The sequence below is a fragment of the Acanthaster planci genome, linkage group LG01 (assembly GCF_054643075.1).
Source record: "Acanthaster planci isolate LZ-2023a linkage group LG01, COTS_SCS, whole genome shotgun sequence".
NCBI classification, from domain to species: Eukaryota; Metazoa; Echinodermata; class Asteroidea; order Valvatida; family Acanthasteridae; genus Acanthaster; species Acanthaster planci.
Genome location: NC_141777.1, coordinates 12,422,344 through 12,478,594, shown reverse-complemented (window position 1 = coordinate 12,478,594; position 56,251 = coordinate 12,422,344). Strand labels below are relative to the sequence as shown.

Below are 56,251 nucleotides of genomic sequence, written 5' to 3'. Positions count from 1 at the left end.
ACTTTACAAGCTGATCAAATCATCGTCATCGGAGTCTTCACAAGCACACAGATAGTTCAATATCCATATGAAGTGAATGCCGTATTGAAAAAAGTCTTTATTTGATAAGTCATTGGGAAGTGACTAAAGCCATGTTTGCATGTTTCCAGTAGTGTAGTTGGGGGTGGAAAAAATGTGAGGCAAACTGCAGGAAAGGGGTGCAAGGGGCCCCATTATGACATTTTTGAAGGATTCGAAAGTGCCAATGTTTGCCAGCCCACATAGGCCTAACCGAGATCCGAAAAGGGAACCAGGAATGCGCGAAGGCATGCACCAAGACAAACTGTGGTTTTACATTGAATGTGTACATTTAAAAATCAAATTAAGGATTGAGGTTGGCGTTAGGCACCAGAGGAAAGGGCATGTTTGGAAAGAGTTCCGCTAATTCATCATGCGTAGGTTCTTGATTGTGGGAGCGATCACACAAAGCCTGATCATATCTGTGTCCTTCTTGCTGTATGGTCTGAAGCACTTCGACAGCGTACTTTCTCACATTTGTTTTCGCCAAAAGCCTACACGATTCATGCAGGCAATAATCTGTGGTTCTTCGCGCGCTATGTTATTAGGTTTTTGTCTTTTAGGACTTGGGAGGCGTTAATCATGCTACTTGTCTCGTTGGCAAGATACATCCAACAGAAATGTAACAAAATAACACAGGCCTCAGACCATACAAGACAAATCATGCCCTGCTAAACAAGTAGCCCCGAAATTGCAGCACTGAAACCCGGGACACAGCATCCGTAATCACACCTACAGCGCAGAACGTCGACCAGGACCAAAACTTCTGTTGTAATGTTTCTTTTCATTCTGGAGGTTGTACATTGTGTATGAAGGCAAGTTTTGGATAAGCCCCTTTTTAAGACCTTGTGACCGGCATATGTTTCATTCATAGCATAGTGAGTCTTGTAACTAGACATGCTGGTGCTGTGTGGTGTTCGGACTGTTATCTATAACACGTGATATCCAAGCTAGATCTTCAACATGGTTTCACCTCTGCTTGAGTGCAATATTAGCAATTATATATTATGTGCAATTTTATATATTGATCTGATTGAGCGTGTGTCCTTGTCAATGCTGCAATGTCGGCTAGGTACATGGACAAAAGTGGCAATTTTGGCAGGACGATCCCTGGGGCCTCGTCGGCGGACGTATAGGAACCCTATCAAATAAAATAAAATCATGTAATTTAATGTAAGATTTAATTTAGGATTGCCAACATTTTGGAAGGAATGCAGGAGTTCTTGTCCTGCTGTTTGCTGTTTTTGTTTTCAACCTTTGTCCACACTTTACAAATCCTTTTCCTCGAGCAAAAATGTCTGCACATATTCGACCAAAACTAACCAGAAAATTGTTTCAATCTAGCAATCGTGGTGGAATGCTCCTTTGTTCAATAATATGTTTAGTATTTATAGGGAAATTCTTGCGAAAGTTGGCAGGAGTTCTTCTCCTCCTGCTTGCCATTTTTGTGCAATTCTACATTTTGTTCTTGCGTAAACAAGTGTGTCTATATTCGAGCATAAATTACTGAAAAAAATTAGTCAATTATGGTGGTATCTGAAAGGGCACATGTTCCTCTATCCAGATATGTAAGTTTAATATCTTGATTTCATGCAGTAATGAAAAAAATCCTCCAAATGAGACAAGCGTTCCCCTCTTAATACTGTTTGCTATTTTTGTGGTATTCTACATTTGTCCAGCCCTGTTCCTGATCAAAGAAGACTCCACATATTTGATTATAAATGACCTGAAAATTTTCTAAATCTGTCCACCACGGTTGCATCTGAAAGAGCATATTTTTATCCAATGATGTAATGTTAATATCCATATTTCAGTAACTATCAGCGAGAAAAGGCTAGGGTTCTTGACCCACTGTTTTCTAATTTTGCACAATTCAACCTTTATCTACACTTCAGGTCCTATTGGCGCGCAAAGAAGTCTCCAGCATAAATAACCTAACAATTGTCCAGGTCTGTCAGTCGACGTCATCTGAAAGGGCACATGTTATTCTATAGAATGATGAACGTTTAATATCGTTATTTCATGTAGTGAGGGAAATATCTGCGAAAGAAGGAGAGACTTCTTGACCTACCGCTTGCTGTTTTTGTGCAATTCCACATTTCTCCGGTCCTGTTACCGCGCAAAAAGGTCTGCATACATTCGAGTATAAATGACCTGAAAATTGCCCTACATAGTCAATCATGGTGGCATCTGAAATTGCACTTTCCAAAAGTGTGAAGGCGAGAGTTCTTGACTTAAATTTGTACAATTCAATCTTTATCTACACTAGTTGTTGGGTGTCTTCAAGGTGTCATGGCTCTGTAGTTGAGTTTTTGAGTAACTAGTAAGTATTTACCATAAGCTTATATAAGTTTCATTTATTTTGAAAGCTCTTTCTTTCCTCTTTCACCGATTACCAGCAAGTTGATGTCCATTTCACATAACAAACTGGTATTTAGAGTCAAATTAGCCCTGGTGTTCTTTAACGCGTCCCCTGATTCTTCCCAACAAGCTTGGCATGAGAAAAACATGGAGTCTACATGCACATCTAGGGATTTAGTGCCCTGAAATCACTAGCTTCTCTCAACCCCTAAAGAATCCACATACCCGCAGTGCAGTGTATTTTTCCAAGGGTCAAGCCATGGTTTTTGTAACAACATTTGACCCGTCATTTTGCCACCTGATGCCAATTATTGTAAAATCAAACATACCGCTTTCCCATCTGTTCCGTTGGACAGCTCAGTCAAAATGTAGACAAATTTTCCACCAACGTCCCGGATGTACTTTGATCGCCATGCGTGAGGCTGTGAAACTCAACTCATACATCACAATGAGTTGAAATAGAAGTGCGTCCCTGCATGAAAAAAGAGATGAGAACCATAGAATAAAAACATTGACACCCTGATGAGTTTTTTTGTACATGCATGATGCCAAAAAAGATCAGGCATAGGACGCCTGAGTGAGATTCAGGTTGTGCGAAAAATATCCCGCCTCTTTTAGAGTTCGTTTTGGTGTATAATTATGTGTATTACATGTAGTTAAGGTTAAAATGTTTAATAATATTTTTTGTAAAGGTAAATGTATGACATGATCTTTTTTGGTAAAATCATTGAATAATTACATGGAGGGAATTATGTTAAACGAATCAAATCGGTTAGATGATACGATAAATACTGGACTCTCTATGCAAATGAGAAAAAGGACAATTGGTAAAGCCAAAGTAAATGGAAAATGCCAGTTTTATGTTGTGTGAAGTAGAGTAGAGGTTCAAATTTAGTGCATATGACGTGTCCATTGTTGAAGTCATCTTATGTAGCGGTGTCATCATGATCCCTGATGATAATGCTGTACCCCTTGTGAGATAATATGTTGTTTAATCTGGTTGGTTGAAAATAGGCTTCACATGAATCCCTGGGGCTACGACACCTTGTTTGTTATATCACTTTTGGTGCCTAATTTAATTCCCTAATGTGCTAATTAGCATGTATTTATTTCCTTAATAGTATTAATTTGATGAAGTGAGACGTACTTGTTATGGACAGAGTCTTTAGGAAAACGGTGTATCAGATTTAATCTTGACTTGAAGACCATACATTCCACATTATGCTCGTTGAGCGTACTCAGCGTGCTCCGCGTCAAATGGGCATGAACTCGCGCACCTATGCACTGAGTGCGTAACATCCGGTTCGTAAGTGACTTCGTCATACACGCGCACGCACCGCTGTTGCAAGCTTCCATTGGGCGAACAATCAAGTTGCACATTAACTTCCGGTTCCATGGTTCCATGTAACTCTATATGCAGTGGGCGTGGTTTAAACTGAACTGACGACACAATTACGAACTGGAGAGAGATCACAGCAAAGCTAGAGGTGTCAGGCCTATTCTTGTTCGCTACGCCAAGTTTGCACAAGAACTCGTAAGCACGTGTGTGTTACATGCATGTCATCCTGCGCTTATACATGGGGCCTTGTGGGGTACCGGAACAATGGGAAGTACCCGACAAGGCCAGTTTTTACCTTGTGGGGTACCAATTTTGGTACCCCACAAGAATTTCACGAAACTTATATTTGGAAATAACTCAAAAAGGGGAAATTTTTGATGGGTAAAAATCTGTCGCAAATTGAAGTGCTTTATATCTGGGACATACGGTCGAAATTTCAACCCAGGAGTTTTCTACACGAGAACAAAGGAAATACCCCACAAGTATAGCCGTGTAAGGGTGGGTGAACACACGTGCACCTAAGTGTCGGCCAGGTTCCAAGTTGTTGGTGCCCTGCGTCACCTCTTCTTATGGTGAACTGTTTAGTGTGGCGCGCGTGACATTTATTCAAGTTAAAGCGGTCTCTTTTGATTATTTCAAGGTATCCCGAAATGGATATTAAGATTTCAGTAAATCGTATTTGAGATAGCTTGAAATCCATTTTACGATATCTCAAATTCATTTCTAGATATCTTATAATCCATTTGAAGATATCTCTAATTTATTTGGAGATATCTTGAAATGGATGTACAGATATCTGAAAACTGTTTTTATAATATCTGACAAATGGATTTAAAGATATCCTGATATCGAATTGTAGATATCTTGAAAGTAATTTAAACACATCTTGAAAACGATTTCAATGTATCTTGAAAACGATTTCAAGATGTCTTGAAAACGAAGATATCTTAAAAGGCATTTATTTAAAGATGTCTTGAAATAAATTTAGAGAGGACTTAAAATGATTTGAAAATATCTTGAATATGAGCTCAAGATACCTTGAAATTGATTTTAAGATATCTTGGAATCAATGAAAAGACATGTCAAAAGCCTTAGATATCTTGAAATAATCTAACCGCTTTAACTTGAATAAATGTCACTTATGCACGGCATAATTTATAAATTCATAAATTTGAATTTAGTAGCGTAGGCCTATATCATATTTTATTAAAAAAAAAGAAAAAAACAGAGCAAAATTTACATATGGGAACTGCTCTTACATAATAAGTATAATCCTAGAATTTCTAACTCTTTAATTATCAGGCCGACCCTTCTTCCAATTTCTGACCAATTTCTTTTTAAGACTGTTGATGAAGTTCCCATTTGTGGTAGATTTGTAACCTTATAGATATTTCTCTGTGGTCCATCCGGCAATCTCCAAGCAGTACTCCCACCCCTCCAGGCAATATTTGTCAACAATTGTACTACTGCAAGTTTGACCACGGACTTCGGTAGTTACCGCCCAGCCTGCATTAAATTATTACTCTCAGAATATTCCATCTTCAGTCTTCCTTCGGTCCAGTCTTCCTCGGTTACCATCACACTTTCAGTGATATCAGTCTGTGTTTCTAAAATAAAGCACTAGTGCTGTAGATCGTACTATCATTGTGACAGTGCCTTTTCTTCAACTCTGTTTGGCCACTCGCATTTCCCATCAGATCCGCATATTACTTTAGCAAGCTTGTACAAGTCTATCGGCTCTTAGCGGAACAAAAGAATGCGTGTTTTTAAATTAAATTGAAAGTCTTTTCATTTTCTTTTCAAACTTCTGTTCATTAATCGACGACCTCTGAAGATACTTATTTCCACTTAAGGTCACCCCTGAAATGCAGTCTTGAAGCCCCTCGCCATTTTGAAATATTGATGCCTACACATCCCGAAAAGTAGACCGTTTTCAGACACCAATTTCTTCCAAATATCACTTAGACGCTAGCTTGTATACTCTTTAAGTTACCCGTCTAAATTTGACCTTTCTACAAATCCTCGAGTTCCTGGGCCACAAAATGCTCTATTTCGTAGAGGATTTGCGTGCACACAAATTGTGATTTGGCTCGCGAGAGCAAGCAGTTTTTGGTTATTTATTCTCCTGCATCCTTTAGAAAACGCCAGTTTTGAAAATGTTCCCCAAAACGTGTAAAACAGAAGGGAAAAAGGTTCCAAAATCGCTTTGGGGTGAAAAATTAGGAAAGGTTGTCTCTCATCCAGGTTATGAGCCTATGACTTGAGTAGGGCTGATAGGCTAACGTCTGTGAATTTCCAACTTTTTCAACTACTGGAAATAATCGTGACTGCAAGCTAGGGTCAATTTCTGCTGCGCTGATAAGCGTCAGGGTTTTGCCGACTGTAGGTTCGAAATTCGCACACAGGGTTTGCCCTTGACCGGGGTTGGAGGCAGTACAGTACTCATGTTTTGAAACTTAAACTCTATGCTGGACCAATCAGGCCTTTGAGTTTCAAAATTTGGGCAAGCAGCCCATCGCTCTCCTATCTTGTAATAGCACATTACACCCACCAGTCCAAATATTTGAATTGACCAAAAGTTTTCAGACAAGCCAGTGGTTGTTAATTCCCAATATATCAGCCTTGAATATGGAAATGAAATTTGCTCAAGTTACTACATGGCCCTGACTCGAAAAAAAGAAAGGAATTTCATCTATAATTGTACGTTTTTAGAATAAAATAAAAGATTAAAAACATTACACATGCATGAGGAGAGGTATTTAGAGCGGTTTTTCAACTTGGTTGATTGCCAGTACTATCAAAAACAAAGCTGTCCTTTATTTGTACATGATTAGTTTATTCCGCCCAACTGTGCCACCCCCGGATCTGTTACTTCTGAACCATAAACAATCACTAGATACGCTACTGCTTTTATATTGAGATCACTTATAATAGAAGAAATGTAACCCGAACACGGTTGGGATTCATTTTTATTCTCTATGTAGGAGACTAAGATTATAAATGAAGCCTGATATCAGCATTGGTATCAGCAAAGGGTATTCAAACCTGGAGAATTGCATTGTGGTTCTGGGTCCCCAAGGACGTGAAAAAATGCGGCGATGGAAGAAAAAAAAAGTTATGCGGTGTTGACCAAGCATTCAGGCGCACGGACTCCTGAAATTCGCTACAAATCGCAGTTACCGGCTTCCATATAGGACTCTTCTGGGTTCTCGGGGTTCCCGGCCCACCACACTTCCTCCCTGTCCATCCATTTAACCCAAAAGGGTTCGAGCGGCCATGCAAGGGAGGAAACGAGACAAGCCCCTAAGCCCTGGCCGCCGAGTCGGCCATACGTCTCGAACCTGTACTAAGGCGCTCACCTGGACTTCGCGGACAGTCCCAACAGAAGAGCTTACCCGGTAGGCTAAGGTACTGATGGTATTTGACAGGGTGAATTTAGCGTCTCTTATAGCTACTGTCTGACAGCAAGCGCTGGGAAAATAAAAAGATACCGCTGGGATTCGAACCCACCGACTAACGATGTGAAAACCGCGCCCTTAACCATTTGGCCATTTCAAAGAAGTTACAATTTGCTGTTCATATCAACTTAAGGAGATAAAACCATTAACCTTACTGTATAGAGAATGTTTCTCCGTAAAGGCTGAGTGACCAAAACGCTACAGTAGTGCATCACGTAGCCAAAAATACACATAAAACAATGGTCGTCAACATGAAATGTTTTTTCCGGACAGCTTCTCCTTAGTATTTCATAAACGCATTAACACGGGCAAGTGCCCGTACACTGCACGTCTGGACACCCGTCTACACGCACGAACTATTATGTTAATGGCACGCGATATTTTTCTCCTTTTTTGGGGGGGGGGTGGCGTTTTCTTTATTTGCGCAAAAAGACAGCCGAAGGTTGAACCAGGACCCCAATAGTTCTGCTAAATAATATGTTAAGTGGTGGATCTGATTTGTGGTGTAGTTCTCAAGACACATTTCCCTGACCCGTGAATGCCCCTTAAAGTGAATTTCTTCTCTATAAATATGTAATTGAAAAGTGAGTTATTTTCCTGTCATGTTGTAATTCATTTCTAACATGAGGACCTTAAGTTGTCGTATATTTAGTAGTGTGAAATGTCAGTGCGCTTCTTCCTATCAATACTATCTTGCGTTGAGGATTTCTCCCGGGGTAAAATCACAGTTGTGCAATGAATATGGAAAAACTCGTAGCATGAAAAGCAAAAAGGCTATTAAAACACCCTTTGAAAATCTTGAGGCAAAGTTGAAATTAAGGTTAACTGAGACAGAAAGGTGCTCGTTGAAGGTTTACGTTAAAGAAATTGATTGTAAGCTGTCCTTTGTTGCAAATTCAAATTGTCAAAATGTAACTTGATGCAAGATGCAAGGTTGTCACGGAATATTCAAATTGTATAAATCACATGATCGCGTCATCGTTTTATGCCATTTTGCACATGTCAGTCTGAGTACAAGCCAGTGTTGGAGCAAAGGGTTTGATCCTCAAGGCCAAGACTTTGACCCACAAGCCTTACGTCCAAGGCTTTATTAACCCTGAAGGTCAAGGTCCTGCAGTGTACTACGTCTGTAAATCATGTCACATCATATCATGACTTGAGTATCGTCGGATTGGCAGTTGTTCTCAATGCCGGCCAAAATAGATTTGTTATTTTATTACAGTGATATCAAATCGTCGATTGTCGCCATGCTATGTGACTGTTATGCAGCATATAATTGTGCCGTCGCGTCGTGCTGTTGCATCGTATTATCCTGCCGTCGTGTCGCACTTTGGCGTCCGATCGAGCCTTGCGTCGTGCCGTCTTGTTTGCACATTGTGCTGTTGCGTTGTGCCGTTGCAACGCACGTTTGCGTAATGCCGGCGAGCTGTCGCGTCGTGCTATTGCAGTGTAGAGTCTTTGTCCTGTTGTCGCCTTACATTTGTGGAAAATAGACGCACCCTTACAGACGTCGCCCTGTTCCTACAGACTCATTAAAAATGTCTGTAGACCGACAATAGAGGCCGCAAGAGCGTAGTCTCTATGCTCGAGTTCGGGCGGCCTGTTCTTGACGCAGATTTCTTGTTCTCGTGCTCGAACAGCGGGAACACGACTTCAGAACACTGTTCTCAGAACAGGATCACACACCACCTCCTCGTTAGGGTTTTACAGGAACACACGGAAGAACTCGTGAGATTTTTAATTTTGAACCAGCCGCAAAAAAAAGCGAAATGGCTTACAAAGCCAGAGACAATGGAAAGTTTACAAAATTAAAAACTATTTTCCATAACAAAGAAATGAATGTTCCTTTTTTGAACAGAAATTAACTCTGTCCAATTTTCTAAAGTTTACTTTGAAAGAACGTACATGGATGCTGCCATGTTGCATGCAACAACCTACGATGACTGGTTGTACGTAAGCGGCGTTCGAGCGTCCAACTAACGAGCACCAAATTGAGCTGTTCGTGAACATACAAGAACATGCCGCCCGAACTCAGCATATGGTTGCACTCACAGGTTATTTATGGTTGCACTACAGAAAATACGCGCCCATAGTAAACAGCGCAAAATCGGACCGAAATGGCGCCGCCTGTTGACTCTCGTGGAGAGGTTGGCCTCCACTTTTCATCAGCAGTAACAGTATGCGCTCAGCTCTGAATGTAGCCGCCCACCTCTATCCAAAATAGGCCCTCGATTTGGGGCTTTTTGTGAAAGAAATTCCCCGAACAGTAAACTATTAGTCCCAAATTCGCGATCTATAGAAATATTTCCAATTACCCTTTTGATTATGGCATGCCTTATTGTAATATCCCCGAGAGATCACAAAATATTAATGAGCTCGGGTGCAGAAATACATGGAACATGGTGGAATAGATAAATACCCTAACTTCAAAACATTAGGAAAAATACTCACGATAATCTAAGGCGTTTCAAATGCACTTCAAATTAAAGCCCAGTTCATGATTTTCAAATTTCCATTCATTAACCAATGACCTCTGAAGATATTTATTTGAATTTTTATCGCTGGAATATTCTTTAACTGTGCATAATTAAATTCCTTATACCGAGGGGTGAATTTGGCCACGCTTTTTGATTCAGTCACGAGCCGTCTGTTGCACAGAAATATAAACGCAGAGACCACCGGGTCCTATTCAAACCTACAGGGGTTTTCAAGTTCGCGACCTGCGCGACGCCCGTCAAAAATCAAAACTACGAGGCAAACTCACTCCTCGATACAGGGAATTTAAGCACAGTTAAAGAATTCCAACCATAAAATTCTACGAAGCCATTTTGATTGAAAAAAAACCTCTTACTTAATCTTGCCCAGAGGGATTCAAAACAACAGTGCGGTTGGAGCAGTTGAAAAGAAGAGATAGCTGTACCCGGCCGGGAAGAGCAAAAAAGGCGAACGTATTTGGGAGCACGTGTAAAAAAGTACAGGCACTGAACGTGCTGCCATCTATCGTTTCGCCGTTGTTTGGCCATACTTTTTTAAAATCATGGGTATACGCCCAAGACTTAGCGGTCTATGCGTTTTTGTCTGCGGTCTGTGGTACCAATCATAGACTTAACCAACGGGTTGTCAATAACGCCCTCTTTTGATTGCACTGCGAGGATAATGATCAACCGTTGCTAGCGAGCGTGGGACCGGTTGCTATGTGTAAATAAAGAGCGTCCTCAGTTGACAATATTGAAGCATTCACCTTGTACGAAGTGGTTATATGTGTACGGTGTAGGCCTAGATTTCTTTCCCGGACTTTTGAAAAAGTTCTACAACATGTCCAAGAATACGGCCCAGAGCGTTGACAGTCACCATGTATGAGATCAACATGCAACGAGAATCGTGGTGCAAGGTGGAGATGAATAGTCGGCAGGACTGGTGCAGAGCCGAGCGGAAACACAGCAAGAACGCTTTCAAAAGCACCGTGTTCAGCGAGGGACAGTCACAACCCGAAAGCGATTCCCGCTGTACCTTTGAAGCTAACGACAAGACGCACAAGGAGCGGAGGCATTTCCCAAACAAATCATGTAAGTTCTTGTGGAACATTGTGAACTCGATTACCATACAAAATAAAAAAGGAGCAAGCATTGCCCCTTTTCCTTCCCACAATGCCTTTCTACTATTGTGCAAAATCACCCATGCAGTATTTGCGATAAGACTTAGACCTGGGCCTGTGTAGGCCGACAGGGTGTTGGTCACCTTGCCCCATTTGAATCTGAAAATTGCCTTTTGCCTTGTCTCTCTGGCCACTAGTACAAGCTTTCCGTTTCCACTTTGGCCCACTGAGTTGTCAGGTTGTGCTTGATTGTTTTTGAAAATGTTGATAGCAATGAGCAACCCCCAACAAAATTAGGCCCCTACGATGATTTCAGATGTAAAGTCACTTAATGACAATTTTGGTATAACCAATACCCCTTCTGTATAGATGGTGTGGATTAACACGTGAGAATTGCACTACACCAAATATGCGTCATAAAAAACAGTGATAGCGCCACCTGTTGACTCTTGGGAACAGGTTGGCCTCCATTTTTTCACTTGGTTCAGTTATGGCCAAATGATCACGTTTGTTTTAATTTATGGGGTCAGCCACAATTTTTATTTCACTTGCCTTTCCCTGAAGATACCCCTAAAATAGTAGTAAAACTATATAGCTCTGAATATAGCTGCCTGCCTCTATCCAAAATAGGCCCGCAAACTGTGGCTTTTTGTGAAAGAAATACCCCAAACTGGAAACTGGAAATCAGTCCCAAATTCAGGATTTATAGAAATATTTCTATGACTCTTCCTGATTTTGACATGTCTTATTGTAAACACCCCGTGGGAAAATTAAAATGTTAATGAGTTCGCGCGCAGAAAGACAATGATTTGGTGGAATTCACCCTTAGCCCTGTGACAGTGGATTTGATAATAAAATGGAACTAATGAAAGAAAGGATATAATTGATGTCAACTTTTACTAAACTTTCCCCCATAGTCTCTCATGGATCGACCCCGGTCTTTTTTTCCATTTCAGTCCTTCCATTTGAAACATTTCACTATAGGAGCAGTTAAGTTTTTGGAATCCATTACCAACAAACTTGACTTGTAAATTAGACAGGAACACAAAATTGAATTTTAATTAAAAAAACACAACAAAGACATCACCAGGCAGCGAGATATCATCTTACCAGTGTGCATTACAAATGCAATATTCACATTACGTGATTAATAAAGAGTTGAAGTAAACCAAAGGTTTCGATAACTAGTATATTTTGATGCGACTAAGTATGCGCATTAAAACTCCTTTCAACATAACTTCGCTCCTAAAGGCAAAGCCCATCGCTGTTTTTGCCAAATCGAAAGAATTAGATATATTTGTTGCCTGACCATGTTACTCTGTATTGCATTACTTTGCATAGGCTTGTAGGCAGAGATCTTATTGATGATTACGTACATGTAAGCTTTTCTTTGGTAAATTTCCTAAATTGGAATCTTATGGGCATTAACTGTCCAGGTTGCAGCATCTGCCTATAAGTTCAAACTAAAAGTAATAAGGTTTACACTGGGGGTGAAGTGGTGACCTGTAGGGTGAAATGGGGCAAAGTGGGTATAGTTTTCAGGGCGCGACGAGAAAAGAAGTTACAGCTGCATAGGTATTATTCACAGATTCCAAATGGAGCGAGCACATGCATCCACTTGGCAACCCCCCCCCCATAGGGCAAAGGGAAATGGGGTGAAACTGTAAAGTCAGGTACTTCACCCACAGCTCAAGCCCCGTTGTCCCTATGATTTAATTGATTTGGGTCATGCTTATCAAAATACATGTAATTGCTTATTCTACAGACTACAGCCATCTAGCAATTTAACTGCCAAAGAAACAGTGGGCCATGTGCAACACTTAAGTGAATGCGCAAGTTTCAAGTCATCTTCACTGTACACTGGGCTGACGAACTGGAACCAATATGCTGGTGTGTGCTGACGCAGAATTAAACTTTCTGCTGGCCTCAGTGTTAGATTTGTGGTCAGTTTTGTAGTCAAATCATCGCAAGGCCTCATGAGACTATCAAAAGACTTCCAAGAATTCCAGTCTGGCTATTTAGACGCACTGCAACAAGATCATCATTTATTTTACTTGTAACTGTTCGTGTGGACATCTTGACAACACTGATTTTAGTTAATTAAGGGGGTAATTCCTAATCTCTGTTTACTGCTGTATTATTATAGGAGGTCGGCTTTTATGACTAACTGTATCACATGTATGTAGCTCTGGCCATACATAAGCACATGTACTGGGCGTACATTACTAGAAACTGGTTTCACTGTAATTTTCTTTAATCCTTTGAAACACTGCATAACCATGATACAATCAAAATGTACATATATTTTGTATATAAATTGCTTTTCATTTGTGTTTATTTTCTATAAAATGCTTGTGAGAAGTCATGTAAGGGGTGAGATTTGTCCAGAATTTTCTTGAATCCCAGATTTCTTAGCAACAGTTTCCTGATTTCAGGACCTTTCAACCAATCTTTCTTAATATCTTGAAAATCCTGAGTTGATCACTAAGGCATCTTACAAACTTAATATATAAGCTGATGTGGAATACAAGATATGGGTGTTTTTAGGACGCTTTCAGGCAAACAAAAATGAATACTACAGACTCTATGAGACCCTCAAAACCTCTGGTTATTATTTTGTAAGGATTTTGTTTCCCTACAATACAATGTGTAAACAACGTACACATCAATAGCTGACCTTGCAAAATCTACATACATTGTACATTGTTTAAGCAATATTGTGACAAAAGCATAGTATTTGTTCAAATGCTGTATTAAACTAATGTCTATCAGGAAGCCAATCAGCAGGCCTATTCTACATACATGGAGCAAAAGCTTAGCCACCATGCGGCAATTTATTAATGTTTTTAAAACGCACAGACCGCCAAGCCTTGGATGTATACTTATGATTTTAAAAAAACATGGCCAAACAATGGCGAAACGATAGATGGCAGCACGTTCAGTGCCTGTCCTTTTTTTACACGTGCTCCCAAATATGTTCTCCTTTTTTGCTCTTCCCGGCCGGGTACAGCTATCTCTTCTTTCCAACTGTTCCAACCGCACTGTTGTTTTGAATCCCTCTGGGCCAGATTAAGTAAGAGTGTTTTTTACAATTAAGATGGCTTCGTAGAATTTTATGGCTGGAATTCTTTAACTGTGCGTAAATTTCCTATATCAAGGGGTGAATTTGCCCCGTAGTTTTGATTTTAGACGGGCGCCGCGCAGATCACGAGAAACTCCTGTAGTTTTGAATAGGACCTGGTGGTCTATGCGTTTATATGTCTGTGCAACAAACAGCTCGTGACTATATCAAAAAGCGTGCCCAAAACAAACCCTCGGTATAAGGAATTTAATTATGCACAGTAAAAGAATATTCCAGCGATAAAATTCAAGGAAGCCCATTATCGATTATGAAACTTCCTCTGTTTACTTATTAAATTTTGCTCATGCAGATTCGAAACAATTTTGCGGCTGCAACATTTGAAAAGAAGAGACCATAGCAGCATTAAAGACGGAACGTATTTTGAGAGCACATGTAAACAAACACATGCTATCTAACTGCACCACACACAAGTCACACTAAATGCACTTGTAGACTTTGCGTTATGTCTGTGATTGCCATTGCCATTACGCGGTTTGTATACACGACGTCGCCTGTCACGTCGTACAGTGAGCCAGCTCAAGGTCAAACTGCGCCAAAATTGTTTGGCGTATTTATTTGTTGTTAATATGAAGGTATTGGGGGTTTTATGACCAGCCAAAGACAATAGACATAATTCCAACACGCTGTGACGTCATTTAGATGCTGGATTTTTATTGGCTGAAATATGAGTGCGTCTTGTATTGTGTTTTTGACGAGATTTGAAAATGTCCTTCTTTGATTAAGTTTTCAGGTATTTTAATTGTTATACAAATGTATGTCAATGGTTTATAATCGCATTTGAAGCAATGTTCATAATATTTTATAACCATTATAATTTTGATTTTGTATTACCACCCGATCGTTGTTTTCAAAATGAAAACAATCAGAAGTGAACAAATTAACAAATTTTACTCAACACTATGACAAAATATTTATTTTGTCAAGGTATGAAACCAAAAAAATAAAGAAAAATTGATTCTAAGTAAACATAAGAATTAACCAATAATCATTCATTTTGCGGCGTAACTCATTTCTACCCGTTTGTGTTTGTTATTTAGTAGTTCAAATTAACACTTATATACTAAGCGCGTCAAAACAAAATATAGTTTTAGGCAATATCGGTTAGATAGCTGAATTATGCATGTTCACTTTATTTCCAGTCACATAGCATGGCGACAAGCGACGATTTGATTTCACTGTAATAAAATAACAAAAAGGCTCTCATTGAGAACAACTCCCAATCCGACGATACTCAAGTCATGATTGTTACTGAACGTCATCGTCAGTGCACTGGTATTAGACCTTACTTTTTAAAAGAATATTGCTACTATCCCTGAATGAACCAGGTTTTTCTTTTCGGACCATCTCACAGGTGGTGTTTGTGTATGTGGGGGATAAGCCCCAAGAACTCGGCTCGTCCCATGCTAGATCAATCTAAAACTCGTGGTGCATTCAAAAACATGGCGTTTGAGTGCATCTGATTTTTTTGGTGAAGTTTTTTAGAAGCTGTATTTCAACACAACGTGATGTTTGTTGTTATGGTTCGCAACCTCAAGAGCGTCGGAAAGCGTCCGTTGAACACGTCATTGGAAAAGTTCACATTAAATTTTGGTGGACATGTCTCGGGGGGAAAAGGTGGTTTGGCGAAAATTGTGAGTCCAATTTTCATAAAATTGAAATCGATGGGTTTTACAAAAATGTATTTGCAACAATATCAATGAAAACGTGGGGGATGGGTCGGGTTCCAACCTGGCTGTGTAAAGGTTTAAGGGATTGGCGTTTACTTATTTTGCTATACGTAAACCTCGGCTAATAGGTCAGAATTGTAAACCCAGAAAAAACTTGAGAATATGCTTATTGTGTCATGCATGCACATTACAATGCAGCTATACTTTTAATGGCATGAGTTGTGTACCATTATTATGAAAATTCTCACAATAACCGGACCCTCTAGTTTCAAGTCACTAGGCATTTGTCCAACACCACTTCTTGGTCCGTCCCATTACAAAATTCGATGAAAATAATTACATATACATGTATTGTCAAAATACCGGTATGTGATCAGCGAGATTTAAATTATAAGGGTGCTTTGGTCAAGTGAAGATCATGGACATTTCGGCCTGAATGTGAAAATGGCACAAAGAACTCCGTATCAAAAACAGCAAGACTTTGGATATTCCCCAGCAATGATATCTTGCACTTATCTAGTTCTTACTTAAATTGTAGCTTTGGTGCCTTGCATGAGTATTTGTTTTTTTCGGGGGAGGGGGTGTAAACTTGTGGCTCAAAAACGGTCATAAAGTGAAGGGAGTCGGGATGCATCGCCCATCTCAAGTATATAAGCATACATGTGTATTGAGCAATATTAAAAATAAGGTAGCACTTTAGGATAGGTTAAAATAGGCCCAAGTATCTAGCCAAAACCTCCACACCCGGCAACGGTTTTGGAATCAATCATGTTCGTATACAGTATATCCGAAATTCAGTGGTTATGTCGGGGGTGGGTAGGACCGAATGGTATTGCTGATTCCAATTGTCCGATTCCGGGTATCAAAACGGGCCAAATTGCTCGTTCCTATGACGACTGATAAAATCAACGACAAGCAGACCTAAGGAGGGCCGTCATCATCGAATCCTCAATTGCGTTTGGGAGCAAGGAATTAAAAAATCAGAAGCGACCACGGTATGTGGTAAAATGTTATGGACGAGCTTGAGGGTGCATCCTTATAGTTTCAAATTTTGTGTATGCATGCATTTAAAAAGCATTTTGAAAACAACATAAAAACGGTGAAAGCAAATGGGTGGTTTTCGACATGACTGACAAAACAACCACGGTATATACATACAATGTATGTAAATTACAAGATAGTGGTCGTTAATGGAACTTTTAAAAGTCTCCAATTTTAATGTATGCGTTTGTAGCATGTGTCCTCTACAGTCACTTGTAAAACGGAAGGATGCAAAAAATTTATCTTCTTTTCCAGTTTTGATGATTGGTGATTGAAGTTTTAATGCTAATTAACAAAAGACAAATGCTTTGGCAAACGTTTCATGCACAACGGCTGTTGTTACGGGGTCCTGTCCGTCTCATCTGAACTATTACATGTATACATTTTTTATCGAGAGTTAACTTGATACTTGAAATAAACACCACACTATTATACACAAGCGGTATTGAGATTGTAAAAGGTTTATTTACATCATTTTGTAGACAATTTCGTAAAAAGGCTGTACACAGGCTGACACTGCCTGACTGAAAACATAACATGGAAATTCGTTTATAAAGTAAGTTTAATGACAAGGAACGAGGTTGATATTTTCAGCCAATGTTTATATTGTGTAGACAATTTCAGCTACGTCTGGCAGTTTATCGCACGATACTGCATGCATTAATATACCATATAATATGTTATTAATATTGTGGCGGTCGGGTCTGACGATGCCCGGGCTTGCCCTCGGCCCACCCGACGAGCGGCAGTGGAGTAGGCCAGGGGTGCAGGTCCGTTCTGCGGCAGTCTACCGCCAGGCGGTCGCAGACCACTTCCAGTCACTTCCTCGGTACTGCAGGGTCGGCAATGGCACAGGGAAGGGGCAACCTCGGGGGATGGACCTTCTAAATCAACACACTGACTTGGTCATGTACCATAAAAGTAGGACCTGGTTTATTCAGCTCTGGTCGCCTCGACAGGCGAAAACGTCGCCTTAACAGGGGCTCAACTTATAATCACCTCCGATTATGTTTGCATACCTTGTAAAATAAATCCACATAATTACGAGACGGCTATTGCCTTTGTTGGGTCGCCTAATAAGGTTTAAAGATCGGGTGATTGGCTGGAAAAATCGTCAACGTAGAACGGGACTTCTGACCGGTACTGACGCGGTCTAACTAATAACTCACAGGAAACTGACTCGTACTGACGGGATTGACTGGTAACTGACTCAGGACTGACGAGAAACTCACCGGGAACTGACTGGAACACTCACTCCGGACTGACGTGGAACACGTATGGGACTAACTTCTGAAACACGGGACTGACGTGGAACATGCGACCGACTTGAAACACGCAACTGCCAAGACCCACTTTCCTGCCACCGCACGCGGTTTTTATAGCTGTGCGGCCCGGGCAACATTAGCATAAATTAGATAAATAGAGGGCGTCCTAACGCCTTACCATAATTTCGCCACAATATAAGAACATGTAAGCACAACCTTTTTAAATAGTCATGCAATACCACGTTGGATGCTGTTCCTACAAATGGATATTTTTACCGTCGCAAATTTTGTTTACTTTGGTAGATTGTTGGCGCTGAAGTAAATCTTTTCCATTGTGCACATTTTGGATGCACCAATTAGATAATGACATCACAGCTGCAGTATCCTCATTTGGCAGGGAAGACGTGGGCAATTTCAAATTTGTTGAAGTGCACTTTTAATTTATAGGGCAACCTAAGTGATGGCACATAGCTTTCTTATACGTTTAAGAGTTGTGACAAGTTGCACAGAACATAACGTTCCTGGTGAAAGCTCATCATCAACTCTTTTTTAACGGGCGAGAGTGTGTAACTTCATAAAGTAAAGAAGCAGAGGTGAAGTGTGGTTGACAGGTTTGGTGCCCTTTTTTAAAAGTGGGTATCTTTGTATGTAATGCGTAGGCCTCATAAAGTGTATAATGTGTTAACCTTATTGCCACGTCCTTTAACGGATATATGTAGTTTCCCAACTTGCCCTGAAAGTTTGATGGCAACATGGCAGACTAGTAATTATGGCGATACTCCACGCTTTTTCGGTCACACACGCTCTATAAAGTACATTTAGATCAAGAAAATAATAAAGCATCCCTTTGTTATATGAAAGTATAGTTACAGTGACATTCGAGACTCAATGCGTCTTGTCTTTGTTTTTTTACGGGCCTTCACCCGCAAATTTGAACCTGTGCAATAACGCCATTACACGAAGTTTTGATGTTGTCAGGCGAGCATGAATTTCTGCCAAACTGGTTAAAACCTGAAATGGAGTTGTGGTCTAAATAATTAGAAAAAAAAGAAAAAAGAACGCGCTCGAGACCACTGTAAGTTTTTTGTGAATACTTGAAGATGGCGCAGTGTTGAAAGTGGATAACAGGGGGTTAGGGATTTTCCTTTGCGGGAAGATCAAACGGAAAGGACCGCAGCAGAAATGGAAAAACCGATTTGTGGCTGCCATAACATTCTTTATACGTTCTTTTGAAAGGGAACTTTCGAGTACAAAAAACAAAAACAAAAATGCATGGCATTTTAAACGGTATGCACCAAATTAACCCATTAGCACCTGTACATATACACAATATTGATATCTGCTTATTAGAGAATATTGTGAAAAATAGGAACTAAAGGGTTAAATGGATATAAATACATTCTGCAGAACAGCTTCAGGGGAAAGGTGTACGAATAAAAATTTGAAAAGCTTTCAAAATATTCCTTAATTGTCTTTCCCTTAATGTATCTTTAAAATCGCCCGAAATGGATTTTAATGGTCTTAGTATCAGGAAGGATTATGGCTCAGCGACTTGATATGCGACAGTGTAACTCAATTATCAAACCCACTAGAAGTCTGAAATGCGATGACGGAGATATCCAGCGGGAAGGGGGCAAACCGTTTTGTGAAAACTGAAAACTCCAGCACTTTAGAAGTATGGTAATGGCCCTTTTGTTGAGGATGTATTTGATCATTTAGTTAAAAAAGAACAATCATTCAAGAAAAAGAATCAAATTTTACTCCCATGGACTAGAGAATGGTTTCCACATCGATGTAAGAAACGCAGAGAGCAACACAATTAAGACGCAAACCGCAACGCCCACAAATGGAAACATTTGGTGAGTTCGATTAGCTTCCCTGAATACGCCAGTGTTAAACGCAAAGGAAGCCTCGAAATGAGGGTTATCGAACGCTACAGTGTACTCGCCAAAGCATTCTGGGAAAAGGTCAAGGGTGCACCCTGGTAACTAGGCCCTAAATACGTCCGCCGAGCTCATTAATAAAAGTTATACACTCAAAATATTCTATATTAGAGAGTCCTGAGAGCCATGACATTGAGGAATTGGAGAAATATGGCACTGAACCCCTGGCCCGGACTCTGGGCGTCAAATTCTGAGTAATTTGGGTGCAGTTGGGTCCGAAAATGGCACTATTTGGCCGTTTTGCAGAGGGATGGTTTTTCAAAAAGGCAACTTTTCTGGGCAGGGACATTTTCTTCATTTTAGGGGTGGTGTGCTTCTGGTGAAAATTTCTCAAAAATTCATTGGTCAACCCCCCGAAAATTGAAAGGAAAATGAAAGGGGACATGTCGATCATCGTATTTCTGTGCAGCCTGGACATCTGTGAAAGTTGTGAGTATTTTTAAAATTATTGCAAAGTGTGGGGATTTATCATTGCAGTCTATGGGAATTTATTTGTAGTGGTGCACCCTCAAGTCCTCGCCACGTTCTATCATGGACGTCCATGCACGAACAGTCCATCCGTAACGTCATTACGCTCCGGCAACCTCCAGAGACCCGCTCGCCAGCCGGGGTAGTAGTGGCTGACACCAGGGCAAGCACGAGGATCACGTGATGGCTGAACGAACGCTCACGTGTAAGTTTGATTTACACGTGTAAGCTAATCGGATGCATCCATGATGTTGGCCTCGCCGACAACTCAGACAAACACAAACCAGCTCGCGCACGATCGGCAAAGTTCAGTTAGGTTCAACTTTGCTGACTGTCTACGTCGAGTTGCCGTGGTATTCCCATACAAACACGCCTGCTGACTTGACCGGCATACAACGATGTCCCTCTTCCTTTGTTTCACGAATTTTGCCCATTGTTCTCCTCGGTGCTTAAATATTACACCCTTATGATCAACTAAATAGCTGAAGATCAATGAAATGCATGAAACTGGAGTACAGGTTTGGCATCATGAGGCCGTACTGTCAATCTATGAGCACATTTTTCGCAAAGAATCGTGGAGTTTCAGACGCCATTTTGTTCAACTTTTAGGTGTACATGTAATGACATGCACCGTCTCTTCCGTTCGTGTCTGCGTCTTCATGTCCTGGGGACCGTCTGTGTTACAAACGACTATATGGAAACCAGACTTTAAACCTATACATTTACATTACCACTAATGAAATGAATTATCGATTGGAAAGTACGGTTAAACGGATGGGATTCGGAAAGAAAGCGTACATATTGCTGCATAAAAAGATAGAATGGATCCACAGCGAGCAGACAATGCCAGAATAAAAAGCGGCACTGCTAATCAATGCTAGACTGTTATTTTACTAGGAAAGTTAATGCTAGAAATTTGAAATTTATACTTATTCACACTTTCAAATATAAGTAAAAGCAAAAACTGGAGCTGGCCCTCAATTAGTCAGTAACTATCTTGGCCTTTTTCGCATCTTCCTTTGTATGAACCATGCGGACTTCTTCTTGTAGTTTCTCTGGACCGAGTCCTGTGTAAAATATTGGCACATTTTCCCTTTTGGCTTCCCCCGTCTTATCGCTGGGTTCTGCCCCAGTCCCCTTTCCGCGAATTCGCAGTGCATAAGGGGTCCTTGAGAGTGATTTGACAGCGGGGAGTTCCGTGGCGGATCCGCTGCACCCCGCTTGGTCCGTTCCTTCGTTTTTTGGCAAGCTATCGGGTGCTGAATTGGCGGCTGATGGATCGTCAGGCTTTGTGACCTCGTCTCTTCCACCTCTGACCGATTGGAGTTGCTGCTGTCGGCGAGTCAGGAGCAAGCTCTGCTTGGCCCACAGAAGTGCAGGCGTAGTGACGACCTCAGCAATGTGGCGCAGCAAACCACTTCGGTGTCGGTCCAAGCTCTCCGGTGACTTCTTGAACTGCCTCTTCTGGTGGTCCATGACGGCGGTGCTGTAGGCCTGCTCCCCGTCGATGCGCCGCATGACGTTGCTCAGCCGGCTACGCTCCACGTCATTCAGCACGGAGACACGTGACGCAGTGGGTCTGGTCTGACGCACAATGTTCATGTACTTGCTGTACGTGGCCGACTCTGATTTGCCGATGTTCACGCCGCTTTCACCACTAAGCGCGCTGGCCTTTAGAGGATTCAGATACGTTCCTGTAATATGAAAAGAGAACAATCTTGTTTCATATCGGTGCTCACAAAATTGAATGTTTCGGTCATGTGATGCCAACCTTCAACAAATTGGATCCTCTTTTATCCTGCACAATCTCTCGAAAAACACGTAAAGATGAGTATAATTCGAATAATAGCGACAGATGCATAAGTACCGTATATATGTACATGTGTGTATTTGGGAAGCTTGCAGGATATGGGTCGGATATACCGCAAGATCTATACTCGAGCTCCACATGAAAAAAGAGTTACAGGTATAAAGAAATAATGGCTTTGCAAATCACATATGTGGTCTTCACCTTTTTTAACTTTCAGTCTCAATTTCAACTTTACCATCCAGTAACAGATTTCTCCTAGCCCTTACAACACAAGCAGGGGCATAAATCTGAGCTTGGGAGGTGGTGGCAATAATCCTAAAACTTGCCAACCTTGGAAATTTCCCCCGAAATGTGTATGTGTATGTAATGGGGGGGGGGCTCTAACGCTGGGGGCGCTGTTGTCTGTGTGCATGTCGGTGCATGCAGTAGTTGCCTGCGCCGTTTTGTCAATTATGCTCTACCTGTTATTTTCCATGACGTTGGCTTTTTTGTATTAATTCCCAGTTTCCTCTTTCATTCGTCGTTTCTAAAATTTTCACTCTACAAATCTAGATAATGACCCTTTGGTACACCCTGTCAAAATTGCACAGAGATAAACCCCAATCTCCTCGTGAAATACGCCATTCATCAAACACACGTTAAGATTATTGCAATAAAACTCACAGAGACGACAGCACACACGACAGAAAGTAAAAGGGTGGATGACGATTTGTAAAACGCAAGAGGCGTTTCCTGCAACGGGCCGTGCTCTGCTCTCTTGTATTGCTGTTCTTAAAATATTAATCGTTTAGCAGGAAGAATTTGGTTACCACATGCGTGGAGGATTTGCCTCTTCGTTTGCGAGACATGATTTATGATCAATTCACTAATGTCTCTGCATATCTCATCAAAACGCTCCTGTTACACCATTAAATCTATTTATGCTGCGTACAATCAAGGGTGTACATTTGTTGTTACTAAAGAGGCTTTTCACTCTAACGGTTTAGCAGATGGCGTCTGAAATGCAATTGACTTGTACTTGGTATGTATTCTATTCACCTGTTCGGCAAAGTTCACCTAGGCTCAACTTTGCCGACTGTCTGCGTCGAGTTGCCGTGGTATTCCCATACAAACACGCCTGCTGACATGACCGGCATACAACGATGTCCCTCTTCCTTTTTTTTCACGAATTTTGCCCATTTTCTCCTCAGTGCTTAAATATCACACCCTTATGATCAACTAAATAGCTGACCATCAATGTAATGCATGAAATAGGAGTACAGGTTTGGCATCATGAGGCGGTACAGTCAATCTATAAGCACATTTTCTGCAAAGAGTCATGGAGTTTCAGACGCCAATTTTTTTAACTTTTAGGGTGTACATGTAATGACAGGCACTGTCTCTTCCGTTCGTGTCTGCGTTTTCGTGTCTTGGGGATCGTCTGCGTTACAAACGACCATATGGAAACCAGACTTTAAACCTAAACACGTACATTACCACTAATGAAATGAATTAGCGGTTGGAAAGTACGGTTAAACGGATGGGATTCGGAAAGAAAGCGTACATATTGCTGCATAAAAAGATAGAATGGATCCACAGCGAGCAGACAATGCCAGAATAAAAAGCGGCCCTGCCAATCAATGCCAGACTGTTATTTTACTAGGAAAGTTAATGCTAGAAATTTGAAATTTATATTTATTCACACTTTCAAATATAACTAAAAGCAAAAACTGGAGCTGGCCCTCAATTAGTCAGTAACTATCTTGGACTTTTTCGCATCTTCGTTTGTATTAACCATGCGGACTTCTTCTTTTAGTTTCTCTGGACCGAGTCTTGTGTAAAATATGGGCACATTCTCCCCTTTGGCTTCCCCCGTCTCATCGCTGGGTTCTGCCCCAGTCCCCTCACTGCGAATTTGCAGTGCATAAGGGGCCCTTGAGAGCGATTTGACAGCGGGGAGTTCTGTGGCGGACCCGCTGCACCCCGCTCTGTCCGTTCCTTCCTTTTTTGGGAAAGCTATCGGGTGCTGAATTGGCGGCTGATAGATCGTCAGGCTTTGTGACCTCGTCTCATACACCTCTGCTGTCTGCGAGTCAGAGGCAAGCTCTGCTTGGCCCGCAGATTTGCAGGCCTAGTGACGACCTCATCGATGTGGCGCAGCAAACCACTTCGGTGCCGGTCCAAGCTCTCCAGTGACTTCTTGAACTGTCTCTTCTGGCGGTCCATGACGGCGGTGCTGTAGGCCCGCTCCCCGTCGATGCGCCGCATGACGTTGCTCAGCCGGCTGCGCTCCTCGTCGTTCAGCACGGAGACACGTGACGCAGTGCGTCTGGTCTGACGCACAATGTTCATGTACTTGCTGTACGTGGCCGACTCTGATTTGCCGATGTTCACGCCGCTTTCACCACTAAGCGCGCAGGCCTTGAGAGGATCCAAATAAGTTCCTGCTATATGAAAAGAGAACAATCTTGACTCATATCGGTGCTCACAAAATTGAATGTTTCGGTCATGTGATGCCAACCTTCAACAAATTGGGTCCTCTTTTGCCCTGCACAATCTCTCGAAAAACACGTAACGATGAGTATAATTCGAATAATAGCGACAGAAGCTTAAGTATCGTGTATATGTACATGTGTGTATTTGGGAAGCCTGCAGGATATGGGTCGGATATACCGCAAGATCTATACTCGAGCTCCACATGAAAAAAGAGTTACAGGTATAAAGAAATAATGGCTTTGCAAATCACATATGTGGTCCTCACCTTTTTTAACTTTCAGTCTCAATTTCAACTTTACCATCCGGTGACAGATTTCTCCTAACCCTTACAACACAAGCAGGGGCATAAATCTGAGTTTGGGAGGTGGTGGCAATAATCCTAAAACTTGCCAGCCGTGGAAATTTCCCTGGAAAGGTGCATGTAATGGGGGAAGGGCTCTAACGCTGGGGGCGCTGTCGTCTGTGTGCATGTCGGTGTATGCAGTAGTTGCCTGCGCCGTTTTGTCAATTATGCTCTACCTGTTATTTTCCATGACGTTGGCATTTTCGTATTAATTCCTAGCTTCCTCTTTCATTCTTCGTTTCTAAAATTTTCACTCTACAAATCTAGAGAATGACCCTTTGGTACACCCTGTCAAAATTGCATAGAGATAAACCCCAATCTCCTCGTGAAATACGCCATTCATCAAACACACGTTAAGATTATTGCAATAAAACTCACAGAGACGACAGCACACACGACAGAAAGCAAAAGGGTGAATGACGATTTGTAAAACGCAAGAGGCGTTTTCCTGCAACGGGCCGTGCTCTGCTCTCTTGTATTGCTGTTCTTAAAATATTAATCGTTTAGCAGGAAGAATTTGGTTACCACATGCGATGGAGGATTTGCCTCTTCGTTTGCGAGACATGATTTATGATCAATTCACTAATGTCTCTGCATATCTCATTACAACGCTCCTGTTACACCATTTAATCTATTTTATCCTGCATACAATCAAGGGTGTACATTTGTTGTTACTAAAGAGGCTTTTCACTCTAACGGTTTAGCAGATGGCGTCTGAAATGCAATTGACTTGTACTTGATATGCATTCTATTCACCTAAAACAACATACAATCCAAAGGTCGAAGTTTAAAGAATGATTTGTTTGAATTTCATTTTATACGTGTGTAGAGGGGACTCTTTTCACTTAGTTGTTTTTGCTTTACCTGCTTGTGTATAGGAGTTGCCCCCCTGGTTTTAACATTTAATTTCTTGTTACCTTGCCCTGAATATGCTAGGAGTGGTTCCCCCCCCTTTCCAAAATAATCCCCAGAGTAAATATCCTGTCATGCCCTATTGCACAAGGCCTGATGCATGTGAGTTCCTTAGATATAGTCAGATGCGGACCGGCAGCAGGAGAGACCACAGCATCCACCTTAACCTCTCTCTCTTTGTACTAAGCAACTTCTGCCTTCAGCTTTGGTCTGCTGTGAACTTGGTGAGTTGAATTTGTAGATTATAGATTCTCAGGACTTTCTTACATTGTATCTTGGTTGTACTATTTTTGATGTTTTCGAACCAATGGAGTATTGAGATGGAAAACTTCGATGGAACTCTTGGTTTTGTAAAGTTTTGAGTTTTTTACATGTACGTACGCGGTACGTACTAGGTCAGCGAGCGGCTAATGCGCGCTGCGCTGCGACGACTGACATACGCCTTGGCCAAGGCTATATTCTCCCGGACGTGGCTGTTGCAAAGCCGCCAGTATAGCGCTTGACCTGACTCATGTCACAAGAAGCAGTCACAGTCACTGATGATATATTTTTCCCCATTGTGTTGCATTTTCAAAAAATAAATCAATAAACTGGTTTAAAGTTTAAAAACGAATCACTATTGTGATTTGTGAAGCTTTAAAAAGTAACTTCAAAACTGCGCCAGAGATCGGATGTTCAACCCTTTCAGACAGCCAGTGCAGATCAAAACTGTTCCCTCGATCTTTGTCTTCCATTTTTGAGATGTCAACGTCTGCGTTTCTTGAACAAGAATTGCTATTCAGTGCTGGAGATGGTTCAATGATTTCAAACTCAACTTTTGTATTGGTGAATGCATATATTTGCCAGGCAAAGATTTCAAGCATGGGTTTACCTGCATGTTAACTGGCAACTTCCTGCGGGGGGAATGAATGGGATATGTGCCGCGTGTGAACAGAACAATGAGAACACATTATCATGCAGGCCTTAAAACAGACCGAAAACTGCCTGCGCTAGCGAAGTCATGATTTGCATATTAGAACATTTTGTGGCATTTGAACTGCGTGGTTTGTTAATGCTTTACAAATGGTTTGCAAATGGATTGCCAGTTTGTATTTCCGAAATAAATCGAGGCACTCCTTTTGACTCCATTTTGTACTGGAGAGTAGGCATTGATTTTCGAAATGGTGATGGGCTTCACGCCTTTTTTTCTAGAAAGATCATCCAGTTTGCATGGGGGGCAAAGAATGTCTTTATAAGTCGTCAGCCAAGCCTGCTCTAAAATTCAAAAGAAAACGAAAGATGAAGAAATTAGCTCTTCTAGTTTGATGTGTGCTTTCAAAACTAGCGAAACTTCTTTGTATTTTTCCAGAGTGTTTGAGGCACTTGTCACTGTCTTCTACAGCAGCTTACAGAGTGGTCTTGAAACAAATGTTTACATGTTGGTAGAGGCAAGACAAAACTAGGCTTGAAGCATACATCACAGAAGCGCTGCGGGATACGTTGTACGTTGTGCGTTTTATAACAACACTATCAAAACATCTCGTTTAACGAAGCGCTGTTGTAAAAATGTACGAAACAATTAGGAGTCACGGAGAGATTCCTTTCACGTTTTGATAAATGCGTCATTTGCAACTGACATCGTCCCAACAACCCGCCGGGAAGCAGAATCGATTTGTGACTGCGCAGCCTGAGTTGGCATAATAAACCATACGGAGTTTTGACGGCAAAACGCTCCAGTCGGCACTTCCCCCCTTTTATTCCAAAGGACCTGTGTGGAGAAATGTAGTGTGCATATGTTGTTACGGCCAATAATGTTACAATCGGTCAATAATGTAATACCGGCCGATAATGTGATAACACGGGGGCCGATAATGTAATAACTGTAGATTTGTTAATTTCTTAGAAAGCTTTGGGGGACTTTGGTTTCTTCGAGTTTACACTGCAGACCCCTCTTAGGCCCTATACTAAAGAAACTATAGAAAGCTCAAAAAACAAGCTATGTGTACATGAGAACAATGAAGAACATAATAAGGTGGAAAAGGAGTAGCTTGAGCCAGAACGAGATTTTGACAGGTTTGTACAAGGATATTTTTCACTTTCATCTATTTTCGAGGTTAGAGGGTAGGAATCACAGCAATACTGCTGAACTGAGAGTTTGTATGCTGACCTGCTGGGGACGCTCTGGCTTGCTTCTTAGGGAGTATTATATTCATTCTGACGTGATGAGCTCCTCATTAAATTGAGTTAATGTTCGTATACAACACAACAGTTTCGCACTACCCGCAAAGAGTCAAGCCAGTCGCACATGACATACTTCAGAAGATGCAGGGCTTTAAAAGATACATCTCTAAGGGTGCACCACTACAAATAAATTCCCATAGACTGCAATGATAAATCCCCACACTTTGCAATAATTTTAAAAATACTCACAACTCTCACAGGTGTCCAGGCTGCACAGAGATACGATGATCGACATGTCTGCTTTCATTTTCCTTTCAATTTTCGGGGGGGGGTTGACCAATGAATTTTTGAGAAATTTTCACCAGAGCAGACCACCCCTAAAATGAAGAAAATATCCCAGCCCAGAAAAGTAGCCATTTTGAAAAACCACCCCTCTGCAAAACGGCCAAATAGTGCCATTTTCGGACCCAACTGCATCCACTCAGAATTTGAAGCCCAGAGTCCGGACCAGGGGTCCAGTGCCATATTCCTCTAATTCCTCAATTTCATGGCTCTCAGGACCCTCTAATATAGAATAGTTTGAGTGTATATTTTTTTATTAATGAGCTCGGCGGACATATTTAGGGCCTTTTTCAAGGGTGCACCCCTAATGTCACCCAACATGTTAACTGATAACGTCATCGTGACATGAGGTCAGTTTTCGTCTATAGCATATCCCTTTTGTGATGTCTGCAAAGTTTTTACCCAACTTGACATGGTTTAAGAAAATATATGGGGCTTTAATTAAAGGGAGCACCTTTCATGTCACGCGATTTGTCAACTGATGACGTCATCATGACATGATGTCAGTTTTCTTCCTCAACACTTCCCTTTCTAGCTACATGTATTTGCAAAATTTCAACACAGTGGGACATTTACTTAAGGGGATAGATGCATAGACTTTTGAAGTTTGCACATTTAATGCTAATCAAGCCCAATGGGTGACTGTGCTGTTAATAGAAATCACCTAAACACTAAAAAGTACAAAATTTATGTAATGGGTCACCATAATTCATCTGAGTGTTATATATACATTGGGAAAAGATGATTTCCATTCAGTTATAGTTTGATGATAAAACATTTGAAAAAAATTGTCACTTCAAAAGCTATAAGGTAAAAGAAGGATATGCAGGGAAAAATCAAAGCAAACTTAAGCCCCCCAAAGCCTTCTAAGAAACAAGCAAATCCATGGTTATTACATTACCACCCTCCATGTTATTACGTTATCGGCCAGTTTTAGGTTATTATATCATCGGCCGATTGTTATTACATTATGGGTCGCTTGGGTTATTACATTATTGGTCTATTGTTATTACATTATCAGCCGGTATTACATTATTGGCTGATTGTTACATCTGCCGTAACATGTGTACAACTTAATTAATGTGCATGTGGGAGACAGCACGCAGGAAGTGAAGATGAGTGGACTCCGCCACTCCACCCCTCTGAAGAGGTTTAGAGCATTACTGGGTATGGGAAGGAACATTCAAGGAAACTGTCAACAAAAATCCAACAAAAAAGGTCGGTGATCAAGTGGTGAAACGCCGTACCAGCAAGCAGGAAATTGTGACTTTTTTACATAAGCTCTCAGACAAGCACTGAGTATACACCGTGCAGCGTTTATGAATATAGGCCTACTCCGGTGTAAGGGTAAACTCAATAAAAATCCATTTCAAACGTAGTGTTCAAAAGTCAAAACGAGTTCGTTCACCATAGTTTCTTCACTATACACTATACGAAAACACGGAATGTCCACAACAGAATGTATGCAAAGATGTGCAGGCGTGGCATACACAGTGTGGACCTCTGCACAAAAGAAGTCCACATAATGTAGGGTATGGGGGCGTTGTGTGGGTGGGTGTGTGCGCGGTGGGCGGCAACAGCAAGCACTTCTGCATTCAATCAATATGAACTAAAACATTACAGATATGTAAATCGATTACTTCGTAAATCGGCTTTTCAAAACGACTTCTACCTCTTTCACCCAGATTTGGGACGAACGTCCCAGATTCATATCTAAGGAAGATGGCGTGCGCCAGACCAAGCCTTACGCATGACTGGACATTAAGTTCAGATTAATTACTCTTCCCTCGAAAAATACTAATCTCGGCTCCTTTAATCGAAACCTCACGTCTCCCCCAGTTTCTTCAATCAGAACAAGAACCTTTCAGCCTTGTCTTGTTCAAACGAACGTGAGATGACACATGCCGGAGATTCCAGTTTTCAATCGTGTCCGGTAAAAAAAAAAATTCAAAACGGTCCACGTCAACCTCTCAATTCGGTGTTAAACAAGTACAAAGTGATCACCTCTAGGTTTTGAAGTTGCATTTATGGCATTTGTGCCTCCGTCCGATGATGTTTCCATGGCGATGCGTGTCTGTTAGATCCCTATCACCCGCGAGGTTTAGAAACCGTCCCGCACACTTCGTCCTCAGAGGCCTCGGTGTGTTCTGTTCGGTAAATATGGAGATTTTGGATCGTGAAACTGTTGAACGCACACCCTTCCTGCACTAGCATCAGCTGCAAACCAGGGTAAAAGTGCAGTCTGTCATACAGGCCTGTCAAGTCTGCGTGCATCTGTCCACTGCAGAGTTGATACAGATGTTCCTTCCTCCATGATCCAATCAGCACCGTCATGGGTACAGTACGTGTACGTTGATATGCATACCGGGTACTATTCGCGATACCCAACGTGGCTTACACGCTTGACGTGTTTGATAGAATGCTGAATAAAACAGGGCACAATACTCCCAATCATTTTCATTTTGATGGCCTGCTCCCTCAATAAACCCCAGCAATGAATAAAAGGGGGGGTGTATTTAGACGGTAACCCGTGGTGACGTTTGACATGTTTGGAGAGGAAATAATGCACCCAGATCATTTTTGTCAAAGCTTTCGGGTTATGTGTCAGGCGCTTGTACATGACGACTGAATCACTAAGTTGATTGACCGGGTTATTTATTTATATGCAAACCTACAGATGTATTGTACACGGTGCAATACTGGACAGGCCATTGCAAGGACTGACAAAAACACACGCGCGTTGACCTGTTTCCATGTTAAGAGCGCGCCTTAACTGTGAATTATACAGGTAAACAGAACCAAGCGGTATTTGTTAAAGGAATACATGTAATATAAATGGATTACTAAAATCCTTGAAATTACACCTAAGTGTTTCAGTTAGCCTTATTTTCAATGTTTGTTTTGCTACTTTTTTATCTGAACTGGAAAACTTTTTAAAATGTCAAGAGCCCCATTTTCACATCTTTAAATGAGTTGGATTTCAACGGCACTCCCTCAGCCTGAGTCTCTTATTTAGTCCTTTTTGGAAGCAGCACGTTGGAGACATTTCGCCGTCCTAGCCCAAGTATTTTAATAATAAAAATAATATAGATTTATATTACACAGAAAACCAATCAAGGCGCAATTTTGTACTCGGAGTGTTGGTTCGCTTACTTGGATTAACCGGATACATCTCTAATACAGTTGTCTAACCTACGCATTTTCAACATTTTATGAAGCCCGCCCCGTGCAGTTTGGTTTGATCAAAACAGCGAGTCTGATGAAAACTTCTTTGCCCAACGGAGGAACAAGTACTTGAACTTCAAAGCAAAGATGTCACCTTGCTGTAAATAAACAGGAATTTCCATTATTTTGATTACAAATGCTACAGGCGTATTTCCCACGAACGCAATTTGGCTTCACTTAGGTGGCCCAAAAGAAACAACTGGAGTGGAATAGCATTCCCATCCATGAAATTCACTCTCGAAAGTCTCATCCCTAGATTCAACCGCAACGTTGTGAAGAGCAAAAAAATTAACTATTTGGAAATAACAGACCGCTTTATACTTACAAACACTTCAATACCTATAAATGTCAGATTGCAATCTTGACCTCGCTCACCTCACAACGCAGAAATTCACAGTATACAGGTCTCAACTTCTAAAACCATCCACGGATAAATATGAATGTTCGGCCATTCAGCTTAAAACTGTGTGTTCAGATATACTTCCAGAATTAAGTTCTACAGCCATTCAGTATCTGATTTCATCCTTGCATCGTATCTGCTAGGAAACAACAACGAACCCGCTTTATCTCTGAGCTACATTTCAAGTGCAAAGACTTAACAGTTACATATCCACATGAATATATACACGTAGGTTGAAATAGGCATTCGATATGGTTTGACTGTTTGACAAAGGGTCAAGAGATACTGAACTATCCCTCGTCCTTAATAACAGACAATGCGCGGAGAGTAGCTTCCAAACTCCAAAGGTTGGCCATGCACTTAACCTGCTCCTCGGCAGTGGAGTGTCAGTAAAACATTTTTTGAAACAAAAAAAAGGGCTCTTTTTTAAAAATAAGTTAATGGGTCATTGGCTTCGACGCGCGTGGGCAAGTGAACAGCCTGTCACTCATATTCCATGAAACGGTTGCCTGATAATGCAATTTGTCATGACCAGTTTCGTCAAATTTATATTCTCAACAGCAACGGCGGAGAAAAGAACGACCAGTGGCTTTGTAACAGACGACGAAGATACTCGCAAAACTTGACATGCCCTGAAGCCAAAACCATCAATGTCGTTGCAATGATTTTTTCTGAGACACACTTCTTCTTCAACTTATTATTCTTCTTTAGTGTATGGAAACTGTTTTACCTTCCAACTTGATTAACTGCTTTGAAATTACATGTTTTTAAACAACTAATATTATCCATATTTTCCCCGTCAACTAAGGGTGTTTTATTCATCTGGGAAAGACATGGTTCATCAGGGCACGGTGTTTTTATTCAAATTGTGATCCCAAAATTATTTCTTAGAGAGGGACTGGTGCTTTCTGATCGCTATGCACATAAACAGCACTGAGAGAGAAAACTAGGTCCAGGAAAATCTATAAGAATGCAGGACACCCCCTCTACAAACCAATGTAACATTGAGGCTTCTTTCTTATATGACGTCACAGTTTTGTTCATGAATAAGGAAATTTCATCAGTATAAACACCAAAACGGCCTTAAAATATCCCGTGAAAATCAGAATAAGTGAGACGCAAAGGTTTGTATTCGACAAATTGATTCATTGCAGCCACCCTTTAAATGATATTTTTCTTCATCTTCCCGTCTTTGCTGTGAATACGGACGCAGAGTCACAGATTATAATATCTATTAAATAGAGGTAGTTGCCCGCTTGTACTGATAGACTCTGGGGGAAGGAGAGTTGGATAGGCATTATGACTCCCCCAAATATTAATGTTTTAAATGGAAGTCAACTCGGGGACCATTTTCATATCTTTTCGAAAGCGTATAAAAGTCCCCAAACTTAGACTCACACCTCGGAGAGGCTACACAAATTCCATAAATCTTCCATTTTTGCCTCCCCCCGGAAATTAAAGCTTGGCGTTTGGTCCATCTTTGCTCGATATGTTTTTACCATTCATTGCCAGCCAGCATCAGTGGATGGTTGTGTGATTTTCTAGTTTGCATTTTGGTTTACAAATAGGGCAAGCATGTATGATATGGAAATACATGTAAAGGAGTACACCTCAGTGAGTTGGTCAGTCAGTCCCAGCAGGTGCCCATAGCCTGCCTGGTTAATGTTTGGGTATTGTCGTATGTGCCAACGGAAATTCAGGAAATTTCATAGTGACCATGGGGACACGCCGAGTAACCCCCCCCAAACGCATTCAGTAAAGTTAATGACTCCTGATGGGTCGCAAATCCAAGTACTCTTGGAGTGCAGTAAAGCCTCCGTGTGAAGGCCGTCGTGACAATGGGCATGATTTTCGGCGGAACAGGGTTCGGAAAAGCTAGCCGCTGCTTTAACACTCGTTTGAGACCGGCCACGTAACGGTATCTCCACTATAGTATAGTGATGTGGTATATTGTGGTGAAGCAAGCATGATGAAACAGTCGTATTGTAAATCGTACGTTCGAGATATAAGTCTTATTTACGTCGTAAGTACGAGACACAACTTGTACGACTTCAAGTCGCGCACATACGAGTTAGATCGAAAACAAGATAATTTTTTTTCACCATGACCTAATGCAGCTTTTTAGTCAACAAAAAGGAATGGCTGGCTATGTAAATTTAAGTAGTTTACGAATTTGCTGTTATAAATTCCTGTCTTAAATTTTATAACATTAATTTACGCGAGTGAACTTCCAGCACGGTAAAGACGTTTCGGGGGCAGGGTATTGGTATAATGGAATAAATCCCAGGGATGGAGTACCAGTATACATCCCTCTACACTTCATGAGGGAAATAAGTTAAAAATCATTAATATCTCCATTCGATATAAGGTTCTGTTTAGAGCTTGAAAGTAAAAGGTCACGCAGCGAGCTTCCGGAACCCTTGTACCGTCCTGCTATGGGGATTTTACGTTGAGCCGTCCTATCATGTTCGATAATATTTGGAAAAAAAAATTCCTAACTGAAAACAACCCCATGAAACACTCAACTTGGAATTTTACCTTTGTCTTCCTCAAGTAATATTTAGGAAAAGTTACATTGAGATATGTAAAAAACGAATTTTCTTAATGACCTTTCACTTCCGGCGATATCGTACTTAGGTCTCCATATTCACGTATTCACGCACGTTTGTTGTCACTGCCCGTGCTTACGTGAAAACGAGATTGTACAACGTTGCAAAGATTTACCTACTTGCAGTCGATGGGTTCCAGATTCCGTTTAATTGACATCACGCAGTTGTTGTTAACAAAGGTTAGGTAAAAGATTAGAATTTTTCGTAATTGAAGTAGAATTTCGTTATAAGTTTACTACTTCTAAATACAAGACTATCTAAAATATTTTGATCTACTTTTATTTCGGTTTTTACCGACGGACTAGCATAAAATTTCAAACCGTGAATATTCATCTGTGTACGAGACTGCCGCATTGCACTGTTCTTCATGTATTTTAGATTTTCGGAAGTGATGGGTTATTTTTTGGCAGGATATTTCTCTTTTAGGTCAAGTGATTTTTCAGTTTCTGTATAAATTGATATACTAGCAAATATCTTCCAAATTCCCCTTTCCGAGTTGGATTTTTATGGAAATAACTGAACGAAAAAATATTAAAAATTCTTAAAATCTTTGCACGTTATTTTTTCGGAAGGGTTTCGGAAGTGCACCATCAGGGGTCAACTTTCAGGCTCTATTGCAGATTTGTACCGCATTATGAACATCGTCATATATATGATATCAGCATCTCCCTTTCTCAGTCGACACCCTAGCTCCTGACAGAAATTTAAACCACTTGGCTATTGTAGTTAACAGCTTAGTAGGGTCCAATGTTAAATCCAGACCAAGAGCTCGGTCAGATTCCATCGTAGGATCATTTTGTTATACACAATGTAAATACACGCCATCTCCCATTCCCCAAACGTACGGTTCGCGTTTTCAAAACAGTTTCGTGTCAAATCTGCCTGTTTGTCAGAAACAGCCGCGATGCCGAAGGCATGATCGTTCTGACAAAGACTATCAATAATAATGAATTCATCACACTACACGGACCCTCGTGTTCCTTTCATCACAGTCTTCACACCAAGCACTCCATAGGCTATGCACACCGTTATACTGCATATACTGTTCATCTAAAGTGAATTCTGTGAAGAAATCATATTTATTATATTTGATGCCATTGGGAAATGATCACGGCTGAGGTGAAATTTCAGAGGGGATAAGTGGCGCGTATCCAGTTGAGGGAGGTGCCCCATGAATAAACGCAGGCACACACACCTCCAAATCCAACAAACTAGTTTCACACTGAGTTCGTACATTTCACATGGAGTAAGGGTTGGTGGAAGGCATCAAGGGAAATATGTTTAATTAACAAGAATCCGGCTGCTAATTCATAATAAGTGGGTTCTTTGTCCGATATGGTGTTGATCATACCTGTATCTGTTCCTTGCTGTATGGTCTGATCATGGTCTAATGCATTATGTGTAGGCCTTCTTCGCTGGCGTACTTGTTCACACTCGTATTCGCCGTGTAATATTTGACAGGCATATTCGCTTGAAGAAGTGTCTACCTTTTGGGACTTACGATTAGTTAGTCTCCCTGTCTTGTTGGAAAGGATTTTATACATTAGATTTGTGCATCGACAGAAATTAAACAGATCTAAATAGGCCTTTTCATAAAACACAAATCACATAAGACTCACCGTAGCTCCGGACTTGCTGCAATGATTGTTTCTGAAGTCGAACGTTTTTCTTCACCGTGGGAGGCAAGTTCCGTGACCTGGGATCAGTCAAGGACTTTTTGGCCACATGCCTAATTCACTGCGCAGTCACGGTGAGTCTAGTTCCTAGTAGTCATGCTAGTGTGGCGGTATTCGGACTGTTTTGTCTTAGCCCGTAGACCCGAGCTGTTGTCACCTCTACTGTCGACATCGTCGCCTTGGCAACTTGAACTCAGGGGTTACGGGTGGAACGTGTAAATGTTTGGGGCCATTTATCGCCGGAGTGGTCTCATCGAAGCTCGAGTGCAAGATTGACACATTTGTGATTTAATTTTGCTAATATGTATTGATCTGATTGAACACGTGGCTATTCCTATTTGTCGGGTGGCTTTGTAATTGGTGGCTTTGTCTTAAATTTACGGTTACACGGCAGATAAAAGCACCGTGCGTATGTGGCATATGATCGGATTCCTCTGGGTATATTGATGTTACCCAAGGAGCCCTCCGTGGTTTGAAAACAATGTTGTAATTTCAACATGGCCATCATTAATAAAAAAAAATCACTTCTCGTGTATTTGGGGCCATAAGAATCTCGCTGGTTGTAAAATATTAGGGCACTGAACAAATTGAATTTCATTTAGAAGAATTAAAGGATTAAGGCCTATAAGTGCATCACTTTTTCCTAATACACGGGGGCCTATTGTATGCACCTAATTAATATTTTGCAGTGTATATAAACAGGTCGAAATCCTTTTACGGTCTGTTAGAGTGTAAAGTTATGTTCATGTTTACACTCATGTAGATCCCTTCAGGCATAATACGCACGAATAATTCAGTAGGTAAACCATGCAGAGATCATGTAGACCCCGTTTTGTGGCACCTTCTCATTCCAATGAGTTACACTCCAGTTGATTAAACCTGAGACAAGACGAAATCAGGAAACGTACGCATTCGAAGATCGAAATGCCGGTCGAGATTTTCACTGGACTGAGATGTCCTTTTGCAATTTTTTCGATCTCAGCTTGGAGTGATTTTCACTATTTCGGAGAAGCTACAAAGTTTTGATGAAAACATAAATTCCCTGATTGCTAAGGTTTTGATTCCTTCGGTTCCCCATTTACTTCACCCCAACTTCGGTAAACTACAATTCTCTGCATGCTTGATTAAAGTTTGCCCTGTTTTGCCTTAAAATACAGTCTTCATAAAAAGGAGTAGTAGTTCAAATTCCTTGTTCGATCGGCATCACTGTACAACAACCCGGTGGTACAAGCTAATCTTTCGTTCTGTCATCAACCTTGAGCTAAGATGTGTTATACAAAGGGTAGCAGTAATCCATTTGCTTTAATACAGACCTTCAAAATGCACCTTTCAGTTAACTTTATGTTCAAGTTTTGTTTCACTAATTCAAAGAGTATTTTACTGCCTTTTTGGTTTTTATACTGATGAGTATAATATATTCATGAGCAAAATTCAATTGTGATGTCGTCCCAGGAAGAAGCCTTAAGTTTGCACTGGTTTGTGTTTATACATTTTGCTGGACGGTTTTCTCTTCTTTGCTGATTCATAGTTATTTATGTGCATTAAGCAAGTACCAATTTCTTTCTAAGAAATGTTTTCAGTACGTAACTTAAAATTCTGGGTTCACAATTTGAACAGTAAAACCTGTGCAGTGAACAATATTTTCCCCGGACGACATCACAGCAATAGCGCCCTCGGTTTTCCAGGGAAGCATGGATGATTTTTGATTGTTTTAAAATGTGCACTTTTCAGTGAATTTAACTAAGATAGGAATGACAAAGAGTTTTCATACACTGGAGAAGAACGTAACATTGAAGAAAAATTGTATCTAAGAAAAATTTATATAAACTTTAAACCAAATTTGCTGGTCCACAATAATTTCGTCAATTAATGTTGGACAATTGCAAGATTTGATGACGGATTGTACCTTTAATTAATTTAACTAATTAATAAATCCCTCCGATGCCCGACCTGATATTTTAATGATCATGGACCGTCAAATTGTGAAGGCCACTTACAATCATGCCCCCAGCACAAAATACCCTTTAATGACATTTAAATTGATTTAAGGGTGTCTGCCAATGCCTACTAATAAAAAAAAAAGTCAGAATAAGGTCGCAGTACCTTTTATCCAGTAAAGAGGAGGGGGGGGGACTAAGTATAACACAAACATGGTGTGATCTGGACATTGCCTTGTTTTCAAAACCCCTACCCTGCCCTAATTAAGTTTAGTCTAGTCAATTTTAGTCTAGACAACCTAGATTCATGTTGTAGACAATATCGAATCATAAATGGGGATGGGGCTACATCTATTGGTAAACAAATCTTGAGCGTGTCCATGGTAACTGGAAGTTTATATGCACCATAATGACAAATCTTACCATGTAAAGAGTTTTTGCAGATGGTATAACTTGTATTTGTTGACATTTTGTCGTTTGGGATACAAATTGGGAATGGAAGCATCTTATTTATTTTATTTCTATTAGTAGTTGCTGGCGGGGAATGTGCTTCAGGTTAGGGCGCGGTCGGTTGCACGGCAGATGTAAGCTGATTGAGCAGCCGCGTTTACCTGCGAGTCGACAGTTTGTGGGCAAATCGACCTTTCATTTAGGAACACTGACTGCGTTTGAAGTAAAAAAAACAGGCAACCCGTGCAGGCGTTACCGTGACCGTATGGTCACAAAGTTGGCTTTCATTGTCTTAACTTAAGGAATGAAAACTGAAAAGTAGATGTGACGGAGCCCCGATTTTGCGTCTTTGGCTAATGAATGTTACAGCTAGCACGTTAATCGAACTGAAGCTTAATTAATTTAATGAACATGAATTATGCTAGCCTATTTCAGGAACTTTCACGCACAGAAGGAGGACAAAATACACACAAAACGAAACAAAAAAAAACAAACAAAACAAAAACTCAAGCAAAGCCCCAAGGATGGCAATAAGTTACTCTTGAATGACCGCACGATTCCGGAATGACTAAAACGCACCCGGGTGTCCTCACCTACAGATAAATGAATAATTTATTAAATAATTTATTGCCGGTATTCGTGGGTAATTTGCAAAGACAGTATGAGACAAATTACTGGGGTAATTTTCGTGACGGATTTCGATTTTTTTTCGATGAATTCCCGCTTCGCAGTTTGTCTACTATTGTCAATTAATTTTGTTTAATTGTGTTGGCGCCACAGTCAGAGCACATATCAATTAATATTTTGGCTTGCTTAGTTGATGGCTTCCCGGATTTTCGGTTATAATAGGACTCCGCACTAAGTGTTCCGTGTCACGAACCACACAATATGTATCTACATGGCGAGTGACAGTGGCCCTGTGATATATGCCAGTGAACCCTCATACTAAAAGGCAGTTGGAATTCTAACAACAAAATCCTTCTTTTCGTAAACTTGCTTTATTTATTTCTTTCAACAAATATAAGAAACTAAAATGAGACTCTAATCAGTTATCTTAGATGGTAGTCGCATACAGAACGCTACGTTTGTCAATGGTTTGATAATATGGACGGCCATCGCCAACATCGCCAACATGAAAAATGAAAACAAAATTAAATTTAAAATATAAATGAATTTAAAAAACAACGAATAAAAAATTCATCAATAGAAATAAAACAAAAATAGGATAACACAAATAATTTAAGAACAACAAATAAAAATAAAAGAATGAACAAAAAACACTCAAAAATAAATAAAGTGAAGGATGAATAATATGATAAAAGATCACACTATAAAACTTTAAAAAATAACAAATAAACACTATAAAATATAGATAATTAAAAGATAAATTAAGAAAAGAGAAAAAAAGGGAAACAAAAAGAGAATTCTATGACAAAATGACAAAACAAATTTATTATTTCAAAGAATTAAAAAAAGCAATCTCGCAAAAGAAAATTGTAACTTGCAAGACAAAGTTGTATCTCACAAAACAAATTGTATTCTCGTAAAATAACTGACCTACTACGAACTATGGTGTACTATTTGCGTCGTACCATCGTGCGTCGCGTCGTACGTCGTGTCGTGCGTCGCGTCGCCTATTACCTCGCCTAAAGCACGACGCGACGCACGACACGACGGACGATGCGGCACGTCGTGTGTGTAATGGCAAGGAGGCGACGGTCTGATCCGACGGCACGACGCAAGGGAGCCGTCGTGCCGTCGCGTAGTGTAGTTTTGTCGCCTGGAGGGAGGCCAGAGAGAGAAAAAAATGTGGGTCGTAAATAGTACACCATACTGAAGAGCTTGTGGTCGCACATCGCTCTGGCGTACATGCACGTACGCTCGTATTATGTAATCCTACTTAATTTTGTGTTCGGGATCTTTTTACCAGAATATTTAAACCTCAAAGGATGTTTCTTTTGTTTCTGGCACCATTTCTCTACTCTCCATCCACTCCACATCCCTCCATGAAAATTACTGCGAAAAGGAACCATAATTAAAGCCCTTTACTTAGAACCAGGTACGTTTCACCATTGACCTCAATTTACAGAGTAAAAACAACATGCAGTATGAAATGGCAGTTGAAATTGAATCAGCATATTACAGACATAATTTTCTTCGTGTACTTGGGCAACAAACTGTAACATGTCTTCTGTCCTAATGTAAGTCCTTCACAGTTACAGAAACCTACATAGAAAAATATGCCGTATATGCAGAATGCACATGTACTACAAATGGATTCGTTTCAATTCTGATAACAGCAACATTTAACTTTAAATAAACCTTGTTTTTTGTTTTTGTACTAAACATGAAGACATTCATGACAGAGACAATCATTCATGCCTCATGTCTCATTGCTTTCAAGTTACCGGTACAATTGAAATCCTAAAGACTCGACATGATGGACTTAGGCAGGCGAAAAGCCTGTCACTGGGCCAAAGAGTTCCATGGCTGTCATAAATTCTAAAGTTGGACAATTTGCATCACTGTTGCAGAGATGATCTCAGCCAACCTGTCACTCCAGGTGCTTGTCTCAAATCCGAAGTCCTTAGTGGAAGCAGAGGCATTCCTAATTTAGAAATACAACTTGGCAGAAAAAAAAAACAGAAAAAATGGAAGAATTAACAATAACATGTTAAAGAATGAACAACTTAACATCCAAAAGGAAAGAATTTTGGGTTAAATCACTTTGGGTCTAATTAACAATTTTTGAAGGCACTCTGATTCTTGTCCCATCTCAGTGTAGATAGGTAAATTCCAGAGGAATAGAACAAGACATTCGTTGTAACTTTCCAAAGAATTTCAAATAATTTGAATAAAGTTGAACACAATCCCCATCCTTCACGGTCACATTCCCGACGCGAGCCTCTCACAGAGGTTCTGTTCACTTTTGGAGACTCTACAGAATATTTTTCTCCAACGTATTCCTGACTCATTATTGAGATATTGCACTCTCCGTGGCTTACTTATAAGCTTCCTGGAGGGGGAAGGCAAAGAAAGTGGCCTAGTGATAAGGATTCCAGACCAGTTGGGTCGCTCAACGAACTGACTGCTAGTGGTCCACTGTTAGAGATGGCCAGTGCTTCCATTAGGAAAGATGCAGAGACTCATCATTGAACCGATGGCTACAATCCTGGGCAAGGTTGTTGGGACTCGTGTCCATGGCCACGCCCTCCCCGGGTTGCACAGACCATAACCAATGCACGTTTCATAGGAAAATTATTAACTGCGCATGTCTTATTTTTAGGGCCACTTGCATACGTAATGAGGGCCATGAGAATTCTTGCCAGGCAAGCAACTGCTTCATTTCATGAAATGTACGTCTTGTTTTCACTTTTCGGAAATAAAAATACCTGACAAAAATATTTTCATGGTAAGATAAGGCCTTTTCCTAACGTGTTTTGTGAAAATGAAATTGAAAAATAGTACCTGAGTGGTCAAAACTAGTGATTTTTGTGGAAAGCGTTTTGTAAGAAGTAGTTTCGATTTTTGAAGGCTTGAAGCACAGAATTTGAAGTTTTCCTGAGGTTTTCAGAAGTGGGCTGTGGTGGAAAAAGGTGTGAAGCTTTTAGATTTACTGACGGTTTTCCACTAGATGTTTTATCTCTCCCCAACCGGATGCGTTTTGCATATAGACCTGACTCAGCACCGATTCCATTTATCCCGCATAATCTATACGTGCTTGCGAGCGTAAGATCCAGTGACTCTGGAACGAAGGACGAATGCAAAACTACAGTAAGTTAAAATGAAAGCAAGTTATTGAAACCAAGGTCTATCTGTCATTATGGCATTGCCCGGAAATGTTGAAATTCACGATATAATCACCGGCTCCGATACGCGCGAGACAGGCTGTTGCTCGCAGTGTACCGTGTGTACCGTGCACGGTACGTGGCTTGATCGGTTTTGCGCACGTAAAGCACGTAGATCGTGCTGCGTGGAAGTGTCTGTATTTTTAACTCAGTTTTAGTCAAAAACATCTAGCTAGACAAAACCAACTGTATTGTGTGGTTGAGATTCTGGCCTGTCGCACGCGGTGTCTTGTTGTTCTGGGTAGACTTCTAAAATTGAGAAATTTAGTGGAAAAAAGACCAAGAGATCAAAGTTGAAAATAGAAATATTTTATCACCTTAGCAACTAGTTTGGGGCTAAGTTTCATTTTTATGTTTTATGTTTATGTTCTTTTCATTATTCTCTGGTGTTTTATTTGGTGTAAGCCTGGTAGAGCACATACAATGGGTTTCAATCGTTTGTTCATGTCGTACACACGAAGTCTTCAAAACGAAAAGGCTCAACAGAGGATCAGCAAGTTACTAAGGACATGTCCGCATGGTTCACAAGGGTCTGGTCAAGTAACTGCCGCGCACGGTCGATGCCGTTAATTTCCACACGTCGATTGGGAGTGATACATACTGTACGTGCGGAATTGACACTAGCATGGAACAGTTTCCACTGGCGAAAAGGTCATCAACATGCGGTCAGCTCCGCTGTAACCTACCCCATGGCAACAACTTAAGCTTGACTTTTTTTGGCCAGTTGAGGTAGCCCCAGCCAATCAGCTTTGCCTCGTGGTGCTGCATGACAAGCACTCCATACGGCCAGAGATCTCTACAAGTGCAAACACGTCTGCCACTGTGATCATTATCCATTTTATGTTCGTAAAATGAGGCCATCTATAACTCTTAACTGCCAATAGGCCACCGTTTGTATCTTACCAGTTTGCCCACTTCCTCACCAGGCATAGTATCGAGGACTGTGTAACTGCCCGATCCAATCAACAGAAGACCACATTCTACATTAACACTAAGCGTAGACTGGTGAGTGGGCTAGAATTAAACAACGACTAAAACATACTCAAGAAGGACGGTAACACTCGTCTCTTTTGTTCAGATTTGTTTCACGAACCAAACAGAGAAGGGCACAAGAAACATTAATAAATAAAACATTGATTTATTAAAAAAAATAATAAGCCGGTGCTCAGGGAGTGCAAATGTTTGTCTGTGACAAACATTTGAAATCTCGGTTCACAAACCTCACAAGGCATACTTTTTCGATATCCTGTAATTTTCCCCATTCTTCTCACATTCAGAATCTGACGTACTGGTTTCAGCACCTCCGCGATGGCGCCGGCTTTACTGATGGTTACCATCGCATTAACCTGGTGCTCCGTTAATGGTGTATACTCTACGAGTCCTAGTATCGGTAAGTGATGCATACCGGTACGCAACTATGATTGTTATTGTTATTAGGCCTATTAGATCGGATATCTCCAGTATTTTCATTCCGCTTGAGAGCGCAGAAGCGCCAAATTATTGATGATTCTGACCGAAACATTTCGACTAACACATAAGAAATATATGTTCAAAACAAGAAAAGTCCGATGTTTTGAGTAAAATGCTCACACAGCTCAATTCCCCTTTGAAGTGCGTTACATTAAATGTCGAGTAAGCTAATTTTTCTCCTCTTAAGTGCAAATCTTTTACTACAACAAGTGAAGATACAGATCTTGTCTCCATAGACATTTTATCCAATTGTTTGGCTATATAAAGGGTTTTGGGTGCGTTGTTGGTTTTTATGCTATTACGGGATGTTTTTTCTGCATTTAACAACTTACTGAAATCACGTCCACTAAGAAGTGGATCCACGGCGGTACTTACCGTCCGTTTGATGGAAATAATTATGCACGCTGCTTGTGAATTGGCGAAAACCTGATTCAGAATCACTAAATGTGTTCTAAAACTGTCAAAGTGCCCTTTAAAGATAATATGTTTCATCTTTCGGGGGGGGGTCCGCCAAGAATACTAGAGTCGATATCCCGAGAGCTACACCAGCACCTGAAATAGCATGTACTGAAATTCAGGTTAACTCCTTTCCGTTGAGAAAACTCCTGTTATTTTACTCTATGTTTTGAAGCGGGGCACCTGCATTTTTGATATATGCACCGCCCGACTATTTTCCATTTTACACTATAGCATTCTGACTTGAAGGCTCATAGCTATTCAAAGTGTGGTAGCCAAACACTGGACAGCAAAAGTACAAATGCACGAAAGCTCTAAAGACCAACTTTCCTTTTCAGTGCATGCACTGCTTCTGGAACTGTATACATTATGTCAGTAGGAAGAAATCTTTTTGTCCAATGGCCGGAGGAGATGAATGAACTAGAGATTTATAAAAATAAATATTCTTTGTCGTCTTGATGAAAAATTGATGATTCATCAATTTGTTTACTACAGATACAATATAACTTTTAACCACATTATCTTCCTCCTTATAACTGAGGGCTTTGTGAAATAACAGAAAATCTTCAAGCAATCTGTGTAAGTCGTTTCATTATTATCTGATCTGTTCATAGATGTATGTGGTGAGAGGATCATAAACGTCGATAGAGGCCAGTTCGTGTCTCCAGGATACCCATACAAATACCCACCAAACCTTGACTGCCAGTGGCAAATTCAGGCAAATTCATCTTTGTCTAGCGCAATATCTATTGAAATTCTGGAATTTGGAACGCAGAGGTGGTATGACTTTGTAAAATTTGAAAGTCGAACTTTTTATGAAGATGTTCCTGGTCCGTTATTACTGGACGGCGCAACGAAGGTTCGGGGCATAATTTTCAACTCATCTGAGGTGAATGTGTCAATGAGATCTGACTCAATTGTCGAATCTATCGGGTTTCGATTCTCGCTTCAAAGCTGGGCCGTTGGAGTTAGTAAGTATTTTCTACATCAATTTCTTCTTGGTCTGTGTCCTGTTACAGTTGATAAATAAAGTTGATACTAATCGATGCAGCAACAACGAGGAAACGATTTGTCTCATGTATTTGGTTTTTATCATTTTAACCTGTTTTCTTCACGTTTCGTGTAAATGATTCCTCCACGTTTTGTTAAACCAATCCCCTCTCTTTTCATTTTGACTTTTATAAAATACAAATGTGATATTTCTATTGGGGAGACGAGATTTTAACCTTCGACTTTGAAAAATTGAGCTCCCAGATACAACACTGCTCAAATAATAGGCTCTGTGTTAATAGCAAAACTAACCGACAGAGGCAAGAGAACTCATGTCCCGTAAATTATTGAGAACAGTTACCTGGTGACCTTACCAAAAGATGGAAATAATCAGTGTTTATATTGTTATTGTTAAATTAAAAGGGCAAAAAATGCACCATAAAAATCACTTAAATGAAAATGAATAAAATACGAAACTAACCCCCAAAAAGAAATAAATTAAAGGATTTTGCATCTTGCCTTTATTTCTATTTAGTGTCCAGTTGAATGAAAATCGTTCTTAAAAACGTTGACCAATAGACCCCTAAATTGAAAGATCTCTGAAAACGGAGTGCGTGCACTTTTAACTTATGATACATTCAAAATGAAACTCTGTCCTGTTGAAACAAATATGTATGCAAGAAGTATATTATCAGCGATGGCAACAACATCAAGGAGCAAAATAATGGTCTCAAATCTCACTATCAATGATCATTAGGTGAGACGAATGTTTCAAACTTCTCCACAAAAACATTTAAATTACTCCTTATGAACAAGTTTTCAAAGATAAGGGAAAAACTATATTGCTCTAAGAATATTATAATTGTGTTTCACAGGTCAATTGTCATGTGAGGTATTTGACGGAGGGTTGTTTGACTGCGAAGACGGGTCTTGTGTGACTCCATACGCTAGATGTAACGGGTTCCAGGATTGCCTCAGCGGAAAAGACGAACACGATTGTGGTAAACAGTTTCGTGTGTAACGCCTTACCCACATATTGTGCATCTTAATTGTCTGAGAGCTAGTTGCATGGCTCTCACTATTTTGCTGTATGGCCAAAAGTATCCGTGGCAACCAAAGAAATATACGGTGTTGCGTCACCTTAGTTTAAACCACGCTTACTGCGCAAAGGAAATTACTGCACAAAAGAGAACCAGAACCACTATACCAGGCACGAAATGGGACAGAGGGGTACCCCCCCCCTAACAAGTCCAATCCCCATACACACTCCAGCCTATTGTCACTTAGCATGTCCTCCTTGACGTCTGTCCCATAGTTTGCTTCATATGAAAACCACTGGAACTTAAAGTTAACGTACCTTGCGTGTAATCTGCGGTGCATGAGCATGTCCATGTATGGCAAACGAACCGAATGTGCATGACCACCGACATTGTATCTAAATGCTACTGGGGTTACTGATGCCACAGGTGTCAAAATTACGAGCAAGCAATTAAAATGAGATCTTTTATCTCTGGAAAACCAATAGTGAGATCCCTCATCTTTTTATTAGTGGCAAGTGATTGATAAAATGTCAGTCTCACTTTTTTCGTTAGGTCTTTGGTTGAAACTGAGAAGTATTGATGAAGTCATCATTTGGCACCCAGTGTCACCTTAAAGGTCCACATTTTAAGGTTTCTTCGTCACAGAACTACGACTTTGATTGGAATAATATTGGCATATGACTACGTTTGTGTTAAGGAATTGAGAAGACGTAATCGATACCCTTATCGAAGGGCACATGACATCATCTTAAAATGGCACTTTTAAGGTTTCATAACAAGAGAACTGATTGAGTTCAGTCCTTGTAGAATAAGATGTGTCACATCTATACGTGAAAGTGAAATTGAGTTAACGGCATGATATTTTCATCGCTGGCTACGTGACGTCATCTGAATTGTGCCTATAAGTAGAGGTTGTGCAAATGTTGGTTTATGATTGTCATTTGGATTTATTTGAAGGATTCCAAGCGAAGTCGTGTTTGATGGTATTAAATGCATTTTTTAGGTCTGATTACTACGCAAACCATTTCCACAGATGACTTAAAATGGAGACCAAGACCGGTCTGCTTTCGACATTGTCTAGACAATGTTCTAGACATTGTTCTAGACAGCTGAATACAGCTTTTCCACTATTACTCGAAGTTAACCCAAGTTGCTTCAAGACGTTTCACACGATGGGACACAGAGTTAACACCGTGACGATTTACGGTCTACTAAGAGGACCGTGGCAGCAGCAACAATCTAATAACTATTCCATGAACAGCCTCTGAGGAAGTTTCCTGTTATAACCTATTCCATTAAAGCTTTTTAACACGTATTTTATAATCAGACAGGCGAACGTTTTTTTATTTTTTTTTTCAGAAAGCGTACTTTGTCCGTCTGTCTGCAGATGTACGTATTGGAGAAGTCAGTGTTTTCAGGGCTGGAATATTCAAACCATTCGTAGTCTCGACAAGGCAACCCTTAGGCTGTAAGTTTCACTTGTTTCTGCACAGAAAAGGTCTAGTGGCCACGTTATTATACCTCGCTTATTGTACTTTAATTATTTCTTTAGAATACTTTTTAAAACAATTGCGGATTAGCCGGTGGACTGTCATGAACAGTCAGTTGCATTGTACTTACATAACCTTGTTTGTTGGACGCAATACCTCAATTTAATACCTTGAAAAGGTTTAAAAGAAGTTCTCGAGGGACGCCTGTGACAAACTGAATCACTTATCAGCCATCTTACCTGTTGGTTTACCAGTGATTTGCGAACAATGATGTATGCAGAGATCCAACCCCAAAATCCATCCCACAAACGTAGCCCACAATCAACCCCCACGCACTACTGAACACTGCCGGCCAGCCAGCCAGCAAGTCCCGAGACTGTTTTTGGGTCTGGATTAGCTGTTGTTTGCCTTTAGATGCTGATGAAGTGATAGTGATTGATTGACAACCAAAATATCAACGGCAAGAATATCTAAACAAGAAAGATCGGGTTTGTACACACTCGAATAAGGCTTCCCTGGAATGCCAGGTTCCTGTGGATTGGTGTGGTCTCTGGATGGCTACCACATCGAAGGTGTTCGCACAGGCTCAAAATAGGTGGGGTGAATGAGGATTATACAATAGTCTCAGATATGAGACTTTTTATTAATTAAAATCGATTTTGTTTTTATTTTTGAATTGGGATAGAAATGGAAGGTAAACCTACAACAGTGCAAACAGTAACTGAAAACTGTAACATTTGGCAAGTACACGGTAAAGTGCATGAAATCAAATTCAAAAGTTAGATTGTTTTGTTTGCCCTTCGTTTTTATTCTATAAACGTGTGCGTTAAATATATAAAAGCGGGATTTTATGCAAATACTTACTGCTCGCTGTTTTGTCAAAAAGGGGATTATTTGTAGGTTTTGAAAATGCTATTATGGCCAAGTTCAAAGTTTAACGGGTAAAGAGCATGTGTACGTTTAAGCAACACTCAACGTGAGCTCAAAATGGCATTATTAAAAAATGCGTCAGAGATTGCCATCGTTGGGTCGGAGTTGGTCTGGGTCCGACGTGTTCTGGAAACAGGAACCGTAAAAAAGCAACCAACACATTTTGTGTTTTTTTGTGATGTATACAGGAATCTGCTGAACGGTAACATCTCGGATTTAGAGCCCGGCATTTTCCAAGGATATTCCACCCTGCTCGATCTGTGAGTGATAATATTGTGTGCTTGCTTTCTGTGTATTTGTACGACAACTTACATTAACTATAACACCAGGCATTGTTTCCTCAGTTGGGATCAAGCTACTTATGAAGTTCGAGATTCTTCCCCTCCCTTTACCAAAGTTTGTTACATACACGTAGTCTACAACAAAGAAGATCTTACTTTTTGCATTTACTAAAAACACTCCAGAGATAGTTTGGTACTTGTTTGCAAAGATGACACCCACACCGTATGGACACGTGCCAGGCCCCTGACAAAAAAAGCATTGTGGTCCAGGTGGCATTTCATCAGCCACAATACAAGAAGGAATCAACTGAAGGACAATATGGAAGTTACAATTCCGTATAGATCACAACCATGCGCTCACTCACTGTGGCCTGACCGACAACCACCCGCAGAGTAAAAACGCCCAGCCCACGGCAAGACTTTCAACAAACCCCGGAAATAAAACCGCTTTTCCGCTTGCCAAGCTGATCGACCACGCGAACAAAACAACCAGTCATCCCACCCCCCCAAAAAAATCTACGAAAACAAAAAGACGAGCATGAAAACAAGTAGGCCTAAATGTCGTCTGGCGACGAGATTTCAATAGTCGCCTTAATACAGCTAAAACAAACGCAAAAAGCATGCATGTTGGCAGCGCAGTCACTTGTTGACAACGATGATGTACGCATTGACCCAGAGCGTAGAGCAGACGTTAACATCATAGACGAACACCATCACAAGACACCACAGCACAGACCGAGTAATCCACAAAGACTACAGGCCAGTCAAATCAAGCTACACACCTTTCAGAACGACTTTACCTGTGAAAGGAAATTCTAGACGATAATCAGTAAAAATATATGTGGAACTACAGCAAAATGTGTTGTCAGCAACAGCAAAATCAACTCGGCCCCACGTTCATCAATTCAGTTCAATTCAATATAACTTTATTATCCCATTAAAGGGAATTACTTTGGCCTTTTTGCACACATAAAACAAATGTAAATTAAAAATACAAACTTTAATTATCAATAGTTGATAGCTACATAATAAAAACCTTTCTAGTACTATACGCCAAACTGATCACTATACAACATTAAAAGTTATAAACAGAGAACGACGAAACTCCAACCAAATGACTTCCTTGCCACAACGGATGACCTTCGGATTTCAGACAAGACTGTCACGACAATCACCAGCACGCTACATACAGCACAACACTACACACAAAAATTGACTAGGAAATACTAAAATGTACTTCAGAGTAAAAGCGTGACCCAGGATTTTAAGAATGAGAAGCTGTTGTCAATCTTCAGAAATACAGTGGTAGGCCTTATGTATCGCGGGAGGCAACTTTGAGACAATTATCGAGGCGAGCCAGCGACACGGTGTTCCCCACTCGTTACGCAATCAAAGCCGGCATTCAGAAGGACGTCGAGAGATGACCTATATAGCCTAGACATAGTCAGAACCAGTGTCGATCTACGCGTTCCAAACAAATTCATTTAATGGAAAATGATCACTAAAGGGCTAGTTGTTGAGGATTTCAAGTATACGTTCCACGACTGCACAGTCTTCTCTCAGCTTGAGATAAAATAGGTCTAGGCCTTTGTCACGAGCACTTACTTGACGCAAAATCGGTAGGAGTAGTAACCTTCAGCCCACCACTGGGAGGGGAAATCTGATTTTTTTTTTTTTTTTTGTGCCAAGTCATTTCAAGTACTCTTTGATGAAACAACCTTCAAAATCTATGGGTGCATTCCAAAATCAGCTAGACAACATTCTATAGGGGGGGGGAGAGAAACATCGGAAGATTCATGAAACTACAAGCAAGCTTGCAGAGAGCCCCACACCTGGGTATTACCTTCAGCCTTACACCAATTGTGGTCTTAAAATAATTGGCATCAGACTTCCTTTGGACTTCCACATCGGTCGTCTGTGCCCAAGGCTAGAACTGATCACTTGGCTGTGGCTTGAAAATAATTACACCGTAAAAGGAAAATTTCATGAATTGAAACTAGGCTCTTGTCTAATTGCTGGCAGTCAGCTATAATCTAACTGGGCGGACACAGTGGCAGACATTTGGTATCACTTGACAGTTCTTAAAGAATTAATGGACATGTACTGTAAAAGTGTAGTGGCACACGTGGAAATGGTTATGGCATTATAAACAGTAGGCCTAAGTGCGTACGTGTATTTGTAACTCAAGCGAGTTAAACTCATCTGTCTCAAATTATAAGTCTTCAGTTGATGCCAGGCCCTGTTTACTTTTTACAGTGAGATGAAATAAGGCGCAACTTACCTTGTAGACTTGAAGGAAAAGACATGTGGTTTGCTTTTTTTATCGACCAAACTGATTTGCGACTTGACTTGTGACTGGACCAAATGACTTTTGACTTGGTTTAGATTGCAACAATTTACAAGTGACTTGACTTGGACTAACAAATACTGACTTGCTACCACCTCTGTCACAAACCCCAGATACCTGTGTAAGGGATAAAGCGGCCAAACTCTCTATCTGAATCAAGAAGTGGGAAAAATGACACAGATGTCGACTTTGAAGTGGTCTACGAACCAGTCTAGACGAAGCAGCTCTGCTTGACATTTTTCCAGACACCCCCCGCTGGAGACTGGAACAGATGGCCCTAAGAAGATGATATAGAAAGTCCTAGAAGCAGACCCTGCAGTTGTCATTGACCAAAAGAAAGAAAGAAAAAAAACAGAAACTGCGACAAAAATATGCGCTTAAGTTTGGAAAAAACCCACAAGGGACCTACCTTTATTCATTCGTAACCCGAAAGGAGCTCTACAGGCTTTGATTTAGATTTGGCTGTATCGACACGCCTTATTGCTACAAGAAAGCGACAAAGGGCCCCTCTTCTGTTCGACAGAACTTTCTGAATTTGCCAACCAAGACGCATTTTCCAACCCAAATCTACAGTGAATAATGTCAGAGTAAACAGAGAAGCTGAAAATGTCACGAAGTCGCTGAACAAAGCAGAGGAGATCGCCCGTCTCCAGATGAGTTAGGGAAACACCATCATCCAGGAGATGCTCATCGGATACCATTCATACCCACACCCAGCGATTAACACCACACCGTGCGAAGCGCTAATGAGCAGACCATGTCGAACAAATCTTGGCCGTTAACCTGGAAAACAACCCAAAATATTATGGCATAAACAGCACAGTGAAAGGCAACAATAGAATATTGAAAACAAGAACAGAAATTAACTCCAACTTCGTTGTTAGAGATGACGTCTCTCTCACACAGACAGATTTTAACGAATGAAGTTGAAAACGAACAGGTAATCTACATCGCATACGTGTACATCAGAACATCACATGAGTGACGTTCTGCTTTTTTAGCACACGTGGAAATTTCCCTGTTATATATTTAAACACAGTCCATCCCTTTGTAGAGATAACCTACTATGCGTTATGTTAAGACGTAATGTTGGTTCTCGTCCTATTTCAGAAGGAATTAAAGGCTTTTGGCTTGCCCTTCCCTGGCACTCATACGTTGTGGATCTGTCTGTGTTGTTTGCTAATCCAAATGTCATTTAAGTCACAAGAAGTTGCTGTTAACATATACATTTGGTGTCACTGATGACTTCTATATTAATATTGTTGGAAATGTTATTTACATTCCCTGGTGCATTCGACACCTTTACGCGAGGAAACTTGTTTTGGGAGACCCTGGCATATCAATCGTGGATCTATTTCTTCGAACCAAAAGGGAGCTGAGTGCAATAATACTGGCCCGTGTAAATGGGAAGTAACGAAGAGGAATTCATCACTGTTTGTGTTTTGAAAACGGAACGGGAGTTGTGAGCATTTCTAGATTAAATACAGACAAATAAAAAAGGCATACAAATTTAGAAACCGATCCGACAATGCATCCCGTATAAAAAAAGAATATGTTTAATTGCTGAGGCCGAGCCCTGTCTTAAGATACTTAGCCTGGAGCCTCAGCCCTTCGACGCGCCTTTCTATACCAAGTTGTGCCATCACAGCGCAACGGAAGTGTCTTTCTCTTTCCATAAATTTTGTTTAAAGGTACTCATTTCTTCTCTATTTTTCCCAAAAGGATGAGCTTTTTAGTTATCTGCAATATTTCTCTACGGAAAATGGCCTGCAAATTATCAATTTTCTTTCAAACTTTGCATGTAAAACCATTATCATTAATTTTCAATGATGTTACCCCTTAATTTGAGAGGCACCTGACAAACGTTACCATCGGTAACATTGAGTCCAATGCGTTCAGTGAGCTGTCTCATCTCCAAACAATGTAAGTTCTCTGCGATTTTTTATGTATTTTGTCACTTCATGTCGGAGAGAAGACAAGTGTGTGCTTCTTTCCACAGTAAGCCAATCGTTTTTTCAGTGCAAAAAGTCCTATCTCGGTTTGGAGTACTTTTGATAAAAAACATTAAATGGTTTCTTTCCTCACAGTAATTGTGTTTTGCTGAATTACTCTATACAGGGAGATGTAAGTTGTGGTAGATAACATATTTAAAATCATTTTTTTCTGTCTGAGCTTTGGCATCTTCATCAAGTTTCAGTGAATGAGGTTTTTTTAATGGAACCACAATTAGCATAAACGGCGCTATGCATATTCCGGTCAAACATCATAACCTACAGGCTGAGATACGACATTGTATGCCCCATAGACACAACACGATGCCTCTTTACTAATAATTTAGGAGATTATTCTCGTTAAATCACCAATTAATATTGAAGCCCCTAATAAGCTCGAAGTTAAATGGAACTTCCCTCTTGCATCTAAAGCTTGTTGTTTAAAAGCGTTTAAAAACAAATGCCGTTGTGTTCAATATTCTTGTATTTTCCGCAAAGTTTGCGTTTTTTTCCTCATAATATTCTCTGCACTTGAGCATTTTTCAATTGTAAAAAATAAACGATATTAAGCAAGTATTTAATCTTGATCATTAGGCTTGACTTAGGGGCTTTTCGAATAACGTTCTTCATGTTGTCTCATTGCAAAGAAATGAACTCTGACGAATTTGAGATTCAACGTTTTAAACAAAGAAGGCTTTAAATGGCAATTTGCGTTAAGTTCGCCCAGGTAACGAAGTTTTAGCACAAACGGGAAGGCGAGTTACTTCTGAACATAAATAGACTGTATTCATGTATCAGGCTACCTTGAATTGAAACTGATGCAGAAGTTTTCAGTTCGGGAACATGATGAGAATAAGAATAAATCAACGCAGTAAACGTTCATACAAATTAATGCCAGTTTTTGTTTAGAATAATTTAGAATTTGTGATCAATGATTTCTGAATGTTTAAGGCCTTATAAAAAAAATTAAAGTGAGATTTTGACTCCAAAATAGCCTGACACCAGCCCACTGTAATAGATTACATTGAATACGATAAATTTCAGGGGATAAGATAAAAAAATGCCTTCACTGTGGCTTGTAATCAGTATATATCAATGAAATACGCCAGTAATCATTTGTTGAATCTTGAAAACCACACACTAAACTGAAGAAAATGGAGTTATGATGTTTTTTCTCTGTCGACGTATCGACATCAACGCTAGTCCCATGGCGATTTGTTTAGTTTCGCATGGCTGCCAATTTTATTATCAGGGACAAATCTATAAGCTCCCATGTCTGCCACGTAGTGGATTTTACTTGATTCATTTTTATATTTTGATTTGTCTGTTTTTTGATTTTGTTCGGTTTATCTGTAAGTTGAGTACACAACGGCTACAGGCCTTGTTTCGTTGAGCGGACTGGATGCCCTTATATTCCTTATCTACGGTTTTGATATAATGCAACAGGGATCAGAGATGTTTGTGCTTTTCTTAACTATTAGTTGGCTGTCCCCCGCAGTGTGATCTTTAATTAAAATACACGTTACATCTTTTCACTGATTTCTCGATTGTGTTACACTCTTTTTGTTTGACAGGAACCTGGAAGCCGTGAACATCGGTAACATTAAATCTAATGCGTTCAGTGGGCTCTCCGGGCTTTCTTATTTGTAAGTTTACTGTGATCATTGATTTGTGCTATTATAGAAAACAATGAAATCCGAACATCAGCTTCCACATGCATTTCTCGGTGCTAAATGTAGTCACAAAGAATAGGCGTGAGGCTCCACGTCCAGAAAGCTGAATATGGCCGTTTAAAAGGTGGAATCCCCAAAACGGAAGTTCTTCAGATCATGTAATTTTGTCACCACTGCAGCATGCTTGCAATGTTGTTCATAACATCTGCATTGTTTTGTGTGGGGCATCTCTGAATTGAAGTCAATATCAAAATCCATACGAAATTTTTTGTCGACATAAACGTTACAGTGTTTCGTCCCTCCAACGATTAATTTCTCAAATACACTCGCAAATCCAGTTGATTGAGCATGCATCTTCCCCTCTCTTTGAAAAGGGCGTGGCCCGTTTAATCAAGGCACCTGTGTTTTGTTTTGCGAAAAACTAGAAAATGTGCCCTGAAAAGTTCACGCACATAAGCCTGTAGTGAAATACATTAAGATATATGCATCCGTATCATGAACCGCTGTTCACTATTTCATCCACTTGTTATGTCAGCTGAGTGTTTCTTCTTCTTGGCAACCAAACTTGGTCAGTTCCATAGACCAAGACCAAGACCTTAGACCAAGCCTCGTGTAGGGTTTGCACAGAATTTGGTTAAACGTTACCTGCCGGTGACGAACGGTCATTTACTGAAATGTCTGGAGCGGCTTCCTCATGTTGATTTGACTTGCTAATTATAACAGAATATTAGCGTCAGTTGTTCCAACTCTGAACGAATTGAACCCGGCAGTGAGGAGTATACAATCATGCAAGTGTCGTGGCTGTAGACAGGTAACGCTGATGAAAAACTGCTGCATCTCTAAATTTGCTGCGTCCTTGATTTTTGACAGCAGGCTTTCAGAAACCAAGATCTTCTGCCAAGTACAAAAATTTTCTTAACTTTTGCGCTCACGTGTCTGGTCCAAATTTTTTTTTGAAAACTCCATGCTATTGAATCTGCCACTTTGCATGAAATAGGTGAACAAACGCATGAAAGATGGAGAAAATAATCAGTTTCATCACAAAAGCAGGATATCATGA

The 56,251-nt window shown here is 40.5% G+C and overlaps 2 protein-coding genes and 2 pseudogenes across 4 annotated transcripts; 2 read left to right on the top strand and 2 right to left on the bottom strand.

Annotated features, from left to right (window-relative positions):
* Positions 1-10,410: 10,410 nt before the first annotated feature.
* On the top strand, positions 10,411-14,178 carry LOC147800401 (protein SPATA45 homolog; annotated as a pseudogene). Its single transcript, XR_015426127.1, has 2 exons — positions 10,411-10,781; positions 12,576-14,178. The product of XR_015426127.1 is annotated as a protein SPATA45 homolog (transcript).
* Positions 14,179-19,120: 4,942 nt separating this feature from the next.
* On the bottom strand, positions 19,121-21,958 carry LOC147800400 (uncharacterized). Its single transcript, XM_087145063.1, has one exon. It carries the CDS (start codon positions 21,936-21,938, stop codon positions 21,318-21,320), a length of 621 nt encoding a protein of 206 aa, XP_087001189.1. The 5' UTR covers positions 21,939-21,958; the 3' UTR covers positions 19,121-21,317.
* Positions 21,959-36,346, bottom strand: LOC147800399 (uncharacterized; annotated as a pseudogene). Its single transcript, XR_015427527.1, has 2 exons — positions 36,232-36,346; positions 21,959-24,572 (listed from the first exon to the last, which is right to left on the bottom strand). The product of XR_015427527.1 is annotated as an uncharacterized LOC147800399 (transcript).
* On the top strand, positions 25,613-49,355 carry LOC147800398 (membrane frizzled-related protein-like). The gene is made up of 7 exons (XM_087145058.1): positions 25,613-26,100; positions 43,450-43,528; positions 43,801-43,913; positions 45,064-45,420; positions 46,315-46,440; positions 47,839-47,947; positions 49,088-49,355. Exons 3-7 carry the CDS (start codon positions 43,832-43,834, stop codon positions 49,161-49,163), a joined length of 750 nt encoding a protein of 249 aa, XP_087001184.1. The 5' UTR covers positions 25,613-26,100; positions 43,450-43,528; positions 43,801-43,831; the 3' UTR covers positions 49,164-49,355.
* Positions 49,356-56,251: the final 6,896 nt, after the last annotated feature.

Excerpts from the sequence above, each read along its gene's own strand:
- LOC147800400 (XM_087145063.1), bottom strand. The coding sequence starts at position 21,938 with ATGAACATTGTGCGTCAGACCAGACCCACTGCGTCACGTGTCTCCGTG.
- LOC147800398 (XM_087145058.1), top strand. The coding sequence starts at position 43,832 with ATGGCGCCGGCTTTACTGATGGTTACCATCGCATTAACCTGGTGCTCC. Across the intron at positions 46,441-47,838 it reads AAAAGACGAACACGATTGTG|AAAGCGTACTTTGTCCGTCT; the intron begins GTAAACAGTTTC and ends TTTTTTTTTCAG. Across the intron at positions 47,948-49,087 it reads GACAAGGCAACCCTTAGGCT|GAATCTGCTGAACGGTAACA; the intron begins GTAAGTTTCACT and ends TGATGTATACAG.